Raw genomic sequence first — 72,089 nt, forward strand, 5'->3', positions numbered from 1 at the left:
CAAAGTGAAAGCAGGGCAGGAATATGCAGGAGGGAGGTAGGAAAGAACTATAGCTCTCCATTTCTTCAACAGTACAATATGATTTATATGTGCAAGATATTACCTGAATTTGCACTGTAACTTCTGGAGAGAGGAGTGACCAAACACAATCATGTTGTAAAGCCAATTGGACCGAATCAAGTGTGTCAAGAAGACACATATGTAAAATGAAGAACTATATATGGGACAAATATTTTTGTGGGACAGGTGCCCATTTTTTTTTTGAAAGTGAGAGAGAGAGAGAGAGAGAGAGAGAGAGAGAGAGAGAGAGAAAGACAAATGTTGGGAAAAGGACGTAGGTATGTCTGGATCAGGTAAGTTGGGTAGGTGAAGAAGCAGATTGACAGGACAGACATACAAGATGAGACACAGGGATGGTGAGGGACACAGAAGGTAGGTGAACACCATGATTTGGGTGAGGGTGGGCACATTGAAGACTCATGGATGTGAAGCTGGGTGACAGTGAGACTGGAGTCCTCACCCACTAGACTGTCATCACTGTCATCTCACTGCACTGATGGCTGCAGTGCCTGACATCTGTGTCTCCTCCTCGTAATTTGTACAAGGCACCAACATTGCTGCACACAAACATATGCACAAATCCTGGAAGTTCATCATGGGTGATAAATTCATCACCTTCACCACTGCTCCCTGAGGGAATCACTGGTCTATCCTGCAGGGCAGAACTACCTGAGGGCTCAAGTAGTGCAGAAACAGCACAGGGGGTTGCTGCCAGGCTGTGTCCCAGACATGCTGAGTAGCAATTCTGTAGCCAGTGGACTGGGGGTAGGAGGATCTTGTGGGACAGGCCTACCCCACTGTGCTGTGGAGAAAACAAAAAGTAAAGTAAAAATAAAAAAAACAAAACCAAAAAACTCGTAAAAAACGAAACTGCAAACTTGAAATACCAAATTACAGAGGACAAACCACACTGGACAAATAATAAAGGTTAGCACTTTTGTTTACTAAGTTTAGCAAACTTCTTCAGAAAAAAGAAAATAGTAAATGCATGAATTTAAATATGTTCACAAGTAATGACATAATTTCCTACTCACAAAAGTCAAGCCTCTATTTAAAGTACTAAACCACTAAAAAACATAAAATCAAGTCCATCCATATCAAAATCATACATAAAAATGATGGAAACATAAACAATAATATAATACTAAACAAATGTAAATGAAAAACATGTACATATATTCTTAGTATTGAGAAAATATGTGACAACATCAGAGGCGGACCAAACGATTTGAAATTAGATGAGAAGGAGCTTATTTGGCAGCTTAAGCTTAATGATTTAACCTTTCCAGGTTTAAATGACTCAGTTTCGATTAAAAGTATTTTGAAACTGAAGTCCTTAATGCGTTAAGGCTTAATTTTTGTTTTATGGATGTATTTGTCTCCATTTATTAATACTTGTTTAGGATACCATTTCTAAGAATATATGTACATGTTTTTCATTTACATTTGTTTAGTATTATATTATTGTTTATGTTTCCATCATTTTTATGTATGATTTTGATATGGATGGACTTGATTTTATGTTTTATGGGTCCCTATCAGTTGATCGAATTTTCAGAAACTATAAATTCATATGGTCTCGACCATATGATCGTGTCTTTGAAGACTTGAAGCATTTGAAATGAGATCACTGTACAGTGTGGATTAGAAAATGTACCATTTTTCTCACGGTAGTGCAATGGGGGGTGCAGATGGTTTGCCTCCCTGCAAAAACTTAAAAAAGGCAGATTTTTGTGTGTGTGTTTTTTTTTTATGTTCAAGTTTTCAGAAACTCGATCATGCGGTCTCGACCATAAGAATTTTGAGTTTCTGAAACTCAATCATCTGACATAGACTCATATATATATATATATATATATATATATATATATATATATATATATATATATATAGGTTTACTATTGAAATCTCAAAAGTAAAAAAAAAGGTACGTAACAGCGAACTAATTCGACAAAAGTACACATAACCTAACAGTCCTAATGTCAGAAAACAGCTGTTAATGCCAAAAATGTCGGACACAACATTTTCGGCACTTAACAGCAATGCCACCCTTGCCGCTACTTCCTAGCTAGCACACCTAACATCCAGATTATGCAGGGGGGCAAGGCCACCTACACCCCCCTGTGGGGGGATGTTCCCCCCCTAACTATATATTCCAACTCTGAGATAGCACTACAGTGAGGAAAGGGATGTATTTCCCTAACCACACTGTACCGCAATCCCTGTACATCTCTTTGAACGTTATATTTGCGAATGCACAGTACATTCCCAAATATAACATTCGCTCCTTTAAACTGCACACATATGAAGTATTCGAACATCTGTAGTTCGAATACTTCATAGCCGTGCAATGGTACAGCGACATTACAATGGTAAACTATATATATATATATATATATATATATATATATATATATATATATATGTATATATATATATATATATATATATATATATAGATATAGATAGATATTTATATATATATATATATATATATATATATATCTTTATATATATATATATATATATATATATATATATATATATATATATACAGAAAGAGCGATGTATATCCATAATGCCTTTTTTCTCATTTTTAGCATATGGGGTCAGTGAGTCATATCACAACTGACAATTATCTAAAGCCAGTGTTCACATCACCAGTAGGCTAGCATTATCACAGTTGTTCTTTCATTCCACACACACATGCAGCCAAACTCACACCTATGGCCAATTTAGAGTGTCCATTCCACCTACTGCATATCTTTAGAATGTGCGAGGAAATCAGAGCACCTTGAGAAAACACATGCAAACATAGGTAGGACATGCAGACTCCACACAGAAAGCACCCCAGGATAGTGTGCGCAGTATTTTAGATCTGACTGCACATAAGCATGACATCTGTCAGTAATACAGAAGCCTAGTTCTTGGAATGGTTCACAAGAGATGGTTAGCACACAAGGATTGATTAGGAGGTTTTCTTCTTTAGAAGAAGGAAGAAGTTATTAACTTTCATTCAACAGAAGATGTCGAAAGTTATGTTGATGATTTCTTCAACATTATTGGAGATCAGTTACATGGCTGACTTTTTTAAAAAGTGACAGGCTTTTTCAATACCTTACTTTTAAGAAAGCAAATTCAAATGTTTATGTTCTTTCTTGAGTGGCTGAAAGTTATAATTTGATCTGCACTTTGCCCTATATTTTGTGCATCTTAAATAAGAAGCTGAGATTCTTTAGTAGGTAGGCTGCAGATCCCAAGATAATCCTTTGACTGCATACATATTCAAAAAGCAAGTACGAAGGTAAATCAAGTAAGTATATGCAATTCCACAGCACCTGTTTTCAGTTCATAAATATGACAAGCAGTTGTTAACACAGCCTAATTATAGGAATGTAATATCATCTTTGTGATTTGGATGTCATTCTCAAGGAGCTTTGATTTAATAAAATACATAATAAGCCTCAGCGGGATATGAAAAAAAAATCTTGCACATGTGCTGAAATCTCCATGACTTGTATATTTATGAAGTCCTTCATGGATAATTTTTCAGCCTGTATAGGAGCCTATTACATCTGGTAAGTCATTGCTGGTAACAATCTTACAGCATATATCAGGAAGAACAGTAGTAGCACGTATAAAGGTTTGATATTAAAAGAGCAAAAAAAGGCTATCATTTTATGACTTTTTTTTCAAAAATATTTTGCAGTTTGAGACAATAATAAGTGTCACTATTTGCTTTTCTGATCAACAAATCCATGACTTTACAATTTCTTTTTCCACATAAAGACCTGCTTTCCGGTGTTCTATCAATTTAATGGGTTCATAGATACCACATAAATAAGAAAGCATTAACTCTGTGAAAAGGCTAATCACATTCTGCAACATTAAGTTCACTAAGTGGAAAATCCCTGGCTTTCACATTTTTCATTTTGCCAGGTCAAATGTTGATAGTTTACCTGCTGGGCTGCTGAATGGTTTAGGCACAGCTGAGCAATAACTGAAAATTTCTAAACTTGTCTGATGATGTACAGAGTCACTGAAATTATGTCTTTCATTACCACTAGCTGTTTTCATTTTGTTCTGTAAAATATAAAAGGGTCACTAAGTACAACACAAAAAGACCTGATTCAAAGAGTTGCTTATAGTAAAAGAAAGCTGATCCATTGTTCTAACATAAAAAGTGCAATAATTGCCTCCATTAGAAAGACAACCTTGAGCCTGGTTTGCTCAGACAGGATAATTAATTAAAATTCCCTCCATGTGAGGAAGTTGTCCATGCTTTAGTGAGTTGTCTGTGAAAAAGATACCTGACCATGAGCAAGCAGCACCTGAGGGGAGGGATGGGTAATGATATATTAGGGGTCATTGAAGCATATCCATGATCTCATGGAACAGAACTCCTACAAGGAAAATGCCTAGTCTTTTAGTTTTGTCTGTAATGAGAATACTAGGTATACGGTGAAGAAATGTGACTTTCTTCATCTCCTTGGCAAGTTTTGCATATACAGAGCATGCATTTTAATTGCATGTATGTGACCTATTGCTAACAACAATTACAGAAATTGTACAAATGACAGGAATCAGTATTTGCGTATTGCATTATGTAGTTTTTTTTTAATAGCAAAGATAAATCAGATTATTAGAATTCCATGTCTCACTAACAGGATAAGAACACATTTTGCCTTTGATGCCAGGTAAGTCATCACAATGAAGACATTTTTATTGTTTGCTGTATTTCCAGCAGCATGATTTCCAGCAATGAAAATGACATAAGTACTTATAGCATTGACTAGAGACTGCTAGCATGCTTAGCATAATTCAGGGATGCATATATTATGAAATCTTAACTTCAGAATGTTATCTACTATGGATAACTGTTTAGAGGAAGAAGGAAATTGCACAACAGTATGAATCTGCAGATATTAGGCTAAGTGTATTTTTAATTTATGTATTTTGCAATTTAATTATGAATAGAATAAAGTGCCCCCCTTTTGCTGTGCATTTTCTTGAAATTACAGTGGTAGAATGACTAAGAAAGTAAGTATTTAAATAAATAATGATGTTAGTATGAGCTACATCTTGAGATGATATTTCAGCACATCTGAACACTTATATGGATCAAATCATATGACCTAACTTAATTCTCCTTTGACACATTGTGAGCCCTTAGTGAGTACAAAAAGTCATGCACAATGCTAATTTGTACCCACATAGCATAGTCTTCACATCATTTAAGTTTCACCTATGTTAACGTGTTTTGTAACTACACTGCCCTAATACCTTGAAAATCTGCCCACTTTCTTGGAAGAATGCTCCCAAGCACAATACCCAGAAATGTAAATAAATGTTCCTGCATGGGTTTTATGCACCTTATGCCCCCTTGTTGTTTTTGTGACCACACCTCCTTTGCTTTATTATTCTGATTTCAAGGTCCCTGTCTTGTTCTCTCTTTAACCTGGCAAAACCACAGGGAAGACATTCTGTATCTACCTGTAACCAAAAAATAGTAATGGAACAAGTAGTGCTCAGACATGGATAAGGTTATACATACACAAGTATATGTGCTGTACTGAAGAAGGCCCAAGTAAATGGACATTAAAAAGCCGAAGACAGACCTTTATGTAATTTGTTGTGGCAGTCAGCTTTAATAGTATAGAAAATACAGTTGTGTAGGTCACGCTTACCATAACAGAAGATCTTTAAATTTTGCACTATTGTACTAATCTTTAGCTCTTTGGATTTTATCCTGCCCAGGATGTAGCAACCTGACAGCCATCAAAAAGTTCTTGCTCCCTCCAGTACCTACACTCTGATTGTTGATAGGCTATCCCCTTTGAGTGGACAGCTGTTAGAGTATAGACAACTTCAGGACATTTTTTTGGCCCAAAAAGAAAGAAAATAATTACTCACCCAGAAATCCCTAAATGATAAAAGCATATGACTTTTTCTCCCAACAACTAATTACATATTGCATGCAGTAGAAGGAGGATGCCATGTGGGTGCAGCTACTGCATCTGTGAAGAATTTGAACATCTATTGTTATAAGTGCAAATTATACAATTGTACTATCTTCATCTTTCTCAATGCTGCAGTAGCCTTTGGCTGCTTGGGTTGATTATTAAAGCTTATCCATTCCAGAAGAGAAAAGACACGAGTCCAGGAGCCTCCAGGGGATGATCCTAGAAAAAACAGCCCTTGTCCTGGAAAAGGAATCTAGTATGTAATGCTTTGAGAAGTATGTATAGATAACTATGTAGTTGCCTCTAGAATGCTTCTGGAGAACATCCCCTTTAAAAATGCCATCAAAGGAAACACCCTTTTAGAATGTGCTATAATACTGCCTGGAAATGCTTTACATGGTGGGAATATCAAGAAAAGATATAGTAAGGAACAACCAACTGGAATTGTCTGAATTGACATAAATTGTCTTTTCCAGTCCCATATTAAGAATTCCACACCTGCACAGCTTTATAAAATGACTTAGTACAGACAAGATAAACGTTGCAAAAAAAATAAACCAGAGTATATGAAACAATTCTCCTTGTCTTTCAAATTCTGAAATAAACATGTGAGATAGGTGGTTAGATTCAAGGTACACTCCCAAAGTACTAAGGACATACATGGGGGGGGTTTATACAATAACCCTATATGTATGAAAAGTAAAAGGGGTAACCCACCATGAATAGTTACAATGTAGATACTCTCTTGCAGATGTCAGAGCAATAAACACGTTAGTCTACCAAAAGAAATAAAACAAAAACACCCAGAATAGCTAGTTCAAATGTAGACGGAAACAACTTTCTCAGTAAAATGTAAAAATCCCTCTAAGACTCATTTGAATGACAAGTGATATTACATATCAACAGAAACACCTCTTTGTAGAACAGCTTGAGCAAAGTCAGAAATGAAGAGGAGGACTCTTGGGCAGACATAATGAAATGTCTGACATATGCTCTTGCTAAATGCATAAACAGGCCAGACGATAGCAGCTCACACAAATGTTTGATAACCAGAGGTAATAATCCTGGATATGGCCCTAGTTATATGTGCGGTTCTAACTAGAGAATCTTCTCCACTGGTTAACATAAGATTACCTAGTAGCAGGAGTTCTTTCTCCTTTACTACCTGCTGCAGATCTTCATGAAAACGATGTCTAAATGGAGTTAGAAATGAATCAAACTGGCAGTCATTTAAAATTGTTTGAGACTGGGGTGAATCAAACTTCATTTGTCTTGAGTGAGTAGATGCAGTCTGTGAAGAGGATTGCTATAATTGTCCCTGTTCACTTCCATAAGAAGGAAGAACCAATATTGCCTGGGCCAGAAGTGAATCACCCAAATAATTTTTGGAGAGTCCTGCATCTTCAAAATGAACTTGGATATTAGTAGAAAGAGTGCTAATGTATACAGGAACATTGGCACCCATAAAAATTAAAATTCATATGTTTTCAAAGCCGGTGTGCAATGAGTCAAGGTAGTTTACTTAGTTGCCTGCTTGAACAAACAGATATGTTTGAAATGTTCCCAACAACTGGATCTATTCTCGGAAGACTCCCCAACTCATTCAATTTCAATTCATGAGGGCATGTCCTGGACCTGCTCAGCTTATCAGCCTCTGCTTTTTTGCTCTAACGATATGCAAGATGCTTGGATGGCTATACAATGCTAAACCTGCACAGAGGGGCAGCATTTGGTACCCCCCATTTATTTATGTGCCACATCACTGTAGTATTGCCTGAAATCACCTGTAATGGCACCAGGGACCACAAATCATAAAGACATTTTATTGTGTGGATTACAGCTCACAAATCCTTTGACATTTATGTGCTTTGGTCTGTCCGAGCTGTCTCACAAGCCTCGAGCATTTACCTCTATAGAAACTACTCCCCTAGCAAAGCCTGAGGCATCTTATTGCCTCCAACAATGCAGTTCTTTTTTGATAAAGCCCAAAACTGCATTCTGAAAATCCTAGAGGATGAGAATGTTGAGTCTGTATTTTTGTAAACATTGAATTTTTCTCATGTATAACCTGGGAAGAGGAAATGAGAAGCATGGAAGCCATGAATCTGGGATTCATGAGATGTTATCTGGCTGAAATCTCAGACTAAATGGAGAAGATAAGGAAAGTTTTGGATACAAATTCACTCTTTCCTGTGTTAGGAATGCTTTTGAAGAGACATATCTAGAAGGCAGTCTAGAAGCACAGTCCTGTGTGATGGAATCGAAGAGGATTTTTGAATATTTATCCAGAAGCTCAGATTGGTAAGGGATGAAGAAACACATGTTATAAACTCCTGTCATAGGTTCATAGGTTCGTAGGTGTGTACTAGGCTAATGGCCCTGGGGCCTTTCCAAGCCTAAACCATAGGATTACCCTGGCATCGTGCCACCCAACCGTAGTTCCCAGTGCCTCTGTCAAGTAAAGCCACTGGAGTGATCCCCGGGGTGAATTTTCTATTTCCCATCCACTCATCAAGATTTCTCTTGAAGAGGGCCAGCGAAGTGCTCTGCTTGACATGTATGGGAAATCTCTTCCATAGCATGGGTAGTCTGAGTTATGAACCTGTCCCTCCAGCATGTTGTGTTGATTGTGGTAATGAGGCTGAGATCTCTGGAGTGTGTGGTGCGGAGGGATTGGGATTTCTTTAAATGTAGCATTTCTAACAGAGTTGGGTCAGACATGGCTTTGTAAGTCAAGCAGAGATTGCCTCTAATTCGGCGATATAAGACAGAGAATAGTTGGAGTTTTTTTAGTCTGTCCATATAGGACAAATGCATCTTGCAAAAGACTCTGCAAAGGTTAGTAAGTCATCCAAATAAGGAGAAATAGGAATGCCTTCAGTCTGCAATGAAGTATACTTGTTGCTAGCCATTTTTTAAACAGCCTCCTAGTTGTACTTAACACAAAGGGTAATGCAGAGAACCGATAATGTAACCTAGACACAGAATCTTAGAAATTGTCTGGTCTGTCCCTATGGGAATGTGATGATAACCATATTTTAGGTATAATATTGCCATAAAACTGTGAAGAGGAATGACTGGTAACAGACTCTGAAAGGTCAATATTTGGAATTTTTGCACTTTCACAAACCATTTGAGAATGGAAAGATGTAGAACTGGTCTCCAGGAAAGTTTGTTCTTTGAAACGGGTAACATTCTGGAGTAGACGCCTTCCTCCCTTTGCTCTAAACACACTGGAATCATATCTCCTAGGCTAGACGAGTGTTGAAGAACCCGAATAAAAAACTGTGTTCTGTTCAGAAGGTAGGGTGGAATTCCAGTGCCATCTGTAACCCTCCTGAACCAGTGTCAGTACCTACAGGTATGAAATACCCTGTTGCCAAAGGGAAAGACTGGGAGCCAGTTGATAGGACAACGGGGGAGAAATGCTGGCACACTTGTTCTGAAGATGCTGGCTGTCTCTTTTACTGACAGGATCCTGTTATTTATTGCTCCCCTCCTGACATCATTTTTTGTCCCATTTCCCAGAACATAGCATGGATTGACTATTTTGTCTTAAAAAAAGCAGCGGGTTTGTAAGATTTATTATGTGGTGCATGAAAAATCTTAGCAATCGCTTAAATTTTCTCTGTCATCAAAAGAAACTGAGTATCAATGCCTAACAAAAATCTACTTGATTAAAGTAGAGTTTAAATCTCAGACTTTACCTCAACAGAAAACTTTTGAGTAAGCACCCAGGCATATCTTCACAAAACACTATATTTGCACAATCATACACACTCTTCAAAGCATGCTCAGATGCCTGAGACAGGTTAAAATTGTGGGATTCACAAAGAAGTGTTGCAGAACAATCCCACATTATGTCAACATCTGATAGAATAAACTGGAAAAAAGGAAGTTATCTTATGAAATATGTCTAATAGCTAATTTTATTGTCTGCAAGGGAGGGATGGTTTTAATGTGTTCTGCTTTTTCAGGGATGGGAGGTTGTGGGTCAGGGTTATTGCAGGCAGCATTTAACACAACTTCCTTGCTTTGCTCAGTAGCAGGAATGGGTGTAAAATGAAATAAATCCAATTAATGCTTATCATAATATGTCTTCATATTAGATAAAACATCCAATTGTTCCTACAAAAATATATCATTCATCCTGCACTTAGCTTTAGAAATGAAAACTGTTCTAATGGAGTTGAAGACTGCAAACTTTCCTCTGAATCACACTCTTGGGCTTGACAGCCAGACAAAGAAAAAATCCCATCTCCTATTTTCCTGAAGAAAATCCCATTTTCCTCAAGGATATATTAACCTAGTCAGTTTTTTCAGCATGTATTTTGCTCTCGAGAATAGAAAACCTGCAATAAAGTCCTGTCTAAGGTAAGAAAATCATCATTATGAACAGGCAACAAAGTTCTTGGATGAGCAATGTCCAACCTTTTATATATTTAGATTTTTTAAGGACATCCCTAGAAGCAGACAGGCTAACAGATAGCACTTCATCCTAGGCAAGAGGTCTCTTTTCCAAGCCCCTCTGAGAAGTATCCAGAGAAACTTCCAGATCCCCCAAGAGGATAGTTATCCTATACCCAGTTTGTACACTGGAACATATGCAGAAGATGTGGCTACCCCTGGCCCATGTTGGCAGAAAGGACTATGCCAGAGGAACCCAGAAAAAACAGTCAGTGTCTTGAGTAACAACAAATGACCACTGCAGTCACCCACCAGTGCATGAGGTGCTGCTTGAGTCTGTAGTGTAGGTAAGTGCTTCTATTCTACCTTTAGTTTTTTTGATACAGTAGGAGAAGAAACAGTATGACTAGTACGCAAATCCATGCTAAAGCCATGGAAGAACCCTGATTGCCCATAAGTGCTGCTGGGAGGAGACGGGCAGAAGGTAAGTTGTCAGACAATGCTCCATAAGCAATGCACCCCACACAGTCACTCAAAATTCAAAAGTAAAAGCATAAGCACTAGACAAAAAACATCAGAACTGTAAGTTTCTTTTACAAAAAGTACATTGAGAGAAAATAAGAAATGAAGTTGTCACAAAGTCTATACAAACACTAGACATAAAATAAACTTTATTTCTGAAATACACTTCCTGATGCTTAAATATAACACTTTCAAGCAAAATGTCTCAGGCAATTAAATAATGAAGATAAGTTGTCACAAATGGTACACAACCACCAAAGCACTCAAACACCACTTGATCTGTATAAAAACATCCCACAATCATTAAATCTTTACAGCTTAGTTAACATTTCAAAAACAGTGCATTTTTATCACAAAAAACACAATTTCAAACACTTAACCCTGTTTTAAAAATAGCAATTTTTGATAAGAAACTTATAATATTAATAAAATAGTTGGTATTCTTCAGAAAGTAAAAAAAAAGAAAGAAAAAAAATCAAAAATATTTTAAAAGTCATTTTTTTTTCTGTATGGAAGGGTCCCCCTATAGGGATATACCTACCAGTAATGAAACTTTTAGCCAATTGCTGCTCCTTCTATTTTCAGTTGAGGCAGCAACAAAGTATTGAGTTTGTCTACAGTCTTACTTCTGATTTCCCTCCAAAGGGCTAGCTTATCAGCAGTCAGAGTGTAGGTGTTATTGGGAACCAGATCTTTTAGTAGAACCCTGGATGGTTGTTGCATTCAGGGCAGGATACAACTAAAATAGCCAAAGGCTACTACAATAGTGAGAATGATGAGCTTCATTTGAATACTAGAATCTATATAGTTTCACTGTATATTGCTGAGATTTGATTGCACAGCCATAGAAAAAGTCCTTTCCCATTCCACTGTAATTCAATATTTAGATCACTGTTTATACTGCGGTAGTTTATTAATGAGAATCAAGGTGATCAGTGACTATTATACATCATTATGTAGAGTTCGATACTTTTCCCTCAGTCATCTGCCTACTGTGCATTTCTTGAGCCTTAATAAGACCATTTTATTGTATTGTACCCAAAAACACATATTTCTACTGCTTTTTTTAATTCAGCAAATAATGCTAACCATTATCGTCCTCATAATCATCGAAATATACTGTTTAGAAAATTAACATCAAAACTTTTATTCCAAATTAATTTTGCAGAGGGACCTTGTATGCTGGCCCACAAGTACTTCAAAGGTGAACCATTTGTGTAATCACAATAGTTGAATGTATAATTAACAATGATATATATTCTGAAGGACTATTAAGATATGACTCAAAACCAATAGCCAGTAAATTAAATCAAGTCAACATGAATCAGTTGTAACTTCCCTTACAGACATTGATATTTGTGTTTACATTGCAAATTGTGGAATAGGTATAATATGTGTTTAAAAGAATACCACTCTTGGTAGCACAATTGTATTCTGTATATAAGACAGAAGAAAGCAAAAATGTACTTGGTGAATATAGTGCAACAGGAGATGAATGAAATTTATAGGATCAAGGCATGAGTGTGATAGTGGTATATGCTCCAGAATATTGGTTGTTGACATCACAGAGGGGAATACACAGTAAAGTATATTACTTGAGATTGGACATTAAGTATACACTAAAACACAAGGGGATGTGCATGGTATAGATATTACCACTTTTGGGGGATAAACCCAAAGGCCACTTGTTAAAAAAGCTTTCTTTATGTTTTATGTTTATTTTCATAGTTTGAGGTTTTTATTTAGTAATTTGTGTATATGTATGCATTGTATAGTGCATTTTAATACAATACTAGATTAAAAAAGACTTGTTCTTTGTATAACTGACTTAATCTTGTTTAAGGCCTATCTGTAAAGCAGACTTACACCAGACTAAGTCACTCACACAGAGAACGAGTCTTTTGAAATCAGTACAGGCTTACATTAAAGTTAGTCACTTAAGCCGCGGTGGTGCAGCGGTAGCATTGTTGCTCACAGCAAGAAGTTCTCCCGTTCGCTTCTCAGCTGGAGTGCCTTCTGTGTGGAGTCTGCATGTCCTCCCCACAGTCGAGTGGCATTCGAAAGACATGCGTAGAATGGGCATGCCTTTGTTGAAGGTTGGGCATTGAGCTGGCACCTCGGTAACCGTAAAAAATCTACTGCCAATCATTAGCGAACCAGAGCTCCACTGTGGAGACCCCTAACTGGGAAAAGCCGAAAGAAGAACAACAACCACTTATATAGACGGAAGGTCTTTTGTAATTAGGCTCACAAAATGGTTCTGCTCATTTTAACTGTCTGCTGTACAAAGTTATAACTGTTTTACTATGTTGCATAATGTTATGAAATTTTTCGGTTATTCATTTAAGTGATCCATCTATCAGACATATTGCATAGTATTGTACAGACCAGTTTATAAACAAGTACAGCACTATAAAACTGAGTCAAATTCTAACAAATAAATGTGTCAGGTCTCTGATGAGGAGACTTATGTTTCAGAAACATAATGTTTCACAAACATGTACTCTGCATTCCAGATAACACAGTCTCAAAAATATTCACAATAATAATCATTCTGATGGCAACTCCATGAGCTCAAAGACACATGTATGCATTAATGTCCCCCGTCATTTTTAGTTGGTTTAGCTTGCGTACCTATTGCACCCTAAATATATTCACAAAGGTAATGACATTGGTGGGAACTCCAAATTACAAATACACATATATGTAATCAGTAGTGCACACCTCATTCCCATCATTTTTGTTAAGTTTGCCTGATGGCATGCTTGTCTTTAATTAGGTTTCTATTGGTATAACCATAAGGCCAAGAAGGGTCTTTAAGAAGGAAAAGACAAGATGGTGAATCAGTGAGAAGTGACAGCAGAATACACAGAATCATTGCGTGAGATTTCACTTCAGAATTTAAACAGGAACAACAAGACAAGATGGCAGCATCAAATAACAGATAGGGAAGAGGAAATTGTATAAAAGAGAAAAGTGTTTTAAAAAAGACATATGAGTTTTAAAGTAAGAAAGCACATGGGACAGAGAACTGACCTGCCACTCCACTTCAAGAAGCTGGCAGATGTACTATATTGATCACTTAAAAATTATACAGACTCCTTAGAAACTAAAGTGCTTATGGATGGTAGTGTGCTATCTTTGTGAAAGGAAGAAGCTGCAGAGTTATTGTATGTATACCACTGTCACTTCCATTCACAGGAAGGCACATTAAAAAACAATGTGCAGCATTCACCGATAATGCTGCTCAGAATCAACAGTCTTATGGATGGCAAAACTGTGATTTTAAACTGCACATGCCCAGTTTTACATAGCTCTATATCACTAACTTTATCAAAATTGATAAGAAGAGTTGTTACTCCTGGAACTCCTTGTATGAATCCATTCGTTGAAGACTTTGACATTATGTCTTATAGGAGATATTTCAGTAGACATCGAAGAGAAGATGAAAAGGGTAAAAAGAATGAGGTTCACTTATGGCTTTCTGTTTCACTTGAATCAGTGTGGTCATTATATCTGAAATGTTTCTGAGATGGAAATAAGCATTATGGAAGTACAGGTATCACTGCTAGTTCACTATGGCTGTTTAAAGGAAGATTTTGAATCACATTGCTCAATCTGAAGCTTATTCCAGAGAAAGAAGGGTGCTGGGTGATACATTCTCTCTCTCTCTGTCACATTTTGTTTATCTGCTGATGAACATTCAGGTTTCTAGTTCTAACGTCAGCTGTGTTGTTTGATTACGGAGATACAAAATGGAAGAACCACTTAATCTCTAATGGTGGGGTAATCAAAGCACTGGTCACACCTTAGAAGTCTGTAAGTTACAAAATAGATGGACATGCCTTCCAGCCACTCCTGGTAGCTAAGGTTCTTAATAACAGAGATACTTTTAGTTAGGAACACCTCTGGGCTTTTTGAGTTTGTTGATATGTTGAATGAGATACATCCAAATGACAATGTTGTACTTTATAATCGGTACAGTCAGTTCTTCAATATTTTGCAACAAATCATATCTTTGGATCTACATAAAGTACAAGTAAATACAAGTAAATAACACAGCTTAAAACACCATCCTGTTAATGAACCTTTGATATAAAAATATGAATACAGACAAAAATGCATTTTCACTCTAAACTTCATCAGGCAAATATTTAAAAAAAGAAAGAGAAGAAATACATTTGGCTGTTAGTTGTGCTGAATAAAAGGATTTCTTGACTACAATTGCTATGAGATGATCAAAAGAGAATGAACCATCAATACAAGATTCCAGGTTCTTGACTTCCTTTTTATTGAGTAAGGGTGTACTGTTTGTACTGTATATTACGGAACACCATTCAGTTTAATACCATTTTCTGTACAAAAGGTATTAACTACAGTCAAATTTTTCTAAAGGGTAGAGATATCTCCAGATTTGCAAATCTTCAAATTTGGCTAACTAGAGGTCTTCATTATCAGTTTTCCTATCAGAAAAGTAGATCCTGAACAAGATTGAACCCAGTGCAGACTCATGGTAGACTCCATTAGTTACCTTAGCAATATTCGAAGAGACACCTGAAAATGAATTAAGCAGGTTCTGTTTTTCTGCCAATTGGCATTCATTTTATTAATAAGGATCACATATTTTTCTCACAATTGTGGCATAAGGTGTGGTAATGAATATTGTGGCCAAATCAAGATAAGCTGTATTCATAGCATGACCACTGTTGACTGCTTGTGTGGCCCTCTTGAAGAAATTACCAAGATCTATCAGTCATGCTCTGCCCTTGACAATGCCACATTTTTGTATGTCAAGTCTTATGGCATTCTTGATATCATACTTACTGAGACTGGTCATGATAAGCTTCATAGCTTTATACAAGAGAAGCCATAGAGAAAATGTTTTGGTCTTTGAAAATATGTTAACACAGTAAGGACAGATTCCTTAGTTTTGATGTGGGTGTAAGGGACTCTAGGATGAGCAGTGGTTGAAGAGGGGTTTCAGGGGAAACAATTGTAGCTAACTAATATATTTGTGGTTCATTGGGTTTAGTGTGGTGGCCTCCACTAAAAAAAGTTCAGACTAACATTGAGCATAATTTCTTAGCTTTACAACTGAGCTGAAGAAGGACTTGTAGTTATCTATCATTTCAGAAGCTAATCTTTGTTTATGGGATGCTTGGTGGTTGTTACAGTGCTTTTCATTTTCTTAGTGATCTTTTATACTGTCCTCATTCTGATGAGCTCTATTCTTACTGTAGAGTTTAAAAAGTTTTATTTTATTCTAGTTATAAACTTTGTTTATGTTGATTAACTAACTAAAGACGTTGGTTGCAAAATTCTCATCATACCTCATTCTAGCTGTGATTTACACATTTGTCTATGTGGACATAAAACTGCTTAGTGAAATTGGGTGCTGTATTAGGGTCAATGGTAGTGATGCTAAGTGTAGGCTTAAGGATTTGCTCTTCTGGAATGTATAAACATGGAGATGTTAGTCTTAGTGGATAGAGCTGTTCTGAGAGTAAATGTCACTTACAAATGATCAGACTTAACTGTTGATGGAAAGACTAGGGGATTGGAACAGACAGATGAAACATTTTTGAAGACCAGATAGCAATATTTTGGCATCTAGTGGTTTCACTATTTGATCCAGGGAATTCCTGATTATCAAGTTCAAAAATCTCTGTGTAGACCGATCCTAAATTTGGGGTATAGTTACTTCCAAACTATGCTGTGGCAATTGAAGTCAGTTAGGGTTATGGATTTATTCCATAAAGCAATTTCTTCTAAAACTACTACCAGGAATCTAACATGATCATCTGGTGACAAAGAGAGGGTGTGTAGCATGTTGAAAGTGGGAAACATCCACAGCTAACTTAAATTCTAGGAAATCAATTTCTGGTTCTCTGGGATTAGTCTGGATGAGATGTATTTCATAACAAATATGGAGGCACCACCAAAGTTTCCTCCATTCCTGAAGACAGAGTAGGTACAACATTTAAACCAGGGTTATATAACTGTACATCGATGGATATGTTCTAAATGCTGTAACACATCAAGATCAGTCAATTTGTTATTCTGTCTTCTGGTATTTAGAAGTGATACCTTAATGCGACCTAATTTAGTATTAGATAACTTTGCTAAGATAGGATGTCATTTAGATGGATTGTTTCTGGTATGTGTAAAAACATCAACAAGAGATAAAAATTGTGCCTTGCAAAACAAGTAGGACTACTGATCATCATGTCCCAGGCTGATACATAGTGAAACCTGGAATGACACCAGCTAGTTAGTCAGTTATCTTTTCTTTATTAAATATGGTAATAGATGAGGTAAGGGCATGCATATGCATGTATATGTGATTCTAAATGCATATTGTTAATTGGGAGAAGGATGCCTCCATTTTAACTATCTGCAACTCTCACAGACATAGTTTTCTCTGATAAGTAGGAGGTCATTATCAGTGATCATAAGGTAGTTTCAACACTGCTATCACAAGCTGGCAACAGAAGAAGAGTTTGCTGGGCTTGCATATTGTTCAGTGCTTTGTGTGCTCACTAGCTAAGTGGATAAGAAAGCTAAGGGAGTGCTGTGGCAGTACTTCCTGATCAATGTCATCGGTGCTGATCGAGCAACAAGCAGCATGCTTATGCTTCCAGTACAGTTAGAAGCAAATCTGAACAGCCATGAGAAGATAAGTTTAAGCTTATGCTGCCTTGTGTACAACTTCGCCAACTGTGAATTAGAGGAACAATTGATAGTTTGTGAGGACTGGTTGAACAGAATAAATGAAAATGTGCTCACTACCCACTATTCAGCTACAGCTATGGTAGTGTTGAACAGAGTACAGCTCAGTAAACAAACACACAATAAATGGAAACTAACCCAAAGAAAGAAAAAAATTTGAAATGAACCAAAACAAAAGAAACAAAAGAAGTGACAAGAAACAACTGAGGTGGAGACAGTGGTACTCAGACACTCAGAAAAGAGCAGCAATTAGCCTTTTCTCACAAGTAAAGCTGCTACAGTTTCTCAGACCCCCCCCCAAAAAAAAAAAACATGGTTAAGTGAGCTATTTGTTATGAAAAATGCAGTTTAGATTAAAATGTCATAAAACAGTTACAGTACTTTAAAATTGCTAATCTAAATCTTACAATAAAGTGTTCTACTCCTGGTATGTATGGGACTCAGAAATATCATGAAATCAGGTGGAAAATGTTTTAATCCAGTGCACACATCTGCAGTTCAGTGTAATCTAATGAAAATATAAATTAAGCAAGAGAAAGAAAAAAAAAGAAACAACCAGAAAATTACTCTTGGAGAGCCATGTTGGTGCTCATGCAAACAAACAATATAATCAATTTACCTTTTCTCAGGAGATTAATTACTACAGTTTTCACAATGGCCCTGACCACCTGCACTAACAAGCTACTCTTTAAGAAAAATGCAGTTTCAGTTTAAGTGCTCCAAAAACAGTTACAGTGGTTTGAAATTGCTAAACTAAATTGAGTGCAAAACATTGTATTTCCTAGTATAGAAGAGACTCAGGAAATTTTTCAAATCAAATAGAAAATAATGTAATCAAGTGCAAAAAGGCATGTCTCAAAGCAGCCTAGTGAATAAGACAGCAGCAGATAACCTTGTTTACCCCATACCCTTATTTACAGATCACTAACTGAACAAGACGGTCCTTCTTTATGGGAAATCCTATATAATCTGTCCATAAAGACAGTTGTCAGGATTCAATAAAGTCTGTGTAGGCTCCGTGTAGAGCCTACATGGAATGTATCAGTGTACACGGCCATGATCTTCTCTCAGCAGATCTCCATACATATTAATGGTGTGGAATGCCTAAGAGAGATTTCACAAAGCGCAAAACTTAACAGAGCAACATGGATAATGAATTTGTGTAACACCAACAGCACACCCACATACCTGTCAACCTGCTAACCTGACCAAAAGGAATATAACAAATATTGCAGGAAATGTGCATGCAATTATTTCACTAGTTTGGATTTTTTAATTTTTTTTTATGTCCATGTTTGAGTGATGTACCACATTATCTAGCTATGCTTAGCTTTGCACACCCATGCATCAGACATGCTCCAGACATCTAAAAATAGAAACCTGATGCTTTCAATTGTTTAAGCTGTGTGGTGCTCTGCACTGCAAAAACCCATGCAAGGAAGCTGCGCTATTCTTACAATAGCACTTTCGTATTATATGAGAAAATACATGAGGTCCCTTCACTCCCCTTGTGGCAAGAAAGGTTGTGTGATGACTTATAGTGTAGTAGATCCTGGGTTTGAGTTCCCTGCAGTTATACATTTTAAATATACAGCCATGAAATTGTGTTAGGCCACTGAAACATCCCGTCTCTTTAAATTTAGTTATTTCTGAAATTAGAAAAGCCGTGCAATGCTAAGCATTGCTTAAACATGGGTAATGATTTTCCAATGTTTGCACATTGCTAAGCATTGCGTAAATATGGGTTTTCCATGTCTGAGTGATGCTAAGTGATGTGACGCATTTTTGAAAGTTTCAGTATGATGTGCAATGGTGGGAATGCATCCTATTTAAAGAGCAATTGGTGGGAATTGCTCATTATTCCTTGGAGTCTAATCTTGTATGTGGGTATGGCTGTCTTGGGAGAAGGGGTGCACTTTCACGTGCAGCATTGGGGTGTTCAGGAGTCTAGGATTTTTATTGGACTCCTGGTACAGCACCATGGACCCTGGCTGCTGCAGGAGAACTATGTTGGCTCAGAATGTAAGTCTGAAGCCTGGGATAGTTTGGCCAGGGACCTGACCGATGAGACTGATGTCACCCACACTGGGGAGCATTGTCATCACTATTTTGATGACCTTCAATGAAGGAAGAGGGATACTTTAGATCAGTGGATTCAATAGGCACAGGCTGGGAACGCCCCAGAGATATGTAAGTGTGTTGTCTAGTAATTTATAAACATACAAGCTGAATCTGTGCAAAACTAGTATGCGTAATGTTTTCCCTGTCTTACCACAGCTGTATTAAAGAGGGCTTGCAATGTGCAGTCCCATGCAAGGAGCTTGGCCAGAAGGAGGCAAGCAAGTGGTATGTAAGAAAATCAGTAAAGTACTAAATGAATGAATAAATTAATAATAAAATAAAAAATACAGATATTGCAGTCTTAATAGTCATGTATGAAATACCTGAGGCATCATAGACTTTCATTAAAGTGGCAATGCATATCTGAACTGTAAAAGCAAGTAAAAGCAAGCATGCAGTACTGTGTAGCACGGCTTTTAAACAGTATTTAATGTTGCTGAATACCCAGATTAAGTGTCAATGTTGTGGTCTGCTCATTGTCAGAAATATGTTGTAGATTGCAGTCAATAACTGACTAGGGTAAACATGTATGTTAACAGAAGTCTTAGGCAACTATCCATGTGTGTAAATGCAAGATCAGAAACAACTTAAATCAATAAAGTGTAAAAGGAGAGAGTGCTGTGATAATGTTGTATTTCAAATAAAATGTCCAGTATTGCTGTAGTTGCTGCTTGCGGGTTCTAATCCCACACTAGCCAGCTAAAAAACTGTTCTGTTCTGAATACTGTTTAAGCATTTCATCAATAAAACATAACCATGCTTGCTTGTGAAGTGCACACCCACAGACCTGTGCCTTAAATGTCCAGCTGTCAACTGTAATCAGTGTACATAGACATATGGAATCAGTGTACATAGACATACCTCTAAACTGTCATGATTTTTTGCAGAATGTACTGAATATTGCCCCATATGTATGGTCTGTTTGGTATATAATCTTGTTTTATTAGCCAGTCTCTAGCAAACTGGTGAGGATAAATGTCAGAAAAAAATGTCAGGCCTCTGAATTGCAGATATTAGATATTTCGGAAAATGCATTTTAATGCCAAATCTGTTACCCAAACACCTTGCTACTATTGTAAGAGCACACTATGTAAAAATGTTCCCTATGGTATGCCTTTGTTCCACGACTATGTATGGCTTGAGTCAGAATGCCCCATGCTAAGAGGTTGGGAGGTATGCATGTTGAGCATCATATATCTAACATAAGCAACATTGAATAATTGCTGGATGCAAGATGATCTGAACTGTAGTGTGTATGTGTAAGGTACAGGGTAGTATTTCAAATAATAAATGTCATAGCAATCAGTAGTGTTACAAGTAAAATCTAACATATATAAAAGTACTTATTTGTAGCATGTTTTCTTATAGTATCTGTGACGTTACTAATGTCCTCCCTTTTTTCTCTCACCCCACCTCTTTTCTTTTTATTTATTTAATCAATATAGTTTCTATTATCATTTGCTATTATTATATTATTTGGTATTACCTCTTACCTACTACTACCCTCTGACTACTTTTATGCCTGCCAAACAAATTTTACTAAAATAATTATTCTTGCAAAACAATGTTTTACTCTGTTGCTATTGTGATATACGTGTATGAAGAAATGTTAGATATGGTCCTATATGTACAATTGTATGCCTTATGACTACAATTTTGTAAAAAAAAAAAAAAATAGTACTTTTAGATTTGTTGTAATTGTTGTATGTGGAGCTTTTCTCCCAGGGCCTCTGCTGAAAATGGACCTGTGTTCAGTCGGGCTTTCCCAGTCATCAAATGTAAAATAAATAAATAAATAAAATATATCTCCATATGTATAATTTAATATTGCTTTGTTATTAAAGTTTCATTTACATTACTAATTGCTGTGTTACTCATTATATTATTTTTCCATTTTTTCCATTATTCATTATTGTTTTCTTTTATATTATTCATTACATTTGTTTGGGTTACTGTTTTATTTCCTTTATATTTCTATTTTATTTAGCACAGCGAACAAGGTAGGCCAGTTCCTGGTGATCCACCTGCCTTGGCTCCCGCAGCAGAGGCACTGGGGCACTACACGTCTGCGCTGTAGCCTGGTGGCACCCCCACTGCTGCTCCTGCAATACCAGCACCATCAGGTAGTTCCAACCCACAGGCTAGGAGTGTTCCCCCCTCTGGGAGTGAAGGCAGCGGTGATGCCTATGTCAACCATGTACAAATGCCAGGCATGGTGCATAGGCTTGTGCAGTAGACTGTTGGCATACACCTATGCTGGATGGAGAGCATGCTGTCCATTCTGGTAATGCAGTCTAGAAGCAGGTATGGCATCAGCCACTGTGTCCCCAGGAGCAGTGAATGGGCAGTGCTGACAGTGCCATGGGTGAGGACATGAGTCACACTGTTACTGTGTCTGACGTCCATGGGACCTCGATCCCCCCACCCTCTCCGTAACCTAGGTGTTCTCCCCCTCTTGTGTCCTTCACCAACCCTGTCTGCTGTCTTGTTTGTCTTATTTGTCTGAAAATGCTTCCTCACCTTTCTGACTTACCTTCTCCACACACAATTATGTCCCTTCCCCAACATTCCAATTTCACCTTTAAAAAAATAAATAAATAAATAAAAATAAAGAGTACCTGTTCCCAAAAAATATTGTCCGATACATAGATCTCCATTTCGTACATGTATCCAGTGGGCACACTCAATTTGGTCCAATTGGCTTGACAATGCACTTATGTTGTCATCACCCCTCTCTCAGGGGTTGACAGTACAAATTCAGCTGAAAAACTTTGCAAGAGCACATTTGTTGCTGTTAAAGAAATGGATAGCTATGGTTCTTTCCTACACATTCCTAGCTGCCTTTCATTTTGTTTTCCCCCTGCTTGTACCACTTTCCTATCTCCCCAATTTTCTGTTCTTTAAAGAAAATATGTGCAATGCTGGTCTATGCACAGCATTGCTAAGCTAAGCTAAATGATGGTGTATTATTACATGCATGTAAAAGCATAATAACTACATTCAGAAAATTCACCTAAGCCCTATTTCCAACCCAGTACCATCTGACTTGAACAATAGTGCATCAACCCACCAAGTCACACAGCCAGTTAATTAGCACATGTTTTGCAAGCAAAATGTAGTATTTGCCATTTTCTCATCATTAAGCGTGTTTGCTAGATGGTGCACATAGTGCGATTCATGCAGCAAATCTGCTAAAACATTAATGAAATAATAGGAATTTAACTGGGAATCTGGTAGAGAAATACATCACTATAAATCCATACACATAGTAATAGATGTAAGTGGGGTATGTAACAGCAGTTCAGTGTGCAGTTGTCTGTCCAACATGTAACAAAACCCACATGCTACATCACCACTCTGTAGCTCAATCTGTGAAATGTTTTGAAAACATTTATTTTTTGACTCACATGGTCCTGGGTTCAAATCCAGCTGCGTCTATCATTTAAAATACATGTATGGGTACATCGGCATTATAAATTGTAATATGTATGACTGTGTCATCTCCTATTTATCCAGCCAATACAGTACAGATGGAATGTCTGCTTCTTAATAATGGAGTTCAAAGGCCTACCGATAGGATCACATTTTAAATATTGCTGTTACAACCCCAGAAATTCCTTAGAATGTCAGGTTATGCATTGGCATGACTTCTCACAGGAATTTGAAGTATGTAATTCAAATGTGGCCCAGTAATTCCAGACTGCAGTCCTCAAAGATTTGCCAGTGATATTCCAGACAATGTCATGTGTAAAACTAGCACACACATATATGGAAGTTATACTATCAACAAGGGTTGCCAGCACACATGTGCCAGATGACTACCATGACATTACACATGACTCTGCAGTTGTTCGGATGGTGGACATTATGGTCAGTGTACTCCCTACCTTGTTCAAGGACACACCAAGCATGTTGCCTTTTACTCTGTTAATGATACCTGTGGCTAACATACTTACCTTTTAGGTTCATAGGTAGGTACTAGGCTTTTGGCACTAGGGCCTATATAAGCCTAGCCAAAAAGGTACCCTGGCTTTCGCCCCCCAGGAAAATTATTTTCCTGTGCCACTGTTGAGCAGAGCCACAGAAGTGATCCCCAGGGTGAATTTCCTATTTCCCACCCAATCATCAAGATATTTCTTGAAGAGTGCTAATGAGGAGCTTTGTTTGATATAGATAAGTAGTTTGTTCCAGAGTATGGGAAGTCTCTGGGACAGAATCTATCCCTCCAGCATGTTCTGTTTATTGTGGTGACAAGGTTTAGGTCCCTAGAATGTGTAGGTCTGAGGGATTGGGATTTCTTTACGTGGAGCATGTCCAACAGCTCTGGGTTTGACATAGCTTGGTATGTTAGGCAGAGATCGCCTCCGAGTAGGTGAAATGTGATGGAGTAACTGGAGATTTTTGAGATGGTCTGCAGAAGGCATCTGTTTGAGGCCTGTAATCCTCTTTGTGAGGGATTTCTGTGGCCTTTCCAGTTGTCGTAGATATCTTGTTAGGTACATACCAAAAGGGGCATTGTACTCTATAATGGGTCTGATGAGTGATGAGTAGAGGAGAACAATGACCTCTTTTTTCCTGGATGAGAAACCTATTATGATGAGGTGTGCCACACAGAAGGATTTCCTGACTACTGTGGTGATGTGTTTATCAAAGGAGAGACTACTGTCCACCTATATCCCAAGGTCTCTTATCACACTTTCGGTGTTAAGTTTACTACCGCCTATGTGGTAGTTCATGGGTAAAGAGTTTTACCAAAGGGAATGACAATGCACTTTTTGGCATTGAGCTTGAGGTCATGGCTTTGACACCAGGCATCTGTCTCAGTGAGGCTCTTTTGTAGGATATCCACATCATTAGGAGTTTCAGTTATGGCTCCTAGTTTGCAGTCATCTGTGAACTTCATTAGCCAAATACCTTCTGTGTTAGCCTGTTCTTCAGAGAAGTAGATACCAAACAGGAGAGGACCCAGGACTGAACCTTGTGGTATTCCACCTGTCACTGATCTGAAGTTGGATTTGGAGTCTGCTGCTGTCACAGTGTGGGTTCTGTCAGTGAGCCAGTTGACAACCCATCTTGAGACATAGGGATTTATACCTAGTTTAGTGAGTTTATCTAGAATTCCAGAGTGGGAAATGGTGTCAAAAGCCTTGGTGATATCTAGATAGGCTGTGTGAACCACCTTACCCTTGTCTACAGCTTTGGTGACTGCTTCAAAGAAGTCTATCAGATTTAGGAGACATGATCTGCCTTTTACAAACCTGAACTGGGTGGAGTCCAGAGTTTGGAGATTACCCAATGTCTTTGTTTATAAGTTCCATGATGATACGTTCCATGGCCTTGCAGACCAGGCTGGTCAGGCTAATGGGGCGGTAGTTCCTGAGGTTCGTGGTGGATCCTCCTTTGTGGAGTGGGATAACTGTCACTGTGCACCATTCAGTGGGCACAAAGGCTGAGGTGAGGCTATGATTGAACATGGTACTTAGGTGGAGTGCCAGTTCGTTCTGTAGTCCGTGTAGAATGCAGCCTGGGATGTTGTCAGGTCCCATGGATGATGTGTTCTTGGCTTTGAAGAGTGTGGTTTTTACCTGTGCAACCGTGATTACAGGAACTTTGCATTCTTCTCGTATAGAGATGGGCCCTTTAGGGGGTGAGAGGGGGTAAAGTTAGCAGTAAATCTATCTGCCAGGATGTTGGCAATATCAGTTGGTTCTGTATATTTAGTGCCATTGTGCTGTAACTCTGACCAGATCTGAGTATTACCATTGAGATTCTTGACATAGCTATAAAATGCTTTGTGGTTGTCTTTAGAATCAGTGGCAATTTTGTTTTCATAACTAGCTTTGGAGGATTTGATGAGGGATCCCAGTTTCTTACTGAGGCTGACCAGGAAGTCCTCCAACCATGGGATTTTACTCTTTTTTGCAACAGTTTCTTTCTTCTGTTGTAGAGTTTGTTTATGGTAGGGGACCACCAGATTGGCTTTATTTTTTTGGAGGATAGCATCTTGGTTCTATTAGGGATAGCACGATCCATGCACTCATGTAAGTGCTTATAAAGTGCAACTGTGTAGGATTTAGCAGTTGTACCTCTTTTGTCTGTCTGCATGGGTGTCGTGAAGTTTGCCACTTCTGTCTTAAGAAGCGTGAGGTTGGCTTTGGAGAAATTTGTTATGGTAGTTTCCCTAATGGCGGTGGGGTGGAATGTGGATGTCTAGGGTGATTAGCTCATGGTCAGATCTGACCAACGAAGAATTGTCCTTTGGTGTGGAACACCAGTCACCCATGCTGGTAATCATGGTCATGCTGGGCAATCAAACGTCAATCATTTTTCCTTGTACTGCGGTATAATTCTGGACAATGGCAAGATGCTACTCAGGGCTAGGGTCATACCTGTCTGGGCTACAAGATCGGAGAGCTCCTCCATGTCTCTTTTCATGTAGTCCAGAGAGGTACATCTCAGGTGGTTCACACCAACTTGGACAATGACAATGACAATGACAGAGTCATATTTGTACTTGTTGTGGAGAGACCTGAGTGTGTGGGTTATGTGATGGAATCTGGCACTCGACAAGCAGCTGACAGTAGCCTTCTCCTTGTTTAGCCAGGTGAGTGGGACATCAGTGTACCTGAATATAGAGTCACCTATTACTAGTGTGTTGGGTACGTTGTTTTGCCTTATGGGCTGTGGTTGATTGGCACACTGAGTCTGTGGGCTATGTGCCATTTGGGTTGTGTTGGGAGATGGAGGTTGCTTGCATTTCTGCTTTGGAGGTCTCTGTTGCTTGAGCAAAATATTATTGAGAGCCTCTGCAAATGTTTTTGTGTTTCTACGTGTGGATTTTGGTGGTGTAGGTTTTGAGGGACTATGTGATGAGTGTGGTGTGGTGGAAGTGTTTAGCTTCTTCTCTGTACTGTCTAGTCTAGTCTTGGCTGAAGAGAGCTTTGCTTCCAGTTTGGCTATATAAGTGCATCTCTCACAGATTGTAGTGCTGGGTGGTAGGAGGAGAGGGTTGTCTGTGTACATGAGGCAATTGCTGCATTGCCCCAAGATGTCCAGATTCATCAGGTAGACAGGGGAAAACACTGGGAGCTGACCCATATACAAGGCTGGATGGGTGTTTATTTATTAAGTACTAAAAACTGTTTTCCTCTAGATAAGTGAGGAAAGTTGAGTGTTGTAGTAATTAGTAACTTATTTAGTGCTTACAGTGAGTTCTGAACAAGTGCTGAGCTCAAAGAAACAGATTTCAGTGCTAAAACTAAAAAACTGACTAGTTCTAAGGGAGAATTTGAAAAGCAGATTTTATGGTGCTGAGAATAGTTTAACCCTAACTAAGTGGCGATGCATAACGTGTGTGTTTTTTTTCTTTTTAAACAAATTAACCAATTGACCAATAAGAGCTAAAACTGAGCCCTGTTCCAGCAGTCTTTGATCAGACAAGTTCTAACTGCACACTCCTGCCACTAGGGTGCAGGGCAACCTTCTTCAATAAAAGATGGCCTGGATTAGTGCTCAAGTTATACAAACAAAGCTAGATTCAGAAGGTCTGAATCTAGTCTATGCTACAGCAAACAGGGCGTACCAAGTTCAGAAAGAAACAGTTCAAATAAGCAGGCACAATAAGCCTCTAACCAGAAACTCCCAGTTCAGAAGGGCAGAATCTACCCTCTCCTCCCACAAGAGTGCAGACCACACCTTCATAATGTAAAACAACTAGTCTGTGGCCCAAGTGTGTAAACCAAAGGCTTAGAATAACAGTTACAATTTAATCAGGCTACTAACAAGCAGTAATAAATGCACCAGAATAAATGCAATTAAGTACTTTTAAGAACAGGCAGCAAAAGCAATATAAAGTAATGAAGTAGGAAGAAACACAAATCCAGTAAAAAAGATTAATAAAGTGCAATATTTTTTATATAACAATAGAAAACGAGCAAACTGATTTAAACAAATTACCCACTTAACTAGTTAAAAAGCTCAAAACTGAGCCCTGTTCCAGCAGTCTTTAATCAGACAAGTTCAAACTGCACACTCCTGCCACTAGGGTGCAGGGCAACCTTCTCCAAAAAAGATGGCCTGGATCAGTGCTCAAGTTATACAAACAAAGCAAGATTCAGCAGGCCTGAATCTAGTCTATGCTACACCAAACAAGGCACACCAATTTCAGAAATAAATGGTTCAAATAAGCAGGCACAATAAGCCTTTAACCAAAAATTTGCAGCTCAGAAGGGCAGAATCTAGCCTCTCCTCCCACAAGAGTGCTGACCACAAGCCGTCTTAATGTAAAATAACTGTCCTGAAGTCCAAGTGCTTAAACCAGAACTAATACACTTTTAGAATAACAGACACTGAGCCTTCAATCAGCAATTCCCAACTTAGAAGGATGAATGCTACCTGTCCTGCCACAATAGTGCAGACCACAAACCTTCTTAATGTAAAATAACTGGTCTGAAGCCCAGGTGCTTAAACCAAAAGGCTTAGAATAACAGTTACAGTTTAATTAGACTACTACCAAGCAATAATAAATGCAGCAGAATAAGGACAATTGAGTAATTTCAAGAAGAGCCAAAGCAAAATAATGTAATAAAGTAGGAATAAAAACAAATACAGTAAGAACAGATGATTAAAGTACAATGTTTTTTCTCTGTATTAGGTAGAATGAGCTAATGACACTAGACTGGGAGGAGTGTCACAGATCAAATATACAGTAGGGATGAGCAATTTCAAAGCCACCAAGTATAAGAAGAAGATACCAGTATGGAGGGAGGGTGGGAACACATAAGTTGTTAGACCACTATTTAACACAGCAGGAATAAGGGAGGGAGAAAAAAACAGCAATTTCAGCATAGATCAGAAGCCAGCAAATATGTATTTAAATCAATCAAGCAAAAACAATTAGGATAATACAGAACTTTGAAAAGAAATGCCAGAAAAATATACTTAGCACTTTATATTTTGAATTGTTTCAGTAGCACTTTCAGTTAGAACATAAGGAGCTTCAAGCAATGAATGCAGAGGTTAACAACAGGGAATATTAATTATACTAGCAAACCTTGAGACAACCCGATAAAACTCAAAAAGTTGTTAGACCACTATTTAACACAGCAGGAATAAGGGTGGGAGAAAAAATGCAATTTCAGCATAGATCAGAAGCCAGCAAATATATATATAAATCAATCAAGCAAAAAAAAAAAAAAAAAATAGGATAATACAAAACTTTCAAAAGAAGTGCCAGAAAATATATACTTATCACTTTATATTTTTAATTGTTTCAGTAGCACTTTCAGTCAGAACACAAGTAGCTTCAAGCAATGAATGCAGATGTTAACAACAGGGAATATTAATTATACTAGAAAGCCTTGAGACAATCAGATAAAACTCAAAAAGTTGTTAGACCACTATTTCATTGTTGTCTGGGATCCATAATTTTATGCTTTTATAAGTTTCATTGGTGCACATTTGTTTATCTATATATATGATGTACAGAATTTATATTTTGTTTATTTTACCTTATATAGTTTATTACATAAAAGTTAGCTGTAGACTATATCAGGTGTGGCTCTTAGTGGTGGAGTTTCTTGGTCTGATGAAGCAAATGTGAAAGCACTCACCTGCGTACACCATTAAAGTGTTTTATATTTTATCGCCGACTGGGTTTGTTCATGACTGTGTTCTTTGCGTGGTTGCCTCTACCACAGGTTTTTTTATTTGCTATTTAACAGGGAATATTAATTATACTAGCAAGCCTTGAGACAATCAGATAAAACTCAAAAAGTTGCTAGACCACTATTTAACACAGCAGGAATAAGGGTGGGAGACAACCAGCAATTTGAGCATAGATCAGAAACCAGCAAATATACATCTAAATCTATCAAGCCAAAAAAATTAGGATAATACAGAACTTTGAAAAGAAGTGCCAGAAAAATATACCTATCACTTTATATTTCAAATTGTTTCAGTAGCACTTTCAGTCAGAACACAAGGAGCTTCAAGCAATGCATGCCTTAATTTCCAGTGGGATGAGTTTCCTCAGTCTGGCTCTGGGTGTTAATCAAAGTTGCCAGAGTTCCCACACTTACACGTCTGAGTTGTCATCCTACAAAGTCTTCAGCCTCTCTGTCTATGCCTATTGCCAACAGCAGCAGCTTCAGCCTATATTATACACATTTGTATGTAAAAAGTAGCTTCTACAGACATTGTCTTTGTGCTGATGTTGTATCTTTAGCCCACTAATTTTCAACTCAACATATAAGAAATGGGATGAAATCCACATTGATGCCTTATATTTTATTGTATAGTTGCATGGGATCAGCTGTTTATACTGCAAATCAGCTGTATAGACTGCATTTAGCATTTCTGAAGTACAAATTGGTTCAGATGCAATCAACTGCTAATGAGAATCATCAAAAAAGGCACATTTGCAGATAGGTAAAACAGTGTGGATGAGAGTTACTTCTTATGTCAAACTCATTGACATATTTCTTGTAGAGCAGTATCTTTCAACAGAGGAATATTGTACTCCATCAGGTATGTATCCATTTTGTTTCCTACATGATGCATATGTTTAAATACACTTAGGGGGAATGTGGATTACATCCGTAAGCCTTTGTTAGAACTGTAGTCATGACATAGCATTGATCTCTAGCACTATTTGATTTAGAGAGGATATAGAGTACACTAAGAGTATAATGCTGTGTGATAACTAGGTACACAGGTCTCCTGGGTACTTCCATTGATAGCAGTTGTAATAGTAGACTGCTGTTATGTTGGCACTATTGTTTATTTTTATTTTCTGAAAGGGTATATTTCCTGCTATGGGGCACACTACAATGGACTGTTGTGTTGGGTGTGTGAGCATATGTGAGTATCCATCATGGAGCAAACAGGAATATGTCTTTATTGGTACTGGCCTAATTGCATCCACACCCTTTTTAATTTTGGCCCATTGTTGAATATAAGATGTGTAATCAAGCAGCGAATATTGAGAGCATTCCTTTAATGCTGTATCCGTACATAGTTTACTTGTATACATGTGATCCTTATATGTGTTGTCATTTCTTTGTATTTCAGTAAACATTATGCATGTACGTTGCAGGCTACCATTGTCTGAGGTTTAAAACGACTTCATCATTGAGGTGTTGTGACAACATTATCAAGTCATGCTGTCCCAAGGGAGAGCAGATAGGTCAGAGTGTGCAGCCCTGTGGGATGAACTGGTGCACAACATCAATGCAGTGAGTCTTGAAAATTGTAGCTAATAGCAGGGATGACACAGTGCCAGAGACATGATCCATGCACCAAGGCAGTGGTCAGCTGACATGGCCAGGGATCGTCAGGTCACTGGTAGTGGGCCTGCAGCAGAACCTCCTCTCACAGCCACAAAGGAATTCCTGGCAAACCTTGCTACACAGGACAGCTCCCAGGCATCCATTAGCCAATATCTTGTGGACATGGGTGCTACCTGTTCCTCTCAAGAGGAGTTTCCAGGTATGCATAGTTAGATCAGCAGTAGAATACTGTTGCATTCATGCTGTCAAGGTGTATAGAGTATTACATGGGTGTCAGGTGTCTTTTATTTTGGGGGGTAAGTTAGCTGCAGTTTTAAGCTCATGTAGAGATTGTGACCAACATACAGTACCTGTGAACATAGGAGCTACTATAAATGTGAGATATTTTTATGTGTTACCCTAGTTATACTGTAACATGTGGTGCTGTTGCTATTACCTCTCCCTCAACTTTTTTCAGGACTATCAGGAATTGAAAGAGGCTGTGCTCCTGCTGCTGGTAAGCAGAAAACTGTTTTGTCAGAAGTGTAGATATATTTCAACGTATTAGCTAAAATGTCATCCCAGGCCTGCTGGCTGGTTTGATGTACTGTGTGCATAATTGTTATTGTATGAATGTCCACAGTTTAGACTCATACCTCTGCCTCATAGGTAGTGATTGACTTGAAAACTACTGTCAGGACATTGATGATTGCCATAAATGTCAACCGTACACATTTTTGCAGAATGTTCTCAGTGTACATCATTAATTATTTTTTGATAAGATTGCAGTATTCTGACCAATTATTTCAAAATCATTACAGATTGAGGTTAGAAAATAATGTCCACATGTCCTACTCTCTGAGGTTGGGAGGTATAAAAGTCTGTAATAGTGACACCAGTGTATACAGCTTAACATATATTGCACCACAGTAGTGCAGAGCATAGTAGTGCAGGTATTTTAATGTATTGCTTTTTCCTGTTTTACAACAGGTTACCAGGGAGGATGGTCTTTGTACCCTACACCACCTGATGTCAGTGCCTCTTCAGACACTGATGATGATGGTGGTCAAATGAGGCACAGCTGGGGGTTGCAGGGGTGAATCTGTCACAGAGTTTTACATCCCTCGGCCGCCCTCATTATCACCATACACAGCCAGTATTCCTACATATACCCAGTCCCCTGAGGCCACAGATATTGGACAGTTGGAGGTTGGGACATTCAACAGGGAAGTTTGGTTACTGTGCTGTATTGTACAACTGGACCATTTTAACAACTGACATTAATTGTAATTCAAAAATAGGGGAAAAGCCATGTGTGGTATATAAAAGAGATTCCTGTATTAAGAACTTGCTGGAAAGGAATAGATCAGATGTAGTAAAAGGATAAATGAGTAGATGTGGACGTTGCCCACAGTGTCCATTTATTATTGAAACCAACAACATTCACAAAAGAGGATATGGTAATGTTCACCTGAAACAAAGATTCAACTCTTTTAGTAGGTGTTTAGTTTATATTGCCATATGTCAGTCATGTGAACAATTTTATATTGGGAAAACGATAAACAGTTTGAACAAACGCATTTGCCAGCACTTATACAATATGAGGAAGGGCAATTTAAACAATTCCCTGGCTAAGCACATTATTGAGTTTCCACAACATCATTTTAAGTTTTCAGTTTTAGAACAAGTACAAAACGATGGCAGTAGTGGAGGGCTGACTGACCTTTTCCTTGAATACAAGAAGCTGCTATGACAGCTCAAATGTAATGCCATACAAAAACCTGGCTTAAATGATATGTTATCTATTTCTTGTTTTTTGAAACTTAAGTCTGAATTTCATGTGTGAAGTTTGTTACAAATAAATTTGTTACAAATAGCTATACTGGTCACAATTAATTTGGGCAATATAGTATATAATAGGGAACTTCCATTTGTTACCTGCCTCAGTTCTGGTTTATTTTAGTATAATTTTATACACATTGTTTAGGATTTGATTGATTGTGTTATTAGCCTATGAAGTTTTTAGTTGTCAACATGTGATATATTTGGTTAAGTATTTAATGTAGTGTTTATTTTTTAGATTGCATTCTGAAGAAGTTGTGAGGCGAATGCCGACGAAAGCGCTCAATAAATTGTCTTAGTGGATCTATGAGAGTGTTTCCTTGCTTCTACAACATTATTGGTTTTACTATGTTTTGAATTTTGATGTGTGTGTGTGTGTGTGTGTGTGTGTGTGTGTGTGTATAAATATATATATATATATATATATATATATATATATATATATATATAGAGAGATATATATATATATATATATACATGTGTGTGAGAGAGAACATATATATAATATATATATGTGTGTATATATATATATATATATATATATATATATATATATATCAAGAATTTGGGCAAGGAGAAATGGATTTGCACTCAGTTTAACTAAGTGCACTGGCATGCGCTTTGGCATTTTTAGACTTGTTTGCACATTGCTAAGTAGTGCCCAAGTGGGAGGTACATTGCTTACATCAGAGACTTACTATTACATAACCTATGACTCCAGCCCACACCTAGAAGTACTTCAGGCCAGGATTTTGTTTGTTTCACAGTCTGACCTCTGTCCCTGTTTCTTCACTGCTGTGCTTCATGCAAACAGGCTAAGCCTTATTAAATAAGTTGTAGACATGCATCACTGGGCCCTGCATAAATATGTGCATTGCTATCCCTCAGTTACCTAACACATCGACTGCAAGATCAAATTCTATATTACTGTCCTGGCACTGTATTGCATACTAACTGTGTGAAATGCTCATATGGCATAGATAAGTTATTGTTATGGCACTTATACAGGGCACTGCTGTTATGAGGGTTGGTGGAACAAACCTCATGCCCTGTTAGGATACATACTAGACTGACTATCATTTAAGCTCACTTTCTAACATCCCACTTGAATGATGTACATGTAATCTGTTGCAGGACTGCATGAATATTCCATGCATGAGGCCTACTGATTACAAATGGAGAATTGATAGTGGAATGGGTGTTTGTAGTCCCATGTGGATGCAATTTCTGTCCAAATAGCCTACTATAGTTACCTGCATAATGTACCAGGTCCATAGCTACAAGGACATGTCATAATAATCTACTAGAATACTGTGTAGGTTACGGACTTACCTTTCAAATGCAGCAATCAACACAACTGTAGTTCAGGGCTGACTCTATATGATGCACAGCCAATACATGGATAGGTACAGGATGTACTAGTTGCCTGGCATCAGTTTTAATATATGTATGTGAGTAGGGCTACTGTATTAGTCCCTAGGTCCCTAGGTTGTCAGTGAATGTGCTATGCATTGTCTCTTAGCCAAAGTACCAAGCATGCCTACATCTACCTGCAGAGACAGCAGATGGGGGTTCCCTCTCCAAGTCCTCCAGTGACTGTGGTTGTGGTTACCTAGGCACTGGTGAGGGGCTGTATATCCCTTCCCTTTGCTGATCCTGCTGCAGCTGTATTCACAGGATCAGATTGTGTAGCATAGCACATGCTGTGAATATTTGTACACATGTGCATGCAGTATACTGCAAGGCTCCACCAGATATATCAAGGTACCAGAACTGTGACTTTGGAAGCCCAAAAACACCCTCTATGATGCTCCTAGTGTGTACATGTGACTCATTATAGTATTCGTCTATGGGCATGTGTGCATTTCTGATGGATATCATCATCCACAGTTCCAGGGCATACCCAGCATCCCCCAGTAAATGGCACTGTGGGATGTTGTCTCTAGCAAAGATCTGGTACAGCTGTGATGTGTGCCAGATATGGGAGTTGTGATAACTGCCAGGGTTGCCAGCATACACATTCAGGATAATCACCTGGGCATTGCACACAACTTGGCAGTTTTAGTGGTATCCCTTGCTGTTAATGTAGATTCTACCATGGTCAGTAGGTGGTGCCTTGATGTGTACATGAATGTAATCTATGGCACCCAGTTCTTCAGGGTAGTGTGCTACATGGTAGAACTGTTGCATATCACTGGCCCTCACCTCTGGGGAAAGGGGAAAAGATATGTGCTTACTGGCATGTGAGACCATAGCATCCAGGAACTGATGGAGTATCCTGGATGCAGATGCCTGTCACACCTCCATAATGTCCTCCATTGGTCTTTGAAAAGTATGTGTGACTAGTGTCCTAAGGGCTACATATACCTTAGTTTCAACTGAGATGGATTGCCTTCTCTTAGCTCTGGCTTTGAGTTGAGGGAGGGAGAGATCATTGAGTTCTTGTAATATGCCCCTGTCCACCCTGTAGTGCTCTACAATCTCCAGCTCATGTAGCTCCTGGAATGTTACCCTGGGCCTGAACATTCTTTTCTTTCTCAGCCTAGGCCTATTGTCAGCAGCACTAGCAGCACTGACTTCAGCATCTAGCACATACAGATGTAGAATAGCTGCAGCAACCCCTAGCATTGTCTCAGTTAAAATGTCCAAGTCTCTACTCCAGTGGTTCAGAGTATTGAGAGAAAATCTGAATGTAGGGTGTATGCCCACTTTATACAGTTCTGGAGTAGGTCCATCATGTGTGATTGGCTAATTATTATGCAGTTCACCTACTTAGGATAGACTTGACATGATTTAAAGGCCTTACTTTAGTGCATGATGCTGCGCTGTGTGCAACATCACTCAGCATAGCTATGCAAAACTGTGTATTAATTGAATTCATCCGGTTTTCGTTTACAGCTGTCTAGTTCATTACTGGGACGTGGGTGGTCTGATTGCGTGAGCAAGCTAAGCTACACCTAAACTATTTGCAGCTAATGGTATGCTGCACAAACATGCACACCAAGCACAAAAAACTCCTAAAAGTGACATGACACACATCCCTGATATCATCCACATTCAGTGGGAAGATAAACACTATGTAGGAGACTACACAAAGTAAATATCCATACATATTTTATCCCTTTAGCAATTCAACCCATCTTCGGTTCATAGCTAGCTGTATAAGCTGGTTAACAGCATGAAAGCACAATTGTGCAGACCTGAGGCAAGGTCTTACAGTACTTTTGTGTATAGTACATTATACTGTTTTTTTTTTTTGTTTTATGTTAATCATGTTTGCTCAATGATGCGGGAATTTGAAAAACAAAATATTAGCAATTTGACATAATTCCTGCTGTTTTTAGACATCCACAATGTATGATTCTAACATTTATGTATGGTATCTTACCTTTTCAGGGGAATTATGACAATATTTGTGGGCTTTTACATCCTTTTATTTCTGTGTAGACTCCTGTATGTGGAAAATTTCTGTATACACTACTAACATAGACATGGAGTCTATACCAACACATTATGGGTTGTTGGATCACTCCACCTGGTTAATTTGCATGAAATTTAGCTACCTAAGCCAAAATTTGTATTGCACAAAAGGTTTTCAGCTGCACACGCGTGCACATGATTGAGCACCGCTACACAGAGTTTATTCAATTTAAAATTGTTTGTTCCAGTGCGCACATGGGAAAAAAGTTGTGTAAGCTTTATCGAATTTCCCTGAGTAACTCCATAGATTTATCAAACTACTGTCCCACTTCTATCTTATCACTCATATCTAAGATCTTTCACAAATGCATTAATTAACAAACTGTAATTAAAATGCAACTTCATTTACCAAACTCTGCAGGGTTTCCATTCTCATTTTTGAATTTAGTTAACATTTTTGATACATAGTCATATCAACTACTTATTGCAAAATTAGAGAAACTACACTTGAACATAGGAACAATAAGCTGTTTCACAATTATGTTAAGAATATGTCTTAATAAATAAAATAACTTGGCACCTACTCCTCAGTAGGAGTACCCTATGAACAACCCTAGGCCATTTTTTTGTTAATATATTTTGTGATTACATGTATAAAATAGCAATAAGCAACTATAATAAAAATATGCTGATGGTTCAGATATAATCTCTTCATCCAGTACCTTATACCAACTTTCAAAAATTAGACAAGAATTATTTAATATGGCTAAACAGTAGATGATAGCCTCCAGATATTGCTAAATACCACAAAAAGGCTAAATTATACAGTCTCGGTCATGATTTTAGGTGTACACAATTTCAAATAGCATCTTAAAAATTCCAATAGAACTGGTTTCACACACAAAACTACTAGATGTTGTGATGCTCCTGCACTGGCCCAGTAATCAAGGAGCCTCAATCCAAGTAGATGACATACACACTCTTTGAGATTTGATTTATATACAAACACCCACACAAACACACACACACACACACACACACACACACACACACACACACACACACACACACACACACACACACACACACACACACACTCACTCCTGGGAAAAGCTGGCACAGGTTTATTGGCTATACCCCCTTCTGCCCAGAAGGGCTTGCACAGGTTTACTGGCTATGCCCCTTTCTGCCCAGACTATAAGGTAGTTCTGAATGCCACCAGCCACTTTTTATCAGCTACTTTATGGCCCATAACAAAGGGTGTCCAGTCCTACTGTGTAATATTGCTATTAATCCAAATGGTAGTTTGACCAACCACCAGGCTATTAGGAGTTGCCTGTACAGTGTCACCAAATAGATATGCAAGTACTGTAAGAGCTTAAATGTCTTTAAACAGACCAGCCACAATTGAAAGGTTTAAATATATTTAATAATAAATAATAAAAGAACAAGAAAATTCTCAGCAAGTAATTAGTTACATCAGAGATCAAAATCACAGGAAATATTTAAAACAACATCGCAGGACAGTCTCAAATAAATAAAGAAAACATCTAAGCTATACTTTGCTACATTCCTATCTAAATCTAAAAGAGTTACTATGCCCTAAAAGCTTACTTACAGAACAACAAGCAGGTTTACGTGGTGAGTGGATGTTCTTATTGGGTCAAAGACAAAGAAAACATCTAAGCTATACTTTACTACATTCCTATCTGAATCTAAAAGAGTTACTATGCCCTAAAAGCTTACTTACAGAACAACATGCAGGCTGACGTGGTGAGTGGATGTTCTTGTTAGGTCAAAGACAAAATATAAAATGCCCCCTCTCTCTCTTTCTCTCTCAGAGAGTTCTTAAATTAATATCAAATATTACTGGTGGATTAGCTTGGATGACATAACTTTTTGTCACCTAACATTAGTTCCCAAGCTAAACCTCCGTTGTCAGAAACTACCAACATTTTAGCATCTCCCTGTGAAAAATACATTTCTCTCAGATCTTTGCAACTGCTGAAGATGTAAAACAATAAAACACTTACAGAAGGCACCCCAGTTCTGGACATCCTGTCTCCTTGCTGCATTGAAACTAACATTTATAGCACAATTATAAAACAATTTCATTTCAACTATTTTCTAGAAGTTTTGCAAGTTAACCCTCTATAGGTTCATAGGTTCATAGGTAGGTACTAGGCTATTGGCCCTGGGGCCTATACAAGCCCAGCCAAAAAATTTACCCTGGCTTTTGCCACCCAAGAAAATTATTTTCATGTGCCACTGTTGAGCAGAGCCACAGAGGTGAGTCCCCGGGGTAAATTTCCTATTTTCCATCCAGTCATCAAGATTTTTCTTGAAGAGTGCTAATGAGGAGCTTTGTTTGATATAGATAGGTAGTTTATTCCAGAGTATGGGAAGTCTCTGGGATAGAAATCTATCCCTCCAGCATGTTCTGTTTATTGTGTTGACAAGGTTTAGGTCCCTAGAGCATGTAGCTCAGAGGGATTGGGATTTCTTTAAGTGGAGCATGTCCAACAGCTCTGGGTTTGACATAGATTTGTATGTTAGGCAGAGATCTCCTCTGAGTAGGCAATATGCAATGGAGTAAATCTGGAGTTTTTTGACACGGTCTGTGTAGGGCATCTGTTTGAGGCTGGTAATCCTCTTTGTGAGATATTTCTGTGGCCTTTCCAGTTGTTGTAGATGTCTTGTGAGGTACATACCAAAAGGGGCATTGTACTCTATAATGGGTCTAATGAGTGATGAGTAGAGGGGAACAATGACGTCTTTTTTTCGGGATGAGAAACCTTTTGTGATGAGGTGTGCCATGTAGAAGGATTTCCTGGCAATGTGATTATCAAAGGAGAGGCTACTGTCCACCTGTGTCCCAAGGTCTCTTATCACACTTTCGGTGTTAAGTATACTACCGCCTATGTTGTAGTTCATGGGTGCAGCGTTTTTACCAAAGGGGATGACAATGCACTTTTTGGCATTGAGCTTGAGGCCATGGCTTTGACACCAGGCATCTGTCTCAGTGAAGCCCTTTTGTAGGATGTCCACATCGTTAGAAGTTTCGATTATGGCTCCTAGTTTGCAGTCATCTGCAAAATTCATTAGCCAAAGACCTTCTGTGTTAGCCTATACTTCAGAGAAGTAGATACCAAACAGGAGAGGACCCAGGACCGAACCCTGTGGTACTCCACTTGTCACTGGTCTGAAGTCGGATTTGGAGTCTGCTACTGTCACAGTGTGGGTTTTGTCAGTGAGCCAGTTGGCAACCCATCTTGTGACATAGGAATTTATACCTAGTTTAGTGAGTTTATCTATAATTCCAGAGTAGGGGATGGTGTTGAAAGCCTTGGCAAGCTCTAGATAGGCTGTGTGAACCACCTTACCCTTGTCTATGGCTTTGGTGACTGCTTCAAAGAAGTTTAATCAGGCTTAGGAGACATGATCTGCCTTTTACAAACCTGAACTGGGTGTGGTCCAGAGTTTGGAGATTACCAATGTCTTTGTTTATAAGTTCCATGATGATACGTTCCATGGCCTTGCAGACCAGGCTCATCAGGCTAATCGGGCATTAGTTCCCAGGGTCCATAGTGGCTCCCCCCTTGTGGAGTGGGATAAACATTGCTGTGCACCATTCAGCAGGCACAAAGCCTGAGGTGAGCCTATGATTGAACATGGTACTTAGGTGGTGTGCCAGTTCGTTCTGTAGTTCATGTAGAATGCAGCCTGGGATGTTGTCTGGTCCCATGGATGCTGTGTTCTTGGTTTTGGAGAGTGTGGTTTTTACCTGTGCAGCCTTGATTACAGGAACTTTGCATTCTTCCAGTATAGAGATGGGCTCTTTAGGGGATGAGAGGGGGGTAAAGTTAGCACTGAACCTATCTGCCAGGATGTTGGCAATATCATTTGGGTCTGTATATTTAGTGCCATTGTGCTGTAACTCAGAGCAGATCTGAGTGTTGCCATTGCTATCTATGTTCTAGATACCACTGTTAAAACACATGCATTTGCACATGTACAATAGTTTATATACATTTCTGCTCTAATCCAGCAGGGCAGGCTGTGGTCACACATCCAGGCTCAGCACTGTACAAACCCTGTTCTATACATACCTTTGTACCAGCAGTTTAATATACACATAACATACAGTTCTAATACATTTGTAAGACAAGCATATGAACCATGTTGATATTCACAAATGACATATGATTATTTACAACATTTCTAACATCTGGGCTGGCAGTATCTCTTTTTGTTACATTTCTATATAAATCATACTAGTATTCACAAATTACATATAATTATTTACAACATTCCAGATAGCTAGGCTAACAATGTGACATTTCTCCCACCTGCCAAAAACTCAAGCTAGTTTTTCAGGTGTCCCTTGAAAAACTCTGCTTGAGAGAGTTGACTATATGTGAATATCTCACCCCATTCCCTCTTTTGAGAGTCCATCTGTGTTGGCATTGCTAACCCCACTGTGGTGCTGCACTGTCATATCATATTCTTGCAACCCTAGGCTTCACCTTAGTAATTTTGCTGGCTGGCTCACTGTAGGGATTGTAGTCTGTAAGTACAGTGAATTTCCTTCCATACAGATAAGGCGGAAGTTTCTGCAGTGTCCACACTATTGCTAGGCATTCCTTTTCTACAGTTGCTTAGCATTCCTCCCTGCATTGCAGCCTACAACTCAGATATACCACTGGGTGCTCTTCTCCATCTGAGGAAACCTGGCTGACTACAGCCCCCACCCCATGGTTTGAAGCATCCACTTGCACAACAAATTCTCTGTGTAATCTGGACAAACTAACACAGGGGGCCCTCTTAAAGCTCTTTTAAGCTTCTGGAATGCCTACTCACATGCTGGGGTCCACTCTACCTTATCTGCCTTATTTTTCCTTGTCAGATCTGTGAGGTGAGCAGCTATGGTACTATAATTGGAGACAAACATTCTGTTGTACCCTGCTGTGCCTAAGAATGCCCTCACTTGCATGTCAGTAGCAGGAGCAGGCCATGCCTGAATGGCTTTCACTTTGGAAGGATCTGGCTTGATCTTACCACCCCCCACACTATGTCCCAGAGTACCAACCTGACATTTGCTGGGCTTAATGGTCAAGCCTGCCCTCTGTAGTCTGCCCAGCACCTCATTGACATGCTGAAGGTGCTCTTGCCAATAATGGCTGTAGATGGCAATATCATCCAGGTATGCAAGAGCAAAATCTCCTGCTCCTGCTAGGATATGATCTACCAGCCTCTAGAAAGTCTCTGTGGCATTTTTCATCCCAAAGGGCATCTTCGTGGACTTATATAACCCGAAAATAGTCACAAAGGCTGACCTCTCTCTCTAGCGCTGGGAGTCAAGGGCACCTGCCAGTAACCCTTGGCAAGATCAATAGTGGTAAATTACTTAGCCCCACCCAGCTGTTCTAGGGATTCATCTATCATAGGATCATAGGAATTAACTAGGCTAGTCACCCTGAGACCTTTATAAGCCTAGCCAAGTGTTTAGCCCATGTTTAGATAAATCAGCTCCCAAACCCTGTGCAGCAGGGATACAGGTGGAATCCCAGGGGTATATTTTTTGTTTCCCATCGAGTTATCCAGGTTGCACTTAAAAAGTGATAATGAGGTACTCTGCTTGACATTTAAAGGAAGTCTATTCCACAGAAGGTGGAGTCTCTGGGACACAAATTTGTTCCGCCAACAAGTCCTATTGATGTTGCACACCAGGTTGAGGTGGGTTACTCTAGCGGACCTTGACTTTCGGATATGCAGCAGTCTAATCAAGTTGGGGTCTGAGATTGCTTTGTATGTCAGACAGAGGTCACCTCTAAGGAGTATGTATGAAACTAAGTAGAGGGACAGGTCTTTTAGCCTATCTGTGTAGGGTAGATGTTTGATTCCCTGGATTCTCCTGGTGAGGTACATCTGTGATCTCTCCAGCTGCTGCACGTGCTTTGTGAGGTACATACTGAAGGGGACATTGTACTCAATAATTGGAATTATAAGGGAAAAATACAGGGATGCTATGACCTCCTTGTCCCTGGATGAGATACACTTACTTATGAGGTGGGCCATGGAGAAAGATTTCCATACAATGGAAGCAATATTGTGGTCAAAAGTCAGGTTATTATCAACCTGGGTGCCCAAATCCCTCATGACCGATTGTGTGCTTAGGACCTTGTTTTTAATGTGATAGTATGTGGGGATGTCACTCTCCCCAAAATGGATGATGATGCATTTTTGGCATTCAGCTTGAGGCCATATTTCTGGCACCAGTCATTTCTTTGGGTGAGACCCACTTGGAGGATGTCCACATCACTTGGGGAATTGATGACAGCACCCAACTTGCAGTCACCTGCAAACTTGGTCAGCCATAGCACACTGGTTTTGGCCTGCACCTCAAAGATGTATATCCCAAATAACAGAGGCACCACAACCAATCCCTGGGGTAAACTGCTCGTTACAGGTCTACTGCTTGAGGTGGCTTCCCCTATTTTGATTAGGTGGGTTCTATCAGTGAGCCAGTTTGCTACCCATCTGGTAACATATGGATTGATGCCTATTTGAGAGAGTTTATCTATTATGCCTGAGTGGGGAATAGTATCAAGGCCTTTGGCCAGGTCAAGGTAGGTCATGTGTACCATCTTCCCCTCGTCCATGGCTTTGGTGACTGTCTTAAAGAAGTCATTCAGATTTAACAGAAATGACCTCTCTTTGACAAAGTCAAATTTTGTAGAGTCCAATGTTTGGAGGTTGCCAATGTCCCTGTTAATGAGGTCCATGATAATCCATTCCATGGCCTTGCAGATCAGGCTAGTTAGGCTGATGGGTCTATAAGTTCCCAGATCAGTGGATGCTCCACATTTGTGTAAAGGGTTGACAGTGGCTGTCCTCCACTCAGCTGGGACAAAGCTGGTACTCAGGCTTTGGTTTAATAGCTTGCCTAATGGTGCTGCAAGTTCATGCTGAGTTCATGTAGGATGCAGCCTGGGATGTTATTGATTCCTGCATTTTTTACCTTTGAGAGGGCAGTGATGACCTGTTTCCTACAGATAAGAGGAGGGCAGATACTGGGGATGTCCTGATTTACTGATGGGGGGACAAAGGGGTGAAGTTTACACTTAATCTGTCAGACAGTAGGTTGGCTATATCTATAGCATTTGTGTATGTGGTGTCCTTGACCACCAGTTCTGAACAGATATGGGTGCTTCCTTTGAGATTGCAGACATATGTGAAGAAGGCCTTATGACTGTCTCTAGCAGATGTGGCCAATATGGACTCGAAGTTAGCTTTAGAGTATTTCACTAGTGCTGTTATTTGTTTGTTCAGGCTAAGGAGAAATTGCTTCCAATTGAGCACCTGCTCCTTCTTGGTCCTGTACAACATTTTTTTCCTTTTGTTATATAGTTTATTTATTGCCAATGTCCACAGACAGGTTTACTCTTCCTTGCAGAGGATGATTTTTTCCTGTTGGGTATTCCTGATTCCATGCATCTATATAAATGCTCGTATATTACATTGGTGTAAATTTGGACATTGTTGCCAGTTCAGACAGAGAGGACGGGGTCTGTGAATCTGTTTATACCATCTCTCAGGAGGTTGTAATCAGCTTTCAAGAAGTTTTTTGTTTGACCCTAGCTAGACAGGAGTCAGGGGAGATGGTGACTTTAAAGTGACCACTTTATGGTTGGATCTTACCAGCGAGGATGACACTGTAGGGGTGCTGCAGTGGTTACTCATGTTGGTTAATATCAAGTCCAAAATATTTTCACCTCTTGTGGGGGTATTAACTAGCTGTTCCAAGGCATTTGCATTGATAAAATCAAGGAATCTCTGGGTATTTGTTTTCTGGCATGAGTAATTTTTCAAGTCTATAGTCGGGTAGTTTTGCCCAGGATCAGGGTAAAGGGTTGACTCTTGATAGATTTGAAGAGGTCCAGATAGGTGAAGTGGGCATCTTGAGTCAAATTTGGGGTCCTGTAGCTAGCTATGATTTGAATAGGGGTCTTGTCAATGGATAAGTGCACCTGGAGTGTCTCCTGTGTATTATACTGTTTGACCTGCCTGGAGGTGTGTGTGTCTTTAATATATATTGAAACTCCACCTACTTTGGCTTTGCTGCCCAAAGTTTGGACTCTGGTTGTATGATAGGATGAGAAATCAGGTAAGGCTGGGGTGCACTCCAGAGCTTTGAACCAGGTTTCTGTGACTGCAGAAATGTTAGCATCTTCCAGGGCTAAGAATGCTTGCAATGAGTGCAGTTTTATTTTTAGACTCCTAGCTTTTAGCAGCATGACCTTTAATTTGTGTTTTGTTGAAATTTTTATGTTCTTAGTATTGATCTAATGACTTTTCCTAAAAAGGGGGCACTATGGGGGAGGCATGGGCCTTTGGCAGATGCCTGAAGTCCAAGTGAGACAGATGCAGGCCACCTCTAGCAAAGCATTGTGGTCTGTCAATCATACCTTCCCAGGCTGTCAGGTACTGTATCCCCTTGGAATGACACCAGAAACTAAGCTAATTGTTAAAAGTCAATAATTTTCTGTTTGTATTGAGGCATCATTCTGGGTGATGGTAGAATGCTGCTTAAGGCTAGTGATATAACTGCCTGGGACACATATTCAGCAAGCTGAATCATGTCTCTCTTCATGTAGTCCATTGATGTATGTCTCAAGTCATTCATGCCAACATGGACTATGACAGTGTCATAATAATACCTGTTATTGGGAGACTTGAGTGTGTGTGTGATATGTCAGATTCTGGAATCTAACAAACAACTAACCATGACTTTCTCCTTATCCAACCTGGTGAGAGACACATCTGTTTGTCTTACAATGGAGTCTCCTATGGCTAATATGTTGGGTTTATGGTTAGGCCTTATTGGTTGCAAGGCACAGGTGTGTGGACCATACATTGTATGTGGTGTGGATGGTTGTGGAGTTTGTGTGTGTTTTTGCCTCTGAGGTCTCCTTTGTTTGGGTTTGTTTTCATTGAGAACCTCCGCATATGTCGTGTGTTGTGTAGTTGTGGGTGATATCTGAGGTGTAGTGATTGTGTTGTCAAACTTCTCAATTCCAGATATACTTGCTTGTGAGGGAGAAAGTATAGACTCTAGGTTCTTAATGCATCTCTCACAAATTGTGTCCCTAGGTTGCAGTAGTACATGGTTGTCCATGTATATGAGGCAGCTGCTACACTGTCTCAGGATGTCCATATCAACCAGGCTGGCAGGAGAAACCATAGGAAATTGTCCATCCATATTTGTCAGAATCTGAGGGAGAGAGACCAGGGAGAGCTAAGGGGTAGGCCTAAAGCCCAAGTGCTTAAACCAAAACTATGAGGCTTAGAATAACACTTACAATTTAAGCAGGTTAAAAAACAAGCAGTTATAAATGCAGCAGAAAAGATCAAATTGAACACTTTAGAAAACAAGTAGCACAAAAAAAAGAAAGATGAAGTAATAGAGTGGAAGGAAAAAAAAACAGATACTATAAAAAGCAACTGAATAAAGTTTTTTTTTTTTTTTTTTTTTTTTTTGAGGAACAGACTATAATTCAAGGTTAAGAAACTAATGGGGGTTAGCATTATGTTCTATGTATTAGGTAGAAAAAGCTAATGAGACTGGACTGGGAGGAGTGTCCTAGATCAAATTTACAGTTGGGGTGGGCAACTGCAAAACCATCAAGTTTAAGAACAAGACAGCAATAGATGGCAGGGTGGAAAACTATTCTACAGCTGCTAGCTACACTATTTTAGGCAGAACACACTACAGGAATGTTCATTACAGCAGCAACACAGCAGTGAGACACTTAATGAAAGTTTTAAACAGAAAAAGGAGCAAGGGGACTATAGAGAATGCTTTTAATTGCAGACAAATAAGGTATATGACACACTCCTTGGCAGGAAAATCAGAACAACAAACAGATGTTTAACAAATGGAGAAAAATTTCAGTAACAAAAGTAATTTAACAGTCCCAGTAAGGCAAGCAATTGCAGTACAACAATGCAGATTAGTTTATAGCAATACAATACAGTACAAAGTAAGAAGCAGACAATAGAAAGTGCAGCAAATGACAAGAATAAGCAATAACTAATAAAATAAGCAAGAAAACAGGATACTTGTTGTTTATCACAGATCAGAGTTGTGGTCAGTGCCCCTCCTCCTTTCAGCTCAGTGTGAATAAGCAGAAACCTTCTAAAAGGTAGGGCCTAAATGCTAGAAGGTTCAAAGTTGAAACAACTACAAAAATCTCAAAAGAACCAATGAGGTGCTGTCCTAGGCATGGGGTAAGCAGTTGACTCTGTGTGACTATTTAATTTCCTGTAGTCCACACAGATCCTGGTGCTGCCATCCTTCTTTCTACCAGTACTACTGGGGAGGACAAGGGACTGCTGGTCTCCTGGATTACCCCTAGTTCCAACATTTTCTGTATCTCCTCCCTCAGAGTCTGATTGACTCACTCAGACACCCTATAAGGGGCCAGCTTAATAGGCCTTTGGGATCCTGTAGCCACATGGTGCTGCACCAGGTGGGTGCACCCTAGTTTCCCAGTGAACATGTCCCCAAACTCCTGTAACACTGCTTGGATTTCTCAAACCTGCATAGGGGATAGCTGCTGGGACATTGCTACTTCTTCCACTGAGGTGTCAGTCTGAGCCTCACTGAGGAAATCAGTCACCAGATACCCTTCAGACTTATCCTGCCATCCACTACAAATACTTAGCACAATGCCCTCCCTGTCATGGTAAGGTTTCAAAATCATATTAACATGGTACAATGTATGCCCCTGCCTCCTGACTAACAGTTATACCATGTAGTTAATATCACGGACTTTCCTTACCACCTTGAAGGGTCCCTCCCAAGCTGCCTGGAGCTTGTTGTGTCTAACAGAAATGAGAACCATTACCTGCTGCCCCACAGCATACTGTCTAGCCCAAGCATTCCTGTCATACCAGACCTTTTTCCTGCTGTTGGGTTTCTGCCAGGTACTCCTGGGCCAAGCCCATGAGTTCCCTGAGCCTTGTCCTAAGATTTAGAATATATCCCACAACAGACTCATTGCAGGATTCACAGTCACCCTCCCACTCATCTCTAATCAGTTCTAGAGGTCCTCTCACCCTATGCCCATACAGCAACTCAAAAGGTGAAAAACCTGTGGATTACTGGGGCATGTCCTTATATGCAAGCAACAGATGGGTAAATATTTGTCCCACTCCCTCTTAAACTGGTCTGCAAATGCCTGTAGCATGGTCTTTAGTGTAGAGTTTAAGCTCTCAACCAGACCATTAATCTGGGGATGGTAGGGGGTGGTCTTTAGGTGCTTCACACCACAATGCTTCCACAGACAAGCCAGCAGGTCTGACATAAAATTGGCACCTATGTCAGTAGTATTTATTTTGGGAAACCTACTCTACTGAAAATCTCTAACAAAGCATTTTCTACTTTTTCTGCTTCAACGGAGGACCGAGCCACTACCTCAGGGTATCTGGTAGCATAATCTACTACCACTCGAATATACTTTTCCCCTGTGGAACATTGGGTACTCAAATGCCCCACAATATTGGTAGCTACCCTCTGAAATGGCTGGCTCCTCAATCACAAGCAAAGGCATCAAAGGAACTTCCACCTTGTCTCCTACCTTGTCTACCTTTTGGCACTGCTCACAGGTCCTCTAGTACCCTGTTACGTCTCTGGAAATCCCAAGCCAATAAAAGTTCTCCATAATATGTCTCTTTGTATGTTTTATGCCCATATGACCTGCAAAGGGAATATCACAGGGTATGGCTAGAAGTGCCAGATGGTAGTCTCTGGGCATTACCAACTGCTTTATTCTCTCACCCTCTAGCCCTCCGTCAGGGGTCCACTCTCTATATTGCAGCTCTTTGTCCCAGTAAACAGATTCCCCTTTCCCTTGAGAATCAGGTACCTCACTAGGTATCTCCCTCAGGCTTTGTAATGTAGGGTCTGAGAGCTGAGCCTGCCTCAGCTATCTCTTTATAATCTTTCCCAGCTCCTCTTCCACAGAAAGCCTAGTATTCTCTGACAGCAGTGCCTTGCTGTCAGCCTGGGTGTTACTACTCACCTCTGCCCTTGCAGTCACTCTGTCTAAGGGTTCATCAGTACCCACAAGCAGCTGTGGCTCACCTTCAGTCTCACTGCTACAGGGTAGCTAACTCCTTGAAGTAACCACCTCACCAGTCCTGGATGCAAGTGTGATGCCTGTCTTGGCCTCCTCCAGGCTACCAGACCCACATGCTTGTCTGCAAGCTTGAACTGTGTGTAACTGCATGCACATAAGATACTGCACTATCAAAATTGTTCCCTATCAGAGCTTTTGCAAGGATATCCTCAAACACACCTACTTGCTTGTTTTCTTTTCCACCCTTTCAGTCAAAGTGAACCCTAGCCAAAGGTATTTGGAATGGGGTCCATCCTAAAACTCTGACTGGAGTAGACTGCCCAAGCAAGTACTGCTCCTCTTTAGCCACTTTTTTTGCTTCACAATTGTTAGGTCAGAGGCTGTTTCTCTCTTAACAGTGGCCTGTTGCCCACTTACTAAGATAGGATATAATCTCTTGTGGTAGTTTGGTACACTTGTTGTCTTGAGACAACTTACTGCTGGCATTCTGTCATTCCCACTTACTGGTTCTCCCACCTTTTGTTCCCCACCTTGCCTCCACAGACATCTATATGCTACATAGCCCCACTGGTTACATTTAAAACATTTAACCCTTGGTCATAGATGTGTACCTGAACTAGTGGCTTCCCCTACTACTGGCGGATTCTGTTGGGGCAGTTTGGGCTGCCCAGTATGGATTGCCTTAGACCCATGAGCAGCACTGGATATCCCTTTCCTGTGCAGTGATGCCCTGCTTGTGAGGTATAGATCTCCCTTTTTCCCCAACTCCTCTGCTGTGTTACATTCTCTATCTGCTAACCAGATTCTCATGTCCTCAGGCAAAATGCTAAGGGCTTGTTCCCTCACCAAAAGGTCTGCCAGCCCTTCAAAAGTGGTGATCTGACATCCACTCACCCACCTATGAAAATAAGTGCTTAGTTCAGCAATATATTCACACACACTTTCATCTCCTTTGCATTTGTGCTCACAAAACTTTTTCCTATAAGCCTCAGATGTTAACTTAATACATTCCAAGAGAGAATTTTCTGCAGTATTATAATATAAGCAATCAGTATCAGATGATTTAGAAATAGCAGTTACAGCTTTCCCATGGAGACAGGGGGTCAGAAACAGTACCGAGTTCTTGGTCAACATTATACTGTTTACATACCTTTCAAACATGTGAATGAAACTATCAAAATTATCCCCCTCTGTAAATTGTGGAGGATATTTACTGACCTTTGTTGCTTCTGAGGTTCAGGTACTCCCTTCCCCATTACCTCTATGATCCTGGTGAAGAGTCAGCATCAACTTTTCATGTTGCCTCCTCCTCTCATTCTCCTCAGCTACCAGACATCGCAGTCTCTCATTTTCCTCAGCCTCCAGATGTCTCAGTCTCTCTGCTGCTTCTATTTCCAAACACTTGGCCTCCAGTTCAAGTCTCTTTAACTCCAGACAGATCTTTAAGCCCTCTGTGAAAAGGCTGAACTGTCCATTTTCTGAGAGTTATACATCTCAAGGTCAGCTTGTTTGTCCTGCTGATCATTGGTGTGTGATGCAGCTGTGCCCAAGGCTGTAATAATTTCTGCTTTAGTCAGGTTAGCATGCACCAGTACTTTAGCCTGGCACATCTCAGCCATCTGGCTCCTTGTCAGCTTGCCATACTCCTTTGCTGATATGATTGCCTGCTCTTCCTGACTAACTAAGCTAACAAAAACAATTGTGAAATGAAACTGTGAATGTTCACTGTGTGGCTGATTGAGAGTACAAACATCTTTAGTGACAGCTGTTTACAGGCTACATGAATTCAATATCCACACCAATGCAAGCCAATTAATATGTGATGTGGATATCCCACCACTGCCACCAAATAACATGTGATGCCCCTGCGCTTGCCCAGTAATCAAGGAGCCTCAATTCTCATTCTCACCACTGACAACAGTGAGAGACATACACACTGGGAAGATGATAAGTACACGTACAGTAAAGTGCAATTTCCCTTAACAGCACACAGAGATCACAGTCGGTCTGGGGCTGGTTTCTCCCTCTTTCTCCAGATCACCAGTAAGACTCCCAACTGGCACAGCTATAGAGTTGAGATCTCAGCTGAGTGGCCAAACTAAGACCTCCAGTAACCTCTCTGTCCAACCCGTGCGTTGTGTCTCTGCCCAAGTAGCTGACACAGACACTCTTTGTGATTTGATTCACACACACACACACACACACACACACACACACACACACACACACACACACACACACGCTCTTGGGAAAGGCTGGCACATGTTTACTGGCTATGCCTCTATATAAGGTGGTTCTGACTGCCACCAACCACTGTTTATCAGTTACTTTAAGGCCCTTAATAAAGGGTGTCCAATCTTACTGTATGATTTTACGATTAATCCAAATGGTTGTTTGACCAAGCGCCAGGCTATTAGGAGTGGCCTATACAGTGTCACTAAATAGATATGCAAGTAGTCTAAGAGCTTAATTATCTCTAAACAGACCAGTCACAATTGAAAGGTTTAAATATATTTAATAATAAATAATAAAATAACAAGACAATACTCAGTAAGTAATCAGTTACATCAGAGTTCAAAATCACAGGAAATATTTAAAACAACATTGCAGGACAGTCTCAAATAAATAAAGAAAACATCTAAGCTATATTTTACTATAGTCCTATCTGAATCTAAAAGAGTCACTATGCCCTAAAAGATTACTTACAGAACAACACACAGGCCAAAGTGGTGAGTGGATGTTCTTGTTATGTCAAAGACAAAATACAAAATGCCCTCTCTTTCTCAGAAAGTTCTTAAATTAATATCAAATATTACTGCTGGGTTATCTTTAATGACAAAACTTTTTGTCACCTGACTTTAGTTCCCAAGCTAACCCCCCCATTGTCAGAAACTACCAACATTTTAGCATATCCCTGTCAAAAAATCCATATCTCTCAGATCGTTGCAACTGCTGGAAGACATAAAACAACAAAATACTTACAAAACAATGCAGAAGGCACTTTAATTCTAGACATCCTGTCTTCTTGCTGCATTGAAACTAACTTTTATAGCACAATCATAAAACAATTTAATTTCAACTATTTTCTAGAAGTTTTGCAAGTTAACCCTCTATGTTTTTGCTCTCACTGTTAAAACATATACATTTACACATGTACAATAGTTTATATACATTTCTGCTCTAATCCAGCAGGGCTAGCTGTGGTCACACATCCAGGCTCAGCACTGTACAAATTCTGTTCAATACATACTTTTGCACCAGCAGTTTAATATACACATAACATACAGTTCTAATACATTTGTAAGCCAAGCATATGAACCATGTTGATAATCACAAATGGCATATGATCATTTACAAAATTCCAGACAGCTGGACTGGCAGTATCTTCTTTTTTTACATTTCTATGGAAATCATATTAATATTCACAAATGGCATATAATTATTTACAACATTCCACATAGCTAGGCTGACAATGTGACATGTGTTATAATAAATCATAAAATATTTGTGACTATGGCCAGTATGGCTAAGAGACTACTGCTGATATATAAGTGCATTGCATTTTGTATTGTGTTTCTTCATTTAAGGTTTGTGTACTTCTATTTTTTTATGTTAGTGTCTTACATTTTGTTTTATTTTAAATTTTATTTGATCTTAACATTTTTACCTTGGTGATTTAAAAGGTCTTGGCAAATTCCTTTTCCTTTCAGTAATTGTTAAGGAATTAATTCTAGTTGATTAGTTGAAACAGATTAGGAGTTCTTATTTAGGGTATTTAGCAAAATATTTATTTGACTGTAAGTGCTGTGAGACTACTGCTAGCATGTGAAAGCACTGGATTTAGGATTGGATTTATTCATGTAAGGCATATTGCCATTATTATTATTTTTAACATTTGCTCTTATTATATTACAAATTGTTTTACTTTAAATTTTCTTTTACCTTAAAGTTATTTATTTATTTTTTTTTTTTTAGTTTTAAAAGTTCTTGGCTAGGGCCAGTTACAAAAATCCTTTTCCATTCACTGATTGTGAAGGAATTAAATTTTGTTAAATAGTGGGAGGAAATGAGAAGAGGCAGCTGTGGTGGTGCAGCGGTTAGCATTGCCGCCTCACAGCAAGAGGTTCTCCAGTTCAATTCACGGCTGGGGTGCCTTCTCTGCGGAATCTGCATGTCCTCCCTGTGGTCGCGTGGGTTTCCTCCAGATGCTCCAGTTTCCTTCCACATCCCAAAGACATGCAGTAGGTGGATTGGACACTCTAAATTGCCCCTAGGTGTGAGTGTGTGCATGCGGGTGTGCCTTCTGTGGAAGGTTAGGTGCTGGGCTGTCAACTTGACACTGTAAAACTCCACTGCCAGTCATGAGCAAACAGATGTTCCACTGTGGCAACCCCTATCCGGAAAAAGCCGAAAGAAGAAGAAGTGGGAGGAAATGAGAAAAAAACATTTCTTATTTAGGGTGTTTAGCTGCATTCTTATTTACTTGCTAATGCTTTGAGACTACTGCTGGTGCGTGAGTGCAGTGGAGTTTTCCCAGCCACTTTCACAGTCCTTGTTGTGCTAAACTTGAGCTGCCCATCCAAACTGTAAATTTGACTTGGGTGCTCCTCAATCAACCAGGAAGGCCCTGAAAGTTTGATCTAAAATCTGTTTCATTTCATGCCACTCACTTAGTGCACACTGCAATATTCTGAGATTGAATAATTTTTTTCCATCTTACCTTTAAAATCTGTAACACAAAGAACTGGACTAACAATCACTGGATAGCATGGGAACTGCTTCTCAGCAATCAGCCTAGGTTTAGTGATTATGTTCCTGATGAATTGAGATCAGAGGGATATTATTTCCAGGCCTTCCTAAAAGATTACCAATCACCAGAAACCCTAAAAATTGCTTATTTGGAGACAGCTTGGGGTGGTTGTGACAGCCTTTCTCCTGGTGAAAGAAAAAACACAGGAATATTGATGCCTGCCTGTCTCTGAATGGGTAGTGTGTATGGGACTTCTGTGACTTCATTGACTGTTATGGTTGTAGCTTTGTTGAGAACCTCTCCAGAGCCTTTGTACAGCTTGGCTTTCTGCTGTCTCTAGCTGCTGCAGGTTCTAGCCAAGGTATCTACCAGGGAAAGCTATAGATACTATACTGAACCCAGAAACATCTGGCTTAATACTATTTCTCAGGACAAAACATGGGATTTTTAAGAATCACTGATTCCTACCTGCATCCAGCTGTGCTGAAACTAGCACTATCTCTACTTCCAGACAGATAGCACCTGCTGTAATCAAGTACAAACCTTAAAGGTGCAAATTAACTCCATACCTCATACACACTAGTAAACATCTGGAGCCATTGATTTGCATTTTTAAACTGTCTCTGCAGCCAGCTTGGTTAAAATGGACTTCCTGACACCATCTAACAATTGTCTTGTGTTTGCTGATAATCACCTACTATTTCAACTGACACAGTCTGTGAAAGATGGAAAGATGTAGTTGCATAATGTTATTGGAGGTAAAGCTCTCATACAAAGCCACTGCAAATGACATGAAGGTTGTCAGTGCCACACAATACCATATTAATATACCACACAGCTCAGACCAAACACATATATATACATATACTGAGGCTCTTAAAAGTAACCTATCTAAACTACAAAGGCCTCCAAAGTGTAACCTAAGAAACAAGTACTCTCAGCCATTTCACTAATGGACATTTACAGAATCCAGCATGAAATATACATCTAAGAGTCACACTGACTCAGTTCAAAAACACATAAGACAAACAACCTCATAATCTAATATCTTAGTCATAAATGACCCCTTAGTGAGATATACAGATGTATCACTCATCTGGCTGTGCAAGAAGAGGACCATAGTCAGTTGCCTATCTGCTGCCAGGGTTCACCACATCACACATGCACTCAAGTCCTTGCCCCACAACCACACATGATGCAGTCATTGTTCATGTGGGTGTAAATGACTTGAGATGTATCTCCCTGGACTATATGAAAAGAGACATGATGGAGCTCTTGGAATATGTGTCTGTGGCAAGTATGAATTTAGTTTTCAGCAGTATTCAACCATCACCATGAATGATTCCATAATACGAACACAAGACAAGTCCTAACTGTTTTGCCAGATATGGCTTGCACTTAAACTCCAAGGTTTTCATATACTGGCTAAGTCCTTGTACACCCCATAGTACCTTTTCTAGGCAATGCTAGTCTTCTAAAGTGTCCTACATAAAAAAGCAGAATCCATATTTCATAAAGGTATTGCCGCTCAATGCCAAGCGCCTAAATAAAACACTTCACTCTCTGCAAAGGCTCATTACCCAGGAAACTGACAATATACACATTATCACAAAGACCTGGTTCCAGTCCAAAGAGAGCACTCCATCAGTGCAGGGATTCAATGACTATCACATGTTCACACCCACCACGTTAGATAATGGCACTAAAGGGATTGGTGTCTCCATATTTTTTTTAAAAATCACCTCCAGAGTAATTAAAAAAATAAGATAATGACATGAGAACTCACTCGCATCCAACCTACTATTAATAAAACCCATTATTACATCATAACTAAGTACAAAACCTTTTCAATGTCCCCCTCATTCCATACCTTCTACCTAACCACTATGGAGTCTCTATGCAATAAACCCAAAAATGTAAAGATAAACCCATACATTGAAACCATAATAGACATATATTGGCTCAGTAAAAAATAAACACCTTCTGCATGTAATGAAAAAGCAACTCTCAAGATGACAATAATGCTCTAGATAAACTACATAAGCAATTCCTGACCATGATCAAATCAACCAAAGCCAGATATGAGGTAAAAATGATTACTCAGGTGAAGGATAACCAAAGTATTCTCTAATTATGTCATAATTTCAGAAACACTGCGTGAGCAGAGCTGGTAATGAAGGATATCAAATATTCAGATCCAGCAGACATAGCTAATCTGCTAGCCAACACATTTAGATCAAAATTCACTCCCTCTGCCCCCTATATTTCCAGATCACATACCTGCATCCATATTTCCTCAAATCATCCAATAACATGTCTTAAAGCTGCTATCCAGGGACAAGAATGCTACTTTTGTGGATCAGAGTCAGTCTGAAACATCTATTGACAAAACCCCTACATAGATTATTTAATATTAACTTCCAAGCATACTTGATGATGACTGAATGAAGGACAGCAATAGTCATGCCTTTGCACAAAGGTGGGACATCAATAGACCCAGGAAATTATAGACCCATAAGACTGACCAGCTTTAAGGCAATGGAAAAGATCATTATGGAATTAATAAATAAGGACATAAGGACATTGTTAACATACAAACTCTTGACACAAACCAGATCAAATCTGTCAGGGCAGATCCTGCCTGTTTAACCCGGTTGGCTTCTTTATAAAGGTTAATAAATAGATGAGGGAAAACCATTAAACACTACATATGTAGACTTTGCAAAGCAATTTATCACCATTCTACTTTTGGGTATTATAAATAAACTCTGTATGCAACTCATTGGATAGCAAATTGGTTCACTAATGCAACCCAAGAAATTAAGAGGGTGGTGGATCTATCTCCTCCAAAATATCTGCTAGCATATCTCAGAGTTAAGCCCTTTGGCTACAGTTCTTTGGCATTTACTTCTCAGAGGACAAAACAAATATTAAGGGTTTATGGCTGACCATTTCTGCAGATGACTGCAAATGTGGTGCCATCATAAACTTCCCAGAAGACACCAAAATCCTACCAGCGGGCATTTTCCAAGCAAATAGCTGGAAAATCATGGAAAGAAACTAAATGCCAAGAAGTATATAACTATATCCCTCACAAGTATGACTTCCACTCCTGAAAGCTTTCCCCATAGCCAGAGACCTGGAAACTTATGTAGACAATAAACTGCCCTCTGATCAACACGGGTCCACTACTGTAAAGAAGTCCTTCCTCATCATAAAGCTTATATCTAAATGTATTGTATCCTAGTCCATGGATGCAATAATTCCTTTGTATTTGTCTTTCATCAGGTTGATCATTGAATATAATGCCCCATTCAGAAATATCTGTCCAAACACTTGTCACAATCAGTGTGACCAGAATGCTTTCTCACTAAAAAAAAAAAACACAATTGTCTAAATCACAAAACCTTTGTGGACTATCTCATAGCTTTGTCTGTCTTCTCATTATCATACAGGTTGTTAAGACGTGACCTCTGCTTTGCATATGGAGCCTCAAAAGACCCTATCCCCTGAGATCTATTACAAAATAGCAAGTCCAAAGGTAAAGGGAATACTCACCCAAGAAATATCAATCTCTTTTGCAACACAAATCGAATGTGTCGGTGGGATAGTTATGTATCCCAGGGAATATCTCTTATACGGAATCATCTTCCATTCCAAATAAAGTAAAGAACTTCTCTTATTCTATTCAAACATAATTCAGAAAAATGGATGAAAAATCATAAATTCATGTCCTGTTTAGCACCCATGTCACTATGGATAAGGGCAAAAAGTAAATGCCCCTATACATTCTTGTTCTCCCTGTATCTGAGTAATTTATATGCAAAATATAAGGGCTAAAACTACCATGGAAATGTAAGCCTAGTCTTTTTAAGATCTTTAGACATCAATTGCCTTGTAAATACATATGAATCTTTGAGCAAATAAAGGCCATGTAAAATCAAATCCTTAGAAGGAACTTTGTTATATAAACAAAACACCTAGTTAACTGAACAAATAAAGCTAGCAATAAACTGGACAATTCATTTTCTAAGCCTTCTTTATATTTTGGTGACTTAAATTAGCATTCAAAAGTCTCACTTATAACTGGAGCAGTCATAACAATTAAATAACTAAATCTGTTGCTAATGTCTCAAATAAATGATTCCTCTGCACTGCATTACAGAAGAATAACAGATTAGAACCATATAACACTATCTCATCCTCTCAACAACACCGCATACTATTCAAGCTAAGCAACTACCCAGGAGTAAAAAACAGATTAAAAGTTTATATGGAGTTAATACTGATGGGTCCAAGATACAAATAAGCAGACTAGCTATTTTTTTTTTTCACTTGCTCCAAAGAACTGTCTGGTTAGGTGAGTTAATTATAGTCATAGTAGGCAAACAAAAGCTGAAGCAGCTAAACACTGAACTCTCAGAAAGAGGTTATTGACAGCTTCTATCCTGTATTTTCTACACTCACTAGTACATACTCTATAAATAGACCATTATCTAACAAATTAATCTAGTTGTTGCTGAGTCAAATAATCACTATGGTAATTATTTGCATATCATTGTCATAGCTACACTTAGGCACTCTATCCAAGAAGCTGTTTGAACTATTACTAACATTGTCCTTATTTTAACACAATTAAAGAATCACCTAAAATGTAAACAAATCTGTTAGTGTCAAATGATTTCACAGTTAACATTTTCTTTTCTGACTTACACTCATTAGTAAATGTATTATAAAAATTGTAATGATTTATATATAAAAAGTGTATGTATATACAAGATGTGTTTAATTTTTTATTTTAGATCATATTTTGTTAACACTATATGTAATGTAAGACATTCTGATCCATGTGTGTATAATATTGAGCTTTGCTCTCCAGGACTCTGTTGGAAAGGAACTCTGAATTTCATTGGACTAAAACAAAGTGAAATAAATACATGCGTAAATAAAATAAGAATGATACTGTACATTTCTGTGTGACTGATCTATCCAAAATGCTTTGAACTGAGATATGTCAGCAAATTCGGAAACCACAACAGTGGCATATAGATTGGAAAAGGTCAACTTATATTCCAGTCTTAAAGCATAGCATGATTTTATGTATTATCTATTCATATACTTTGAACAGAAACAAAACAATGTTTCTAGTGAACTAAATTGAAAGATATTTACCCTGAAATACTGTGATATTCAACTTGAAATGTAAAACACTGTCTGTGTCTTCATATTGTTTCTAAAATAACAACGCATTAGTCTTTGCTTCTTTTCACAGACAAAGTGCCTCAGTAAACTATATATTTTCTGCAAGGATTCACCTCCTTTGTAAAGGTATCCAGTGGATATAATGGCAACAATACACTACTTCAGATTTGTTGCTTACAGGTAAGTTATGTTATGGTTAACAGTGACCATGTAATCAGATTTTTCTTTGGCATATTGTTCCCTCAAAAAGCTAGTCACCTTCTACAAACATCTCTGATGTTTGATTGCAATGAATGATAAGAATGACTGGTTTCAGTAATACAGTTTAGCTTTTTGCTCCCAAACATATAAACACACCCTGGTAATTCATATCATTGATCATTTAAAAATGATTATTAAACTGCTCTCTGCTTTCATACAAAGACTGGCACTCCACAACTCTCACAAGAATAGATTCCTTCCACGTTGATGCCTGTTTGTGGCAAATTATAAGAAATAAGGCCCCCATAAATTGATTTCACTTTGCTGCTTTCAGGCACATATGTTGCACTCCAAATAAGCCATATCAGTGTTCACTTAACAGGGATTATAATAGAGAAACTTATTCTACTATGCAATAATGATAGCCTCTTTCTGTCTATATCTCTGTTAGTTAATTATGATCAATGTGAAATAATAATGAACATAGCAATATATTTAAGAGTTATACTCAGGCACATGCAGTAGCGACATGTTGTTGTATCTTTCGGCTTTTCCCGGTTAGGGGTCGCCACAGCGGAACGCCGGTCCTCTAATGATTGGCAGCAGATTTTTACGTACCGAGTTGCCAGCCCTGATGTACAAACTTCAATGAAGGTACGCCCATTTACGCATGTCTCCACACAGAATATGCTTTACCTGAGAATCGAACAGGACAACGTCTTACTGTGAGGTGACAACACTACCGCAGCACCACCACCGCAGTATGCAATAGTGACATAATAACATCCAATTAAGCACAAGTAAAACAAAATGAAATAAATAAAATATATGAAATAAGTTCGCACAATTATCTAACAATTCAGTTGCACTCTTTAATGCATCTTGTTTAAAAAATGAAATCCAGATGGAGGATCTGTCTGACTGAATGCAGCACTTAATATTATAGCTGGCACTGGCTACACAATTACATTTTTCCTAATCTTTTTACAAATAAACTCAAAAATAAACACCCAGACTGCCAAAACACATTAATGATCCTGAGTCTCATTGGTGACTTGGTGATACAGAGCAGTTAACCACAAACATACTCAGTAAAAGTTCTGAAGGCAGCGAAAGCTGCGTATAAACAGAAAAGGTAAATTATTTTGTAGCTAACAACCATGATGATAAAAAATGTATACAAGGAAGAAAATGATTTGTGGAAAATCTGGATGGTTCCAAAGATGCAACCATATATTTTGAGATGCCTTTGGATGGATGATAAAGGAAGAAACTATCATTTTATGAAAAGCACATATGATCAGATGAAAGATGAAGAAAGTGAGAATGTTCCTGTATTTTTTGAGCATATGGGTATCTGTGAATGTCCACAGTATTTGAGCATGGGTGTTGTAAGGTGTATCTATATATATTTATTTGTAAACATAAGTCACTAGTACAGTAAGTTATTTAACTGTTAGGATCTTTTACCACTTTCTTTTTCAAAGGCAGCATGTTGACTACTAATAATCTTGTTTTCATCCAGCTGTCTATTATCGGCATATGATTTTGAAACCATGTACTAGGAAAGCTATAGCTGACATGGTAATTTACCAAGCTCTGCAATCAGGTGTTTAAAATGAAGCATAGCTGGTACTAGGACAAAAGCCGGTAAGGTACTGAAAATATGTTCTGTGGTGCAACATTTACCACTAAACAAAATAACCATTTAAGTATGCTGTTCAGGATTTCCTTTTACAAGAGTAAATGCATTCATTTAAAAGGTATTAAAACCACACCAGCTGGTATCCAGAATCTTTCTCAATATTTTAAAGGAATCATGAAAAGGCAGAATGTTGGCTCAAAGCAACTGAAAAGGAAGCAACATATATCTTTTGTAACTACCTATCCTCACTATGTACTGTAAACATCTGCTGTCTATTCCACCTGAAATTTAGTACTCACTGAACATGAGGATAGCTATGCAATACTCCAAACTGAAAGTATCATAGCTATTTCCACATCTTGGAATGTCCTAAATATAGAAATATCAGAGTCTAAGGAAGGGTTTCCACCTTCATATAAACCCTATCATCCCATACATTTCTGATTTATATCCCCAGTTTAAATTTGGCATTTTCCCCACATAAAGGGATTGCAACAGTTTGAAATACAAAGTAATGTAATTCCTCATGATGAACATGTATAGACATTGGTAATAACCTCTATGGATTATTATATTTATTTATTTTTTCTGAAAGTGCATTTTCAGCTTTTACTAATGACAAGATATAAATCAGAATGTCTTAAGAAATGCTTAAGTTCTAGTTGTTATGTTCCCATATCAGTCTATTTGCATAACAACATGCATCTTGTAAACTGTTTTATGTATGAAATCTGTGTTAAAGTAACACTTTAGGTGGAAGTTTTGTACTGGTTGCTTTTTCTCTAAATACACTACAGGAAATGAAACAGAATGAAAAATCAGATATTTATTCCCTCATGCATTGAACAGATATTCAGAGAGGTCTTGAATTCAGTTTAGATCCATTAGTTTCATGAATGAGGCCTAACCATGGATTTTTTGATCTGAGTATATGATGAAAAAGTGACATTCCATTGAGGTCAAGAAAAAAGGGAGAGGTCTGCATCGCATGAAACATTCTTTTCTTTTAGCTCTGCAGATTTCTTTATAGACAGCTTAAACTGGTTTAAACAACTGACCTTTCATAAGCCTTTTAACATTTTCAATTCCCTCAGCAAAGTAAGGTATTTGAAAGTTAGTATATGGCATTAGTTAGGTTATTATATGCCTTTCTTCCAAGATGCATAATGTCCAGAAATTGTGGTATCACATGGAATTCTAAGTGGTATGCCAATTAAGCCTCAAGCACAAAAAAAGATCATACATTTTGTTTTTGCAAATCTAGAGTCTGTCTGTTTGCCTGACTGTCTATAGTAGAGTAAGATATCATAATTCAGTAAACATGTATGTACTTTTCATATAAATAATTTATTTATTGTCTTGGGTAAGTAAGGACTGCTGCAGATTTTTTGTTAACAGTGCTAATACATAAATTTAGGTAAGCATTGCATTTAAAAAATCCAGCTGTGCAATACACATAATGAAATAGCCACTAAATTTTAATTAACTGCAGGGTCTCAACATTAAACTACTGTTTTAACTTCTGTTTTCTGTTGGCATGTGCTTGCTTGCTCTGAGTGCTCTGAAAAGTATTATTTTGCTATAGTTTCTTCAGACAAGATTTTTTTTTTTCACTATGAGACATCCAGTGGATAAAATTAATATCCATTTCTGTGGTGTAATTTTAGTTTGCTTTCAGAGAAATGCTAGCTTGTAATTTTGGACAGACTTCATTGCTTTCACAATCTCATTATATATTTAATGTCATTTTTGATCAAGTATGCAGGGTAAATCTCAGTATTCAGTAATTCTGTGGTTGCATTTTTGGTCAGTTTTGTAGTCCTTACTGATATAATCACAGCTGATAAGATGACAGGCTAATTTTTCAAGGTAGAAGCATTTGCAGTGTTTGAGTCTTAAAGCACTTCATATAGATCATTAAAACAATCAGGGAAGGGCCTAGCTGAAAATCACAGAACAGTGTATAGCCTAATGCCTGAGTCTAAAGAAATTTCCTTTGAGTAAGGATTTTAGCCCTGAAGATATTTTTAAACCAGTTGATTCACAATGATCATTAGGAAAAAATCAATGTGTTTCTCAAGTCACAATGATAAAACATTGTGAAAGGAAAAGTGGAGAACATAGGTAATAGTTCACAATAAATAATAAGTTACAGTCATTCAGTTAATCTGATGCATTTTTAAATAATTGCCATTACAAATGCAAAGAGCAATCAGGGATAGTGTTGTTGCCTCACAAGATGTCCCCTGGTTCAATTCTTAGCTAGAGTACATCCTTTGTGGAGTCTGCATCTTCTCCCTCTGTTTGCATGGGTTTCCTCCAGGTGCTCCAGTTTTCTCCCATATTCCAAAGGCATACAGTAGGTGGACTGGACTCTCTAAATTGGCCATAGGTGCCAGTGTTCTTCTGAATTTGTGGTGTAAAAGAACAATGACAACAGGACTAGCCAGCCAGTGGTGTAAACCATGACTCTAGGTGATTATCACTCTTGAAGTGACTCACAGACCCCATGTGCAAAAATGGGAAAAAAGGTTTGTGGACGAATGGATGGCTATAAAGAGCAGTTTATCTTTTTTTTTTAACTCTGCTAAACAAGTATAAGCCAGCGCACACTGTGCTAGAGAGAAATTCCATATAATTCTCCAGACCTCATTCCCCCAAATCTTATTTGTGGACAAATATATATACACAAACCATATATGCATGCACCCAAGCTCAATTTATATTCTGTTTATCAGATACAAAAATACATATATTTGTCATTTAAAAATAAGTGATACTATTTTTCTGAGGACATTCTGAACTAGGTTACCAAAGAATCTGTTCGCAGGGCAGTTTGGGAAACATCGTTTTATCAGATATCATTTCTTCTTAAGCAGCCTGCCTAGGAGCAACGCAAACAGATAAGTAGATTTCCATATTATGATGAATATGAAATGTCCATAGATATCATTACTTAAAATTTGCAGCCACTGTCATCTCATCTATAAGTTTTTACAAGAATGCAATAGTCGTAATGTATAACCAGACAAGTTTTATTCCTTGTATAGAGATAAAGTCATATTGGAAAAAAATAATATTAAGCTGATTATGAGTGCACAAGACTCCTGACCTCCTTAGTTTATCATTTTTCAAATACAAACTGGTCATAATCAGCCTTATCAGAAATAAATGAGAAACTGAATTTTTCTTATGTGGATTTGATAAGAGATGGACATCTTGTGCATATGTCTTAAAGTTGCTCATTTTCATTACTGGATATATTTGGGTTGTTGTGTATGTGTGTGTTTGCTCACAGACACGTGTGTACTTGTCTGAGTGTCTTTGTAGACTGATAAATATCTACATATATAGATTCTTTGCTTCTGATGATATGTATCTCTATAATTATATGTATACTATATGCTGATTAGATGACTAAGTCAGCAAGGACAAACTAAGATAATAAGACTATGATAGGTGAGTGTAAGACACACATATCAGACTTTCTTATTAGGCAGTTTTCAAAGACAAAATCAGATATTTAGTCAAAAATGATTTAGATAGGCAACACTGACCATCTAAATGAGTCTGCCTGCCAACTCTGATAGCAGCAGAAGTTGTATGGAAATCTTGATAGTGGCACAGTTTAGATTATTTATGGTTGAAAAGAAATAAATGCTGGTAAACCATATTTCAGTGTGTAGTTATTACAATTTAGTGCATCAGCTCTGTTTAAAGTAGTTGTTTATTTATACATATTTACCTGGATAAATGAATACTGGGTTTAACTTCTGTATAGAATAGAGTAGGGGCCAAGCAGACTAACTTTATTCTGAATCCTGAGCATCGTTCCTTTATTGACCAAGTGCACTTATTTGTATAGAGATAAGACATTAAAGAAATAATTGCAAGGATTCATAGACAGGTTTATAGAGGATAAGATAAAGACAGTATCCTTGTTCTGTGTGAGTCCTTAAATGGAAGGAACCAGCCAAATTCCTTTGACATATATAACAACATAAATTGTACAGGTGAGTTAAAGCTGCTTAGAAAACCACAGTATTATTTAAATGGTGTGGAGAGAGACAGTTGTGAATTATTGATGCCTAGCCATTTCATATATTTCTCCATGAAATATGAACATGTGTGCTGGCTGATGGGTAATGACACATGCCAAGGACAAAATGCATTGCATCCCCATATTATATTCTGAGATAATCCTCCACATTTGACTCTCATAAGTACATCTTCAGTTAGGAAGATGATAAATGTGCAGACTATGACTAACATAATCTTTGAAAGGCATTTCCGTTCATTATCTTTAATAGAGATATAATTGTACTCGTGGTCAGTCATTTAGCAATATACCTGTTGACCTTATGAAATAAATAACTTAGAGTGACAGACTGACAGATGCATTTATCAAAAGTTATACATATACAGGTATATTCTGTAAACAGGATCTATATTAGAACATCGAAATTTCAAAATTTCGAATGTTCTAATATCGACCCCTATTGAGCGAATGCTGAAAATAGCAAAGCTACAGAAAACTGAATTTTTTCCTAGGGAAAGAATTTGGTTGTCCGTTTCTGTCGCTTCGCTATTTTCAGTGCTGAGGTGGAAAGTTACGGGTTGGGTTTAGGTAAGTGTGCGATTGGGCATGGGTTAGGTGAGTTAGGGTTAGGGCGCGGGTTAGGGATGTGTGCGATTGTGTGGACATGAGTGTTAGGGCAGGTTAGGTGAGTTAGGGTTAGGGCGCGGGTTAGGTATGTGTGCGATTGTGTGGATATGAGTATTAGGGCGGGTTAGGTGAGTTAGGGTTAGGGCGCAGGTCAGGTAAGTCTGCGATTGTGTGGACGTGAGGGTTAGGGCAGGCTTTGTGAGTTAGGGTTAGGGCACAGGTGAAGTGAGTGTGCGATAGTGACAGGCCTTAAGGTTAGGGTTTGGGCTAAGGTAAGTGGTGTGCTTGTGTTGTGTGTATCTTTTTTGGAACAGCAAATTTTTTCCCTAGGAAAAAATTCGCTGTTCTGCATGTTCGATGTTGTAAGCGTTCGGTGAATAGGAGTCGATATTAGAACATTTGAAGTTTTGAAACTTCAATGTTCTAATATAGACCCCTGAAAACATTATTGTTTAAAGGCTTACTAAAGTTTGGCAAGCAAGCCATTGCTTTTTTAGAATATATTTACATTAGTTTAGCAACTATCTCAGAGATGACTTAGTACGACATCAATATCATTAAGTTTTTAATAATGACATGAAAAGACAAACATATGGAATGTGAATGCTGAGTAATATTTTCAGTTATTTCCTGGCTGACTATTACAAAAGACATAAAAATATGTAAAGTAATGAAACTCATACAGAATCAACATATGATAAGTTACTCAGGGCAGTGGGTCTGAATGGAGAGATAAAATCATCAAATAAAGTAGCATAGTATTGCTGTAACTGAATAAATCCTCAAGTTTTGGTGAGTACTTAAACATGGTAGATCCTGTGTTTTCAGAATCTCACCAACATGACATAGATCTACAGAGTATATTTTATATATCATGGAGAAATGTAGGTCAAAACATAAAAAGAAACCTGGGTGCACAGGCCACATGATAAAAAAAATTCTCACTCTTGTGTACGTACTGGTGTCAGAATTGTAAAAAGGTCAATGCAGAATCCATAGGAACATAGGACTATTCCTACTACAAGGTTAATTAAGCCAGGTTCAGGGTTTGGGTACTTCGTTAATACTTGGCAAGAAAAAAGACAGCATTTAAGATATATAAGAAGTATCCTTTAACTGTAAATAAAACTAATTTGAATAACATAGGAAAGGAATTACATTTTAAAATTATGGAGGGAAGAATGAAATATGAGAAGAAACTGGCACTGGATGCCAATAATAAAAAGGCATACTATAGGTACAGTGACTCTTTTAGGAAATCTAAAAGTATAATTACTTCCTTTGAAGTTAATGTGAATAACATAATGAATTCTAGTGTGATTGCAAATTAATTTAATGAGCACTTTATATCAGCATGAGTAAGTAACAGCAATTTTATAGGTTTCTTACCATCTATGGTGAAAACCAACTATAAATGCTCTTTTATTTGGAAAGACGGTGATTAGATCACTTAAGAAATCAAATAGACATACTTTGATGGGACCAGATAATTCTCCATCTATTATAATAATTAATCTAGAGAAAGAATTAATTCCCATATTAGTTGCTATATTTAATTTTCTTCTGGGTAATTGCATTGTTCCTTATTCTGAGAAGATATCATATGTTACTCCAATATATAAAAAGGGCAAACACGATGAAGTGAATAATTATAGACAAATAAGCGTAGCCTCAACCCTTTGAACTGATCTGGAAAACATGTGTTTGATATTTATCAATGTGACTTTCCCATTAACCAAAAGAAAATCTATTCAGGCTAATCTTACTGATTTTTATGATATGATGATATTTGCAACAGGTTTGCGTTTAGGACTCTTAGTAATATTATTTAACTAAGGCCTTTGATATATTACCAGACTTAAGAATATATGAAACATCGTTTAAAAATAAATGTAATCCCTTTCTAGTAATTTGGATTATATCCCTGGCTAGTAGGTGGAACTCGGTCAGTAGATAGTAATGGAAGCCATCCAGATTCATTTCCAGTGATGAAAGGAGTCCCACAAGGCTTTGTGTTAGGGTACTTGTTCTTTAACATTGAATTGTAGAGAGATAACAATCAGTTGGTATGGTAAATATGCAGGTGATTGCAAGTTGGGATTTATTCTAAGTGACAGTAGAGACCGTGCATCTATTAATTGCTATTTGGATGAAGAAGATAATTGGGCAAACAGTGCTGATATTAACTTTAGTATAGCTAAAAGTAATGTTATATATTTTAGAAAGTATATACCAAGAGAATCATTATTGTTACAAGATAAAGAGTTAGCTAAAATGGAAACTTATGGAACCTTACAATGATTTGGCTATTTTAATTATACCAAAAGACTCATTTTCAAAAAATGTTGACTTAGTTCTTTCTAAAGCTATGAAGCAGCTGGGTATATTGTTGAGAAATCTAGCACTAAGAGACGGACAACATTTAATACATTTGTATAAAACACCTATCAGGCCAATTTCCTAATGCAATAATGCATTTATTGTTTATAACACTGAACAACTGAACAGGCTGGAATTAATACAAAGAAAGTTTAAAAAAAGAATGTTGTCCTTATCTAATGTGAGTTACTTTGATACATGTAAAAAAAGTTGTGTTCTTTCACAATATACTGCTGTTATTTAAGAGAGAAATTAAAATTGCTTTCCAATACATCGCATAATGATATATTAGCCTCCATGAATCTGAATATCAATGAACATTTAAGGGCACATAAGCATGCACATTGTTTATGTAAGATAACCAAACATAGAACACAAATAAGTGGGTCATATGTGACAAAATATCCTAATATAACAGAATGAATTAGACCACCACCAAGTAAGGCATTTAATTATAATATTGGTACATGGATGGGAAACTGGGCATAGTGTTCCTTAATAGTCTTAGAGCCTGAACATTGCATAACAAACATACAAGAATATGGACTATGAAACAAAGGAAAATGAATTTGCATCTGAGCCATGACAAAAAGCAAATTATTATCACTGTGATAAAGATTCATAGGGAGATATTCCTGGGTGATTATTTGTCAACACTACTGTTTTGTTTTGCTCTTCATTAAGTGAATTGTTTATTTTCCAGACAAAGCTACAACTGCATGTTAAATTCCAGAAATCAATCTTGTTCAAGTTCATCTCTTCTACATTTGTTAGACGACTTAAACATGCATAGATCATCAGGCAAGGATCTACAAGAACAATTATAAATGGATAAAACTTTCTCAGATGTTATAAGTAATATATTTGTTGTTTATAAATGCACAAAATCAAAATTTATAGCAGGAAGGGTGCAGGGTCAAGAAAAAAAAGTCAACCTGGGACAGCAATGTGATCCAAAATAACTTAAGAAGGAGGAAGTGTATAAATAGAAGAAGGTTTGGCAATAAAACATGAATGCTTGAGAACAACGTTTAGTAAATAATATTTCAGAGGACTAATTTAATATTGAAAAATGTATTGAAATCTTATAATAATGTAGTTCCTTGTTCTTACAGCTTTGGTGTGATTTACTGGCCCCATTCAATCAGCTGAACATGAAAAGAAAAATATGCTTTATGCTTATGAAATGATAAATAAAATAGTGCATTCCAAGATCATATACTCACTGGTTTGAAGGAGGCATGGACTTCCTTGAAATTTACCACATGTATAGGTCTTTAATGATAATCTTGTATATTTATTTGCTGATCTCATCAGGTCCAAAGCATAGTAAAAGATCCAAAGTATTCAGAGACGAAGTCTAAGATGACAAGCTAAATCTAAAACACATACACACAGACACTTGCAAAAAAACTCCCTGCCCCACCTCTTATATTTATTGACCAGCTGGAACTCACACAAGTAAGTATTTGCACAGTCTTTCACTAGAATATTACAGCATCTCACTTGTGTCATCTGTAACCATTATAAGAGTTGTATCTGTATCTTAGATGTCTATTTATCAACCTAAACTCCACAAAGAAAAAGAAAAAAAAAGCTCTTTATGAAGACAGATTTTATAAAATCTAAAACAGATCCAAGGTTTTACCAAAGGCTTTTTCAATGCTGCATAAATAATGAACCATCAAAATTTGATAAGCAGATGTCCTCACAGTTAATGAGCCAGCCACTAATAATGATTAGAATCGCACAAAACATATATAAAAGAAAAGCCTATATATTTAGTAGCTCATACCATGAACACTAAACAAATATTTATTGTATTTTACACTCTTTAAATAAGTAACTGTAAACATATAGCTCAGTCACGTAAGTTTTAAATTTATTTTATTTTAAAATATCTTAATTTAAGTCTGGTATAAATCATGTCCACAAGCTGCTAATGGATCTCCATTCTTTACTATTTAAAAATATATAGCCAAGCAAAAATCATCCCACCACCCAATCAATGCCTATAAAAGAAAAAGTAGCTAAACATGACAAAACAATCTTAGTAAATGGCACTTCTTTAACTTCTATACCTGATATATCACTCTCAAGTGTATCATGGACCTAGGTTTCCATTTGCATAATGTTTGTCCCACAAAGAATGCCACACAATGACAAATCACCATTTAGACCACCCATCAGAAACACAAGTGTTATGCCTAATATTAAATACTTTAACAGCATTAATCAACTTAAACTATTTTGATATACATGTATAACAACAATATGTACTTTTTCTACAGTGGTTGTTTCTACCTCCTACTACAATAAGACAGATGATTTTTATCAGATGGTCTCTTTTTAAAAGTATTTAAAATATTGCCCTGAACATTTGCCTTTCCTGCATCTTACTGCAAGGTAGGAGGCACTATCTCATGGTAGAATCTATCAACTGATAAAATATCTCAGTGTTTTTCCAAAATATTTTAATTGCATTGTTCCTAGCATGTAGGAACAAATCAGTTCATATCTTCATCCATCTTACATGTTTTGTTATATAGTAATAAGGATAGTTTGATAACATTGTAAATCTCATGTCTAGCATGCTCAGTAACAGAGGAAGAGTATCTACATTCTCTTGACTGATTGCTAAAAGCCTTCACCTCTGGTACAAAGACCATTTCCTCCTTACAAATCCTCTTTAAACTGTGGCTTATATATACCCTGGGATTCAGCAAGCAGCCATGCAGGAATAAGTTATTCCTGCATGGTAGGGATCATTCCTGTTCAGCACAGCAGCGCGCCATGCATATGTATAAAGGTGCACTGCCGTGCTCTAAAACTGACACGGTTCTGTGTACGAGCACAGGGGGTGTGTGTGAGAGCAGAGCTCTCACAATATCCATACCCCCTGAACTCCAGAATTGCCTTTCGGCAATTTAAAATTAGCGAGAACACTCATAACACCCCCAATCCATCAGGATAACAAATCTGGGTCAAAGCCATAAGGGACAATCCCCTACCAAGACAAATGCTGTCAGAATAACAGATGTAGCATAAGCACATAGCACACACCTCCCAAACCATCAGAGTAAGGAATGTGGACAAAGCCAGAAGGGACAATCGTCCCACAAAGCAGAAAGTTGATAGAATAACAGGTTTAGCATTAGCAGGGATATTTTGAAGGGTACAAATAAAATAACACAACAAATATTTTTTTTTTTATAAATGCGATAAAGTTTAAGTGTAGCTGTGCAGATGTGCCCATTGCTTAGCTATGCTTAGTTCAGCTGAAACAGCAGAAGACGTTAAATAGCAAGAGACATCCAGCATAAACAGAATTTCAATAGTGTAGAGGTCAGTGCGTACGCTTTATAAGCAGCCATTAGTTTGATCCCCACTATAACAAATTTGCATTTTACATGTGAAAGCAGTACATAAACATTTATTTTTATAATTAGCTACTAAATAATATATATTTGTTAACCAGAGTACTGCATTAGGTACAGATGTAAGGTGTCAGTTTAATAAAGTTGTGAAACCCTCATATAAACACAAGTGCCACATACAGTATAGTCACACATGAATAAATGTAATGAAAGCACATTGGGGGATGTCAGTGACAGTAAACAAATTTATAATATGAAATGAATGATGAACCAGAATGATGAATCAATGCCATACAGCAGATAGTCTATAAAATGAAAAATAAGCAATGCTAAGCATTGCACAGTTCTGTTTACCAGGTGTAAGCACTGTGTAAATATGACTGCTAAGCAATGAGTAGCCTAGCTAAAGTGGATTTGCCCATCGGTAAGCAGTGCTGAACCTGTCCCTTTAAGCACTGCCAACCTTAGCTAAGCTGGTTTGCCCATAGCTTAGCTTAACTCAGCATATTCAAAACCATCCAATCATAGCAAAGGGCGAGAAATTGGCCATATTTAAATCCCACAGGCGGGAATACAGCTCATAACTAGTTGTAGCTTCCAACTGTAGGCAGTATGGCAGGAGTTGGTGAGGGCATGTATTCCATGTGGAGCGCTGGGGCATACAGGAATCCAAGGTCATGGTAGGACTCCTGGTACAAAACCATGATGAGATACTGTGGCAGGGCCAGTACCAAGGCTCCCAATATAAAGCGGAAGCCTGGGACCATCTTGCCCATGATCTCATCAGTGCCACTGGTATCCCTCAGACTGGTGAGAGGTCCGGCACCACCATGCCGACTTGAAGCGGAGAAAGAGGGAGGTCTTGGATGAGTGGGTCCAAGAAGCAAGGCAGAAGGGTGATGTCTCAGCAGTGTGTAAGTACTCATTCCAATAACTATTTACTAACACCCAGCCTGTGTATATGATGGATAGGTATGCCTAAATATTTTGGGATGTGAATCAGGAAGCCCATGCTAGTAGGCTGCAAAGGATGCATCGCAAGGCTGGTGAGTAACAATCCTGCTTGTAGTAGTCATACTAAATAAATATAAAGTAGTAAAAGGTCACCTGGCAGTATAAAAACTGTGCATGGGTTGTACTGAAATAAACCAGACAAAATGACAGTAATAGTCCCATATAGGTCATATTCAAATAAAACTGTAACTGCCTGGCAATAAAGCTCTAAATCCTGGACTGGTTGTGTTTACTCTGGTATTGTATGGCATTTATTGTTGCATTCACTGAATAGTAATTTTGTGTTAACCACTGTTACCCACACTTTGCTACATAAAAAAAATGTCTAGGAATGTCTATATAAGACTGTTGTAAGTACAAGATTAGACTGTACAACCAAGA

The sequence above is a fragment of the Protopterus annectens genome, chromosome 4.part1, assembly GCF_019279795.1.
Source record: "Protopterus annectens isolate FY-2018-M chromosome 4.part1, PAN1.0, whole genome shotgun sequence".
NCBI lineage: Eukaryota > Metazoa > Chordata > Ceratodontiformes > Protopteridae > Protopterus > Protopterus annectens.